Raw genomic sequence first — 72,089 nt, forward strand, 5'->3', positions numbered from 1 at the left:
TTGTCATCTTCTCCACCATGGCTTAAGTTCAGGCCAACATTGGCTCCTTCCTAGAGAGGTTCCTAGAACGTTGACTGTAGGTTCCAGATTGGTTCCACTGCCTCCAGGCTCATTTCTCTCCCATCCAAGCAGCCTACCAAGTTTGTCTTGCTAAAACACAAGTCAAATTCTTCTTAAAACACGTAACAACTCCCCATAGGCTACAAAATGAAATCTGAGCTTTTCTGCAGGGCATGTAAAATCTTCAAGAGCTGCATCCTAGTTTTCTACCTCCCCAGCCTCATCCCCTGCTATTCTTCCATCCATTGGCCCTTCCTTCCAATTCCCCTTTCCCCACTCCTTTGTCTGGTATGCTCTTCTCTTCTCCAAACTCTTTCTGTAATCTTGTATAATCTCTACCATCTCTTCACCAAATTCTCCTGAGTGCCCTTAACGGAGGTCTCTTCCAAGTATATTGGGACAACAGAGAAAGGAACACCTATGTTTGCCTAGGGAACTCTGCATAGAAGAGTGTAGTGCTTGTGCTAAGCCTTGAAAGATGAGGAAAAGCCTGTCCCGTGGAGCCTCTCTTGACCCCCGAGGATTGGTAAGTCCTACCTCTTTCCTGTATTATACTGCTGCCCTGGTACATTGACTTATTTCTTTCTCCTGGTGGACTGTGTGTTCCTTTAGTGTAGGGGCTACATCACACTCCTGGGAGTAGCCCCAGTGCTAAGCACAGCGCTGGTGCTTTGTAGACCTCAGTAATCTTGCTAAATTAGCCCAAATCAGAGTAGCCCAAGGCCACTGAGCTCATTAGTGGCAAGTGGTTGGCTTAAGAGAAATGGCATCCCATCCTCAGGAAGACTGGGCCTGGAATCTTGACCTCATTAGCACCCTGTTCTAACCTAACCTGCCAACTGGCTCTGACTTTCCAAATGTTAACACAACACATCAGCACGTGTGAGCTAAGGATACACACACCAAGTATCAACATGGCATATGGATATGTAGTATATGGAAACTAAACTCCTTTCACTCACCAAGTTTACAGCCCTTTTAAACTGCCTGAGTTAGTTTTGAATCAAACCCAGATTTTCTAGTGTTTCAGTTCATTTTCTTTTGGCAAACACATCTTCCTGTTGTTAAGAAGAAAGACTTTACAAAGATTATTTAAAAGTCGAACTGGTTTCTTGAACATCAGCTAACTCTTATAATACAGGATTTTAATGGTACTAGTGTAAACGAATTAGAAACACATGGATTTATATCCCCTAGAATCTTCAGGCTGTTTAAAAATTTAGAGGAGATATTTGAGGGAAAATACGGTTGATGTTCCATCAGATTCCAAATGTAGAATGTTGAAAGATACTCTATGAGCTCGAAGTATGACTGTGCAGCCTGTAGGAATATCATTTCATTAATAGGTGTATAAGTGAACTATTTAGTAACTAGAGTTATCATACGTGGCGTGAAACCATAAGGTCCTGTTTAAACAAAATGGCTGCCACCAGAAGAGAAGATAAGCCTCCAACTCAGAGTTTCTAAGTCTGATCCAACTGGTAACAAAGAGAAGCTTTTTTTTTAAGTTCAGTATAGCAGCCCTGTGAAGGTGGGTGCCCTTAATGTGTTTCCTTAGGAGCGCTAGGTACAGGGAGACTTGGGACACTGGAGTGAAAGGAAAGTCATGCAGGGGTCCAACTTGTCTCTTTAATGGAAACTCTTTCATTGTGAAAGCGCTGCCTCATTTGGCACAAGTTGAGTGCAGGCTGGGAAGAACAGGGTGATTGTAGGTCATGATGATCTAGTAGGATTAGTTAGTTTGTATAAACATGTTCCAAGTCCAGCTATGTTTCAGTTAAGCTGCACACAGAGAAATACCAAAGCAGGCCAGCCCTGGTTCAGTGTCACAAACTGTTTATTTGTACAAGAGATCCCTAGAAGTCCACTAATCCAGGAGACAGCCATCTTAGGGTATTAATGGAGCCGTCTCTGGAGTGGTTATTTTAAAACCAGATTAAACCAGGCCCTTGAGAAAGCAGCATAGAAAGTAATCCCACACGGAGTCCTGTCGTGAAGCAGGGAAGCGGCTCTTCTGAAAGAACTTTCTTATCACGAAGGTCTATTGATCTCCTCCGTTCTAGAGGAATGTGAACTGGTGTACAGGGGGTGGCTTACACACTTAGGTACGAATGATGTTTACCTAAGGTGCTCCTTCTGTGTCTAACGTGCTTTCTCTTCTTGCCTGTTGAGAAATAGCCTTAGCTTTCCTGCGGTTCAAGCGGGCATTCAAGAAGGTTTGTTTGTTTTTTTTTTAGGCCTCCAATGGAAACCACAAATGAAATCTACACTGGGCATTGTTATCTAAACATTTACTGAGCGCTTCCTGTGGGCCAAGGACTGAGTTAGAGACTGGATACAGAGATGACAGTCATAGATAACAGGAAAAGCAATGTAGTATCTTCAAGAAGGTTATAGTCTGGGTCGAGGAGGGAAGAGACAGATATGTGAACACACCACAAACATACAAGGAGATAAGTGCTAAAACAAAGTCAAGGACAAACTGCTAAGTGGGTCCGAGCTCTGCAAGGAAGGATGCAACTTACTGGGGAGATCAAGAAAGGCTTCCCAGGGGAGGTGATTTGGAGGGAGGTCTTAAAGGATGGGTTGGATTTTCGTAGTTGATCGAGGGCAACAGTATCAATGGAAGAACAGAGAGGTAGGGAGATGAATGCGAAAAGGAACTTGTCCACATGGGCTCAATAGGAGTGACTTTTGATTGGTACCCTTTGTGTCTCCTATTGAGGGAGTGGTTTGGTTTCTGTCTTCCTTACTTCTCTAATACCCTGCTTCTCATTTGTCACTTTGACTTTTCTCTTGGATCTAATCTCCTCTGGCAATCTTGATTCAATTTAATTCAGCATTTATTGCCATCGTATATTTTTCAGCTCTGTATCAGGCCTGTGGGAGATAGAAGAGGAGGAAACCCTGTCCCAGACCTCCCAGAGCGTGTTCTCCAAGGCTTGTGTTGCACTGCTTTGGGAGCAGGTTGATGATTATCTTCTAGTCCTTAAAAGACATCCAAATTGACAGTTGATAGCTCAGCCTTGTCTCAATTAGGAGGTTAGTGAAAATTTCACAAAATATGCTAGGCATGGAAGTTGAAGTTTCCGATGTAAACTGTAACTGAAGCTGAAGATGGTGAAATATAAATCCTTCCTTATGACAAACACAATCCCCAGGACTGGGACCACAAGCTGATTCATTTATGTTTTGTATGTTTTAGGACAAGCACAATTTTTCCAGAAACTGAAATTGTCTGTTTAGGAATATATGCCTAAGGGAGTTATAAATGTAGATTTTCCTGGCACTAACACATCTCCTGAGCTGTAAGGGTAAGGCTCCCTAAGAGAGAACTTTAAAAACCTGCAGTGTTGCATGAAGTTTCTCCATACTTGTTACTGCTTAATCGCTTTTATTTTATTGGTTGATCAAGGAAGAGAAATGTTAACTAGTTGTTAGTTTGGCTCAATAGATTCTCATGTCTGAGAAAAAGAAAGTGACGTTGAATGGGAAAAACCCCAAGATAAATTCATGCTGGCACTCACTTCTCTCCTTTATATTGAGGAATAAAAACTAGATTTGGGAAGGTACTTGTATTTTGTATACCTGGAAAATCTTCTAACATAGAAAGGAAAAGGTTAGGCCATGGCAATTAAGGTCAAGAGAGATTACACTGGGTCTACTAAGGACCTCTTGTCACCACTAGGGACACCAAATTCAGAGCCTTCACACCTTAAACATGCAATAAACCAAGCAGGCATTCACTGTAGCCCTTGCCATTCAAAATATCCAAATTGACTTCCAGAATTTTCAAAATTATTAGGAGAAAGGATACCACCCAATGGACTTCTAGCTAGACACTCTATCGAATCCTAACTTTATTCTTCCCACTCTATTCCCAGGAAACAAATCGAGTCAACAAGAAAATATTAAACTATTAAGAAGTCACATGAGTAAACTTTGTTACTGACCATAAAAACAAGAGGCTTGATCTCTTGGATTTGTTCGTTTGGGGGGGCATGTGTGTGTGTGTGTGTGTGTGTGTGTGTGTTTTGCATTCTGGTCATTTTGGCATTTACCAAGTGACTAATACTCTCTGGTATCATCAGTTTATGCTGAACCCAGGACCTTTAATTCAGGCCAAGCATGCTTATGATTATTCAGGGATTTCTGTGGGGTTGGTTGACCCAATCATCTGTGTAGTCTGCAAAATATTTTCTCCTTTGTTTTCTTATTTGATCCTTAAAATTAACCTATGAAGAGACTGAAAAGCTTTGATTATTCACATTTCACAGATGGGGTCCAAGGAGGCTAATTTAGACCCAGTTATATTAATTTAAGCCTTAGTAAGTAGCAGAGCTAAGGCTTACAGCTAAGTTTCCCCTCTCGGGGTTCAGAATTTTTCCCACTACACAGGAGGTGGTATGTAGTAAAAGAAATCATGGGCTGGGTGAATCCCCACCGTGCCAATGGCTGCTGCCTGACTAGGTTATTTTAGCAGAGATATCAGTGCCCCAGGCAGGAGGATGGCCACGTGTTCCCTCAAGTTGATAGTCTTTAAATATTTATCTTTATTTAGTGAGAGCATAGAGAAATTGATTTTCTAATAACAAAGATTCAACATTTCTTTGTTTTAAACAATATGTTCATTCCCTGTGCTATGGCTCTAGCTCCTCCAAGTGTACATTGATGACCCACGTAGATTTTACCAAAGACACCGTGGAGGAGCGTAAGGAGAAGTGCGTTCACAGCACGTTCCTTGAGAAAGCCCTTTTGGATACATTCCTATCCCAGGTCTCTTTTCTCTCTCTCCCGTTCTCTTTTCAGGCTCAATCTTCCTAGCTTTGATACCCTATTCTCAGGTCTTATACTTCCTGAGATCTCTCTCCCCTTCTTAGCAGAGTAATTTCTTTGTCTCAGCTTCTCTCTCTAAGCTTACAACCTCCTTACACAGGATAATATAAATCTTCAGTTATGTCAAACACTGTTTCAATGCAAATAAAGATTTCCTTAAACTCAACAAACCAAAGAACCAGGGCTCAGTACCAGACTCTCTTGGGAGGACTGAGGTGGTAAAGAAAATTTTAAAATATATATGTAAAATTTTCCTGTTATTTAATTAAATTCAAATGAGGGATTAATACATACACTAAGGCAGGATTTAAGAAAACATGGGATAAAATAATTCTAAGTTAACAGACACCATATTCCTGATAATTTCAAAATGTTTATATTCCTTGTTGTTGTTGCTTTAATTTTTATTTTATATTGGAGTATAGTTGATTTACAATGTTGTGTTAGTTTTAGGTGTCCAGCAAAGTGATTGAGTTACACATATACACATATCTATTCTTTTTTAGATTCTTTTCCCATTTAGGTTATTACAGAATATTGAGTAGAGTTCCCTGTGCTATACAGGAGGTCCTTGTTGCTTATCTATTTTACATATAGTAGTGTGTGTATGTTAATCCCAAACTCCTAATTTTTTCCTCCCTCCCACCTTTCCCCTTTGGTGACCATAAGTTTGTTTTCGAAGTCTGTGAGTCTGTTTCTGTTTTGTAAATAAATTCATTTGTATCATCCTAAAAAAATATTCCACATGTAAGTGATATCATATGACATTTGTCTTAGAGTCTGACTTCACTTAGTATGATAATGTCTAGGTCTATCCAAGTTGCTGCAAATGGCATTATTTCATTCTTTTTTATGGCTGAGCAATACTCCATTGTGTATATGTACCACAACCTCTTTATCCATTCATCTGTCGAGGAACATTTAGGTTGCTTCCATGTCTTGGCTATTGTAAATAGTGCCACAATGAACACTGGGGTGCATGTATCTTTCCAAATTATGGTTTTCTCCAGATATATGCCCAGAAGTGGGATTGCTGCATCATATGGTAGCTGTATTTTTAGTTTTTTAAGGAAACTCCATACTGTTCTCCATAGTGGCTGTTATCAATTTACATTCCCACCAACAGTGTAGGAGCATTCCCTTTTCTCCACACCCTCTCCAGCATTTATTGTTTTTAGACTTTTTGGTGATGGGCATTCAGACCGGTGTGAGGTGATACCTCACTGTAGTTCTGATTTGCAGTCTCTAATAATTAGCGATGTTGAGCATCTTTTCGTGTGCTTTTTGGCCATCTGTATGTCTTCTTTGGAGAAATGTCTATTTAGATCTGCCCATTTTTTGATTGGGTTTTTTTTTTTTGATATTGAGCTGCATGAGCTGTTTGTATACTTTGGAGATTAATCCCTTGTCAGTCTCATCATTTGCAAATATTTTCTCCCATTCTGTGGGTTGTTACATTCCTTTTATTTATTTCTTTTTTCAACTCACTTAGACTTAATAATTCTAAAATAGACTCAAAATATATAAAGCAAAATTGATAGGACTACAGGGAGAAATTTACAAATGTACTATATTCACTAGGTGATTTCCATACATCTTTCTTAATTATTTGAAGGTCAAGCATCAAGAACTCAGTAAAGATAGAGAGCATTTGAACAACATAATTAATATGCATGATCTAACAGACACATATACAGATCCTACACCCAGCAGTTAGAAAATATACATCCTTCTTAAGCACATGTAAAACATTTGTCAGAACAAAACAACAACACTTAAAGCAAAACAAGCAGGAAGTGTTGATGATGCTATAGATAAGCATTAGCTTGCTTCTACTTTTAAATCTTTTCTTGATATGGGGCATTACTAGCACTAGGTGAGCATAATACATGTTATCACTGTGTCTGAACCCTTGATCGTTCCTGTGAAACTCATCCATGTTTTCCATTTGCAGACCTTGTGATGAATTGAGAGGAGACTGCTTGTGTCTTTGACAACATAGTTGAATTATATGAGCTATCTGATTCAGCTGTTCGTCAAGTTTATTTTTTTCAGCTTTATTGAGGTATAATGGACAAAGTGTACCTCGTAATAATTTGATATAATATACATTGTGAGGATTCCTTTCATCTAGTTATAAACACATCCATCACCTTATATAGCTTTTTTTAGCGAGAGCACTTAAATCCTACTCTCTTAGCAAATTTTGATTATATAATACAGTATTATCTACATAGTCTACATGTTTATACATTAGATCCTCAGACCTTATTCATCTTACAGCTGAAAGTTTGTATACTTTTACCAATATTTCCCTATTTCTCCCACTCCCCAGCCCCTGGCAACCACTTTTCTATTTCTATGAGTTTGGTTTTTTTAAGAGTCCACATATAAGTGATAGCATGCAGTATTTGTCTTTCTCTGTCTGGCTTCACTTAGCGTCAAGTCCATCCATGTTGTTGCAAATGGCAGGATTTCCTTCTTTCTCATGGCTAAATAATACTCCTGCGTGTGTGTGTATCAGATCTTTTTTATCTTTATCCATTCATCCATTGATGGACACTTAGGCTATTTCCATACCTTGGCTATTACAAATAACGTTGCAGTTAACATGGGGAAGCAGATATTTCTCTGATATCCTGTTTTCATTTCTTTCAAATATATACCCAGAAGTGGGATTGCTGGGATCATGTGGTAGTTTTATTTTTACTGTTTTCCATAGTTGCCGTACCAATTTACATGCCTATAAGTTCTTTTTAAATGGTTATTTTGGCACCTGCTTAATTGGATTGCCCTTTCATTGAGCTCTTCTTCTAAACATTAGTTTCCTCGTCTGGAAAATGGGGATAGTATTTACATGCACTGGTTTGGTGAGAATTAAATGAGATACTTCAACACAACACACCTAATCCCAGGGTCTATTCATGGAGGTAATTGGGAAATCTGAGCCATCCCCTCCACCTCACCCTCACCAACATATGCCCATAATACTTCTCCTGTCACTCCAGTCCCAACTCCCATCAAATATTGTAAACTTCCCAGGGGACAGGACCTTGTCATTCTTCTTCTTATTTTAAGACTTTATTTTTTTTAGCATAGTTTCAGGTTCACAGCAAAATTGAGCAGAAGTTACAGAGATTTCCCATATATCCCTGCCCCCATATACGCATAGCAGCCTCTATTATCAAAATCCCCCACCAGAGGGGTACAATTTATGAACCTACACTTAAACGGCACAGTCACCCAAAGGCCATAGTCTACGCTGTAGTTCATTCTTGGTGTTGTCCATCCTATGGGTTTGGACAAATGTATAATGACATGTGTAATGAAGTGTATAATGACATAATGATATCCACCATTACAGTATGACACAGAGTATTTTCACTGCCCTAAAAATCCTCTGTGCTCTGCCTATTCATCTCTCCTCCCCTTCCTTCAATCCATGATAACTGACTGATCTTTATACTGTCTCCATAGTTTTGACATGTGTTTATCATTATAATATCATACAGAGTAGTTTCACTACCCAAAAAATCCTCTTGACTTTCATCCCACCCCTACCCCGATCCCTGGCAACCACTGGTCTTTTTACTGTCTCCACAGTTTTGCCTTTTTCAGAATGTCATATACTTGGAATCATAGAGTTTGTAGCCTTTTCAGATGGCTTCTTCCACGGAGCGACATGCATTGAAGTTTCTTCCACATCTTTTCATGCCTCAATAGCTCATTTCTTTTTAGCACTGAATAATGTTCCACTGTCTGGATGCCCCACAGTTTATTTATTCATTCACCTGCTGAAGGATACCTTGGTTGCTTCCAAGTTTTGGCAGTTATGAATAAAGTTGCTATAAACATCCATGAGCAAATTTTTGTATGGACGTAAGTTTTCAAATCATTTAGGTAAATACCAAGGAGCACAACTGCTGGATCATATGGCAAGAGTATGTTTAGCTTTGTAATAAATCACCCAACTGTCTTCCAAAGTGGCTTTGCATTCCTACCAGCAATGACTGAGACTTTCTCTTGCTGCACATGCTCACCAACATTTGGTATTGTCAGTGTTCCAGATTTTGTCCATTCTGTTAGGTGTAGAGTGGTATCTCATTGTTTTTTTAAGACCTGGTCTTTTTCTCCTTTTATGCTTAGCATACTGTGGCAAATGCTGGGTATAGAGAAGTTACTCAATAGATGTTTCTTAGTTGATTTTCCAGATTAAATAGATTCTCTCTCTCTCTTCCCATACATATATACGTGCATACACATATAAGCTTATTTGAATGCATATTTTAGCCTGAAGTATTTTTTACCTTTGCTAGCAACACACATTTATGTGACAATAAAAGTGTTATCTTTAGAAAAGAGATAAGAGATAAGAAGTCTTACTCAATATGATGAGCCATTGATTCTTACACCTGACAAAAGGTTAAAACACCTATGTTCCTTGAAATCATCATCTCTGTGACAAGCAAGACCTTAGTTTTCAAGGTTCCACCTGAAAGACAAATGTTCCTCCTCTTCACAGTACTGATTTTATCTACCTATGATGGATAAAGGAATCATCTGAAGTGACAGAGACCCGAAATGCTGGTTCCAAGAAATTTTGTTGCTAGTTTTTATTAATTCTTCCTCTCTGGGTAGAGTGTAACCCTCACAATTGAGCTTGCTACATGACTGATGTTTTATTTGACTTCATTCTTCACCCATCTGTGGAGTGTTTTGTAGATTAGTATTGTGTTTTGGAAATATAAAGAATGCTGGAAAATTCAAGTGAGGCTTTAAAAAATTGACCACTAATTTGGTAAATAACATCTTCCTAGCCAGAATGTTTAAACTTTGCCCTTTGAATATAAACCTTTTTAGGAAGTATATTAGCTAGTTTAGTAATTCAATTATAATTTATATCTTCTATTATTTTTTCTTACTCAAATGCTGCAGAGTTATTTCCCTTGAGTCTCATTATTCCACACCTTTTTACTTTGAGTTAATCCTCAGTCATACATTGTGAATCTTCTACATGCCCTGCACTGTGTTAGACAAGACACCAGCCTCCCGGCATTTGTAGAGGTCCAGGCTAGAGTACAAATGGGGGCTCACATGACACATGCCTGATATTTCAAGGTTGCGAATGACAAAATATGATCCATCTTCTCACCATGATAAATATTGCTTCATGACTACCTAGAAGGCCAGGTTCAATGTTAGAACTCTCCAATTCCTTGAGGTCCCAGCCCCCAGCTCTCAGCCTGCCTTTTCCTGCTCTGACCAGTATCACTGGATACCTGGCATGAATACCTGTGGACAATCTAATCTGTTTAGACAAGCTCTGTCCGTATGACTCTACAAATAGCCAGTCTTGGCCACTCCTTGGATCTAGGAGTGAGCACACACCCTCTTGGTCCCTTCTCTGAAGGACAGATCTACGGAAAAGACCTGGGCAGCCCCCCAAAGGACATTCAGGCCATTTGGACAGGGAATCCTTGGGATCTGGGTGAGCAGAGCATGGTCTGGAAGCAGGAAGTATGGGATCTGGGTAGACATGGAATCCAGGAAGGCCTATCTTGTTGGTCCCGCAGACTTCTCACCTCATGTGGAGGGACACTGCCGGAGAGGGGCCCAAGTGGGGTCTCTGAAGCATGGAACCTCCTTTTTTCCAGGTGTAAGAGCAGTGCTTATGCTTGATAAGCAACTAAAATCCTGAGCAGATTGAAGATTATTACCTTAGAGTCCACTGAGGAGACAGACATATAGACAGTGAACTCTATACAATGTGGTCCATGCAATAATCTAGACATGTCTATTGTACTAGTCTGACCTAGGAAAGGGTGGTGTCACTGGTAGTGTCAGGAGAAGTGTCATCTGAGCTGAGTCTTGAGAGATAGAGCATTTGCCAGGCAAGTGTATGCCTGGATATAGATGGTAAAGAAGAGGGTGGTAGGAGCTGGAGCTGAAAAAGTAGACTGTTGTCAGTTCATAAAGTTTGACATTTATGCTGACAAAGGGGAGTGTGAGATAGAGAATAGTGAAGGGAAAAGCTGGAGAGAGAAGCATGAAGAGATGAAGTATGGATGTCAAGGCAATGGGAAACCTCTGAAGTATTTGAAGCTGGCAATTGACTTGGACTTATTCGTGTTTTTAAGCAATGCTGATGGTTGTGGTGTGGAAGGGGGTTAAGGTGGGAGAGTAGATGGAGGGAAATCAGTTAAGAATCTGGCCCATGATGGTTTAGGTGGGAAATGACAGGTAAGTATCCTGGACTAGGCAAAGGTCACATTCAAGAGGTATATAGGACAGTATGCCATTGTGATAATGGAAGGAGCTGAGGATAATGCCTGAATGGAGAACATAAGGTATTTAGAAACTAGTTATCACTGACTTAAAATAAATGTGATTTTGAGAAGAACCGAGCCCTCTGTTAGCTTCCCTTGTGATGTCATATGCACCCACCATGAGGTGCACACAGGCGCCTCCTACAAATCAAGCAGGTTGGTGACACACTCTCCAAAAGCAGGCGTGACACAGGCCTCCAAGATTGCAGCCCAGCCTCATGCCCAAATGTTTTCATGTTGATGACTGACCTACCCTTTGTCAAAATTTCATCTACCTGATTTAATATTATTGCACAAATAGTTTATCAGGCTTGCAGCAGATCAGGACCCTTCATTTCTCCTTCTCTATATGAGTCCTTCATGGGATATTAGGAAACCAGTGACATCCACGAAAAACTGGCATTTAGAACTTTGGAATATAGTAAAATGTTTGGCTGAAGATGGGTTGATAACAACTGTGGAGGTTTTAAAACCATGCACATTTACTTTTTCAGGTCATTCCTATCCTTTACTTTCATTGGTAAGGGAGAGTTGCTGTCACTGGTTTCACAAGCAATTCTCAGGTTTAATCTCCCCTTTATATTTCCTTTCCCCCAACCCAGAAATAATGCAAGAAACCGTAATAGTTCAGTTCACTTCCACTGTTAAGTGGAATTTAAGTGTAGAACTCCACTTCTTGTTCCTGTTGGTGACAATGTTTCTTGTCTAATGATTAAGAAGAAATAGTGGGACTTACATTTCTCTGGCAATCTAGGAAACAAATCAGTTGAAAAGCCATGCCCTGAATTTCCCAACTCTTCTTAAGATTGGGTCAAAGTACAGGAAGAAAATAAACTCTTATTCAAATTCTTGCCCTGTTTGCAAAATCTTTGTTTGGAGGCAACATAGTCAGGGTAAACCTTCTGCCTTGGCTTCTCTTCTGATTGGCACACCGTGAGATATTGGCTGAGTTGCTTAACTTTTCAGCATAAGCTCTCCTATCTGCACAAGGTGTTTGACCGCGATCATCTTGTCAACAAGCATTTATTAAGCGTCTATTTTCGTGTGCCACTGTGCTAGGTACTGTATCAAGATGCCTACCCATCAGACATATGGTAAAGATCTATGAGATAACAAAAGTAAAAATGTTTTAATGTCCTTGAAGGACTGAACCCGTGCCATGCCAGAGATTATGAATTCAAAGATTCATAGCATGAAGAAATGTCTTCACAGTTTTTATAATTTTAAATTTATTGAGTTGACATGGGAAATCAGGATCAATCCCAATAGAGAAGAGTTAGCATTGCACAGAGAGAAATTCTATTTCAGGGCCTGGAATATTAGTACAGATCACAGGATCTCAAAGGGGGTCAGGGTAGAGAGCAAGTCTGGATAGAGAGCTGCAAATTTATCATAAATACTAGCCAAAAATTTGGGCATAATCATTGCATATGGAGAACAGCTGTTTATGCTCCAATTGTCTTAACAGATTAATTCTCTGCCTTTCTTCACCCGGCTTTATGTCCTGGGAAGCTGACCCCTAGGGAATGTATCACCCAGTCTCCCTTGCCACTTCCTTCCACCTGAGTTAGACCAACGAGAAGCACCAGCAGCATCAGGGGTTGAAAGGAGATAGTGCTGGGGTATTTCTTCCTGGCTCCCTGTCTCCTTGGTGGGTCTTTGGCAGGGACTGTAGCCTCCAGTAGGTTCCACTGAGTTCAAGTAGTCCTATTCCCCCCCTTGCCCTTCAGACCTAAGGGTGGTAACATCTTCCTACTGTCGCTGCTCTCTGGGTACCTCAGCATCTCTTGTGTATTCCTTTAGCCTTCCCATACCCCTGTAAGTAGTCACTTATTAAACTGTTTTCACTGGAAACTTCTGGGGTGAATTCTGTTTCTTACCAGGACCCTGACTAATGAGTACAGTTACAAAAAATTTTTATAAAGCCCATAAATACCCTTGTTTAGACTTTAAGATATTTTTCACATGAAAAACAAAAATCCCTCAGTTTTAGAATCAACCTCTCCACAAGCTGTCCCTGAGATATTTGAATTTCATTTCTTTGGCTCTCTGGAAATACTCACACAGGGACATTAAAGTCCTCTGATGAAACCATTCTTCAGCTGAGAACTCACTGCAAGAATATCTTAGAAGGGGTGAGAAACCCCAGAGAATACTTTGCACGTTGTCCTTTTCCTTGACGTGGTTGATGACGTGCATTTTAAGTCAGAAGAAAGGAAAACATTCAGTAATTCTCGCCTTTCTTTGGCAATAATGGGTTTTGCAGGTCTGGGAGAGGACTTTCTAAGAGGTTAGAGCGTGCCTGGATAGAAGCTCTGAGCCACACGTGGACGACACAATGAGGTGTCCGCAATCTGCAGTCTGGAGGACTCACACCTGATCCACAATTGACATTTTGTGGCTCACTTTACCTCCCCTCCACGCTATTAACAAACATACAACCAAGTGGGGAGCTGTAAATGAGTCCATTTCCTGTAAATAAGATTTTAATGAGACTCTCTTGCTGGTCACATACCAACCCAAGATGATAAAATGTTGATTGTTGATCCCCTTCCTCCCGCTAGTGATGTAAACCCTGGTCAATGTTCTGAAAACAAACCAAATTTAATTTTAGTTTACAAAATCATAACGAAACAGAAAATTAGGTCAAAATAAGTAAGTCTGTCTCTTGTGGCAGTAACAGGGACTTTTGCATGAAGCCAAGTGATCTCACAGCAGAAGCCCGTTCTTGCCTGACCTGGTGTTGTGGCAAACAAAACATTTTCTACCTGGCATGCTTCGCTGGGCGTGATTTGGCTAACTAACTCTTCCTGGGCATAAAAATGGGGCACTGAGCTGGGTTAGAGAAAGGGCAAGTTACATTCCAACTCTCTCTCCAAGGGTATTGGAAGGCATACATGAAAAAAGATTTGTTTCCTCCCCACGATTTGTCTCTGTTCTTTATCTTTGGATATTGACGGATGAGAGGGACACAAAGGGTGCAACGTGACCAGAAGCCAGCTGGCAGGAGCTGATGCTGGGGGAAGAAATGGGAAGACAAGTAACTTTTTCCCCACTGTGTCATCTACTTTTCTCCAGGCAAATAATGCAAATCCCAATAGCCTTAACTATTAGGGACAACTTTAAAACTGCAGATGACCCCACTCATTCAGAACTTAGCCTGCTGCTGGCAGCATCTTTTACTGCTCCCGAGGTTGAAGGAAATGGAGAGGTGAAGAGGAGTATGAAAAAGACAGGATTGAACAATAATATTAGCTAGTTTGATTTTTTGATGTTAAATTATTTGTTTATTTATTTACTCAACAAATATGTACTAGGCACTATTATGTGTCTGGTAGTAATATAGACTCTATGGATCCAAGGGCGAAACAATGTTAATTCCCTACCTTCAAATGCCTTACTTTTGAGTGAGGGAAACAGAGACAATAGACTAAAAGACAAAGTGATACATAATGTGATGTTTGGTATGATAAATGCTGATATGTGCAAAGCTCTGTACCAAGAATTTACTTACACCGAGAGCTCATCCACTCCTCACAACGACTCACAGGGGTAGATTTATTGCCTCTATTTTATTCTGAAGAGACAGATTCAGAGCATAAGGGAACTTGTCCCAGGTCGTCCTAGGTGGAGCTGAGCCCAGGTCTCCCTGACTTCACAATCTATAGACAATTGGATGGGTTTATTTGGCCTCCTCATGGGTCTACCTACATCTGCCTATCCTGAAAGATGCATTTCCAAGCTTGTTCTCTCTGAGGTCTCAAAGCTCTTCCTGCTTGTTGAATTCTCTTGGCAGTTGACCATGAGAGCTGCGGTCTCTTTTTATTCAGATCTGTTATTGAAATATTTTATGTGTATTTAGCTTAATTAAAAGGTTGATCATGGTTAAATTGCTTGTCCCCAACTTTGCTGTAAGCTCCTTGAGGGTCAGAAACGTTTAAAAGATTTTTATGCTTTATGGCCCCTCAAGGACCACATCATGACTAGCACACATGGACATTTAATATGAAGTTTACTTAATTGAGTCTCTAGAAGACGTGGTCCCTGGAATTCACTAAACCATCCTCATCGTTATCTCAAGTCATAGAGGAGATCCTTGTTCTTGATTTCTCACCTCAGGGCATCTAGGGCTAAAATTTAGAGGATTTCTTTGTTTAAATGTGTAGTCTGCCTTATAATACCTCTTTGGAAGGCAAAATAAACTGGTCCAAAGTATTCAGTGTAATTAGCACATAAAGGTACTCTGGACCCTTAAACATCCCCACTTATGGGAAAGAACTGAATTGCTAGACTTAACTTGTTAAGCTAGGAATTAAAGAATAAAATAAAACATGCAAAACAAAACAGGACCTGGGAATAAATGACTTGCCTTTACAAAATCTTGCTATGGGGGAAACACCCCTGCAAACATCAGGTTCAAACAGTGTCCACTGCAAACTTTGCTAACCAACATCTGGAGCAGCAGGTCATCCATCCTGAGTCTATTTGTATGAGGTCAAGGATACTCTTTTAGAAGAGGACTCATCCTGCACCCTCACTCACATAAAATATCATTCCATTTCAACATAACATTTCTTCAGCAAGAATGCAGAGTCAGGGAGCAAGTAAAAAAAATGTATAGCCTTTCTGGGTGCGTAAATACGCTGCCCAGCTGTTCTTTACTCAAAATTCACAGGGGACCAGGAGATTTGAGCAGAGTGATTCCAAAAGGAAATGTTTTCAAAGTACAATCATGTCTTATTCAAATAAATGTGATCTTTCTGAGTTGTTATATGGAGGTATCCCATAATTGAGACTTTAAGTTCCTCCCTTATACTTCCATTGTATTAGATAAATAAATGTGAATGTAACATTGTATGAAATATATAGAGAGAGACATAAAGGAGTTTTATTGGAGTAATTATTTTAGGATGTGGGGCAGCTCCCAACTCACTTCAAACCGTTTTTGACATTTACTTGGTCAATCTATGAATGATCTCCTCTCTCATTTTGATCACTTGAGAACTGGCAGTTGGAAGAGGTTTTCTTAGGAGCAATTTCAGCCTCTTTGAGATTGAGGTGGTAGCTTGGCTCTAGAAAAGGGGCATGTCTACCATGGTTTTGCTGTTTATACTCTTTGGGCTGGGCATGTTGCCATGATGAGAAACCACAGCGCCCAACTTCTGTGTGTACGTCCAGTGTGGGAGGAGTGCTTCCAGATATGGCTGATGTCCTGCATGACATTGCTGAAGACTAAATAAATTTGACAGCATTGAAGACTTATGTGCAAAACAGAGACACATGTTCAAACTATTAGAATTAGGATGGTAGAGGATGAATAAAAATAGTGAGGAAAATAAGAGAGCAAGTGATTAGTTGCTCATGATCAAATTTCAGAGTCAGGAAAATCCTTCATTCATTCATTCAACAAACATTTTTTATATATGCCAGGTGCCCTGCTAGGTTCTTTGAATAGAGAGATGAACAACAATCCCTTCAAGACTGTTCACAGTAGAGAAATAAAGACAGATAAGCAACAATTTATAGGAGAGTGTATTAGTTTCGTAGGGCTACTATAAGAAAATCCCACAAACTGGATGGCTTAACACACAGAAATTTATTTTTCACAGTCCTAGAGGCTGGAAGTCCAAGATCAAGGTGTCTGCAGGTTTAGTTTCTCCTGAGGCCCCTCTCCTTGGCTTGCAGATGACGCCTTCTTCCTGTGTCCGCACATGGCCCTTCTGTGGACATGCATCCCTGGTGTCTCTCCTCTTCTTATAAGGGGATCAGTCACATTGGATAAGAGCCCCACCTTAATGGCCTCATTTTAACTTTATCACCTCTTTAAAGACCTTATCTTCAAATATGGTTACATTGTGAGGTGCTGGAGGTTGGAACTTCAACACATAAATTTGGGGGGTAACACAATTAATCCATAACAGTCTATTAAAAACTATGATAGAGGTTGCCCAGGATACTTGGGAAGCCCCAAGGAGGGGGACAGTCAGAGAGGCTTCAGAGAGCCTGTGAGAAATAACCAGGTCTTATAGGATATAGAACAAATAGCCTGGGTACAAACAGTGGGCTCTTCCCACAGATGGAACAGGGTATGAATTAAGAACTCATGAATACATGGTGACATTATGTACTTTTAGAACCACATCTTACATTCAGTCTAAAAATTCTGCAATAGTGTATATATATATATATATATACACAAATATATATATCCTTATAAAACAAAGGCACAAAATAGGGATGTATACAGGTGGGAAAGATATCTAGAGACATTAATGGGTGTTGGCATGGGATAGAAGCAGAGTGTGAACAATGCAAGGTTAGAATGTGGAGGTGTTAGCTGAAGAGCGAAGAGACAGAGGCCAGGAGAGGCCTGCCCATCAACCATCTGTTGATTGCCCACTCGTGGGCACTGTGTGAGGGCTTCTTGGACCAGCAGCAATTCTATATTACAGGCTCTTCTTTTAGGCTCCTGCCACCAGGGACCTCTCTCTGAGGCTCAAACCAATGGGGTCCACACTCTGTTCCTCTGTCTGGTCTTTATTTTTTAGCAGATAGATATTTTTCTCCTTAAAAAAAGGTTTCTGGATTTGCACAGTCGTACCATGTTGCATTGTTATTGAATTAACAAACTGGTAGATTGTGGTAGAAAATTAAAGAAATGAGAAATTTCCTGCCTCCTACTTGTGTACTATCTCCATGATACATCACAAAAAGCCATCTTCCATTTTCCCAGCTCAGAATCAGTGAGAGTAATAATGATTAGAATTTAAAACTAAAATAGGATAATTTTGGGGTGGGGGTGGAATATGAGGAAATTATAAATTGAATCAAAGAGTTTATATTCCTCTGAGGAAGCTGCAGGTGGATAAAACAATTCATTTGAGTTTAGTTTTGAGGATTAAAAGGGGAAATTCTTTTTTCAGAGACATTGAAAAATGTAAGAAGTGTGTGATTCAAAGATGTCCACCATATGGATTTGAATGGATCAGTTTTCAGAAAACAGTGACATCAGAGAGCATTTCTCAGCTTCTGAAGCCCTGTGAGCCCAGGAAGCAGGGGGAGCTTAAAATGCCCTGAAATTAATTCTCCTGCTTTTATGATTTTAGCCAGTGTTTTCTTTTTAGTATTGATACCCAGAAGTAGTTTCTCAAAGAACCCTTTAAAAAAAATCAAATAAGCAAATGACACTATTCATTTACTTGAATAACTAGAATACAGATTTCAAAAATTGATGAATTGTGTTGAGTTCAAATGACCAGGATCAAATTTGCATACATTCAAGTCAACGAGGGGCTTTACTCAAAAGTATTATAACTTTGAAATGTGTGTTGAAATAAGCTGTAGGAGGAAACAGTGGTAAAAGCTGGAATTAAAAATATGTAAATATTTTACTTTTTGCCATTTTTGTCCCTGAATTTCTCTGAGCTTTTTGATAATTCTCTGTTAGATTTAGTTTATCCATTTTTAGCTATTATTATTACATTCATAACCTTTTCCCACATTCAGCATAATACCACAATAGTGCAAAGTTCAATTAATTTTTATTTATATGTGAGTTTCAATCACAATCCTGACAGGAAATATATATGGTATCTGGTCCATTTATCTTAGTTGACAGGAGGAAACATCAGGCATGAAAAGAAGCATTTCTCAATGACATAAAGTGATATAGTAGCAGAGATGAGGCTCAATTATGACTGCTGGGTCCTCCATTCCAGCACCTTCTTCCACCCTGCTCTTCTTCTAGGAGATTAGTCCCTCTGGATGTCTGGAACCTTCTCCCAGGCCCTCCTCCAGCTAGGACCTGATCAACTGAACAGAGGTTGAACTTAAGGATGGATGGAAAAGGATCATGGGCAGTACTGAGGTGTGGGATTCACCACAAATCAAAGCCAAATTCAGGTGAGTTTTGTTTGAATTTTAAGTTGTTCTTCAATTATTCACATTCCTCCTTCCCGTCATTAAAACAGAGAATGAACAGTAAAACCAATCTTCCATCTAGATTTTCATACTAGACTGTGGGACAAGGACTATCCTCATTGCTTTTCCATCACGTTTTTACAGATATTATGGGCCTTGCTTAGTCAAAGTTCTATATGAAAAAGACTTTTAATGGGGGAGGAGAGGCAGGGCAAGTTCCTTCACTTAAAAAATCATTATCATCTTCAATTATGTACATAAGTAATACTGGATATTGTGAGGATACAAAGCTGTATGGTATGGTCTCTGCCCTCATAAAGCTTATAGTAGTAGAAATTTTAAGATAAAAAAATGTATAACTTTTCAACTTAAAAAAACGTTCATAGGCTGCCAGTTAGTAATGGTTGCGTGTTCTTCTTTTTGTATTTACTGGAAGGAGAAATCCTAATAGTTTAGTGGGAAAAGACATCACTGGGGTTTTCCGCTGGCATTCTAGAAGGAAGCATGCACTATTTCAGACAATACAATAACGTTCTTCCAGCAAAAAGGAACTAGTCCAGTGCCTAAAAGTGGTTCAAGGCAAAAGTTCCTGAGAGAAAGTAATTTGGGCGAGCCTTTCATTGAATCCTAAGGGACCAGCCTCCCTCATCGGTTCATAATGCCAGTAAACAAGAGAAAAACAACAAAAGCTTTTTCCCTCCCACTCTTCTCTGGACTTCCACTGTGGGGGGGTGTCTGTGACTGAGAGCTGATGGCAGTATTGCCTCAAAGGCTCTACCCAAGCTTCTCTCTCTCTCTCTCTTTTTTTTTTTTAATTTTATTGAAGTATAGTTGATTTACAATGTTGTGTTAATTTCTTCTATACAGAAAAGTTACTCAGTTTTATATATATATATATATATATATATATATATATATATATTCTTTTTCATATTCTTTTCCATTATGGTTTGTCACAGGATATTGAATATCATTCCCTGTGCATCCAGTAGGACCTTGTTGTTTATCCATCCTATATATACTAGTTTGCCTCTGCTAATCCCAACCTCCCATTCCTTCCCTCCCCTACCCCCAGCCCTTGGCAACCACAAGTCTGTTCTCTACATCTGTGAGTCTGTTTCTGTTTTATAGGTACGTTCATTTGTGTCGTGTTTTAGATTCCACATGTAAGTGATATCACATGGTATTTGTCTTTCTCTTTCTAACTTACTTTATTTAGTATGATCATCTCTAGGTCCATCCATGTTGCTGCAAATGGCATTATACCCAGGCTTCTCTTACTTTGGGGGGTGAGGTGACTCCTGCCTCCAGGATCCTTCTAGATATAATGAAATTATTTACTGAAATTTTCACTTATGAATAGAAAATTCTTCCTTTCATAATGGTAAATGAAATTTTTATTCATTAATACGTATTATTGGCTTATGAGTATGTAATGCACAGTTTTTCCACAAATGCCTGCCTGCATTAGTTGCTGGGGATCCAGCCCACCCCCAAACCCCCATCCCTCCACAGCCCCCTCCCACCCCTCTCCCCTCTTTCCTCTGGGAGACTGGATGCTTTGGTCTCTCTCACCCAAATCATGCCAACAGGAGCCCACTTCCCTCAGGGGTTAGCAACCACCAGTCTCACCTTGGCTGAGCAGAAATCTGATTTTCAGCCAGCTCAGCTTATTATAAAGGAATAGGAGCAGTGAGTGAGAGATTTCTAGAAGTCTGCAAGACTCACTAGTCCATTTATTAACATAGAAACAAGCTCAGGAAAATAAGGACAAAACTGAGGACATTTAAGAGTAGAGTGGTGTTAAAGAGGGCTTCCACGTGTCAATCTAGTTGTTAAACTTTGTGGCAACTCTGTGCAAGGTTGAAGTTATTTGTAACCCTGGAGTTTTAGCTTGATGACGGATACCTGTAGTTATTTTTAAATGAAAGGATTCTTTTGAATGCTTTGGTTCCCTCCTCATGATGATTTAGCACATTCGCCTCTTTTAGAAAGAAAAGTTTAGATGTGTGCCCCTAATGAAGCCTTTCTTTCACACATGTAAAATATAAATAGAACCACTTCACTACAATCCAGCCAAGAGCCAGTCTTAACAAGGGTATTCTGAGTTTGCAGAGTCTGATTTTGCTCTGTGCGTTGATCACGATGAGCGGAGAGGGGGCTTTCCTGGAAGGTACGTTGTCAAGAACTGACCCAGTGCTGACCTTCCCCACTCAGAGCGTCCCCGTCGCCCTGCGGGGAGGGCAACAGAAAGCATTGTCCACTCAAAACAGTGCTTTAAGTCCCACCCGGCGAAACCGTCCTGAGGGTGACAGTTGGTGGAGTCAGAGGCAGACTTGTGCGTGTCTTTCCTGTCCTTTCCAGGGTCGGTCCCTCGTGTTTAAAGTAGGAGACTCTCAAAGTCAGGAAGCTAGTCAGACGTCTGAACTCTGCGGTGACGCGGAGGCCCCTGTGAACCGGAAACAGACATTGACATTATCCCCTTCCAACTCAATCGGTTCCAAATACCGACCTCTGATGCAAAGTGGGTATGGCAGTTGACCCAAAGTCTAACCTGGGCAGAGTCAACCTACAGTTCACCAAGGTCACTTTTATTTTTCGTTTTTACTGCTTAAAGAGAGAGTTGGGCGTGTAATGTTGGCACTTTTACAAGCCGCTGGTAAAGGGAGAGGAAAGAGGAAAAAGTAAGACTGTTTTTAATTCATCAAACTGCTGCTGATTTCGGAATAATAAACACAAGTCTGTTTCCTTGATTATTTTATAAATAGCAAATATTTGGGTAAAGGAATTTGATAAGTGCACAGACTATAGGAATTGTTTACCCAAATGTTGCATCAGTTAAAAAAAACAAACAACAATCCCCAAAAAACCCTGGAGTATGTCTGTGAGATTCTTCAGTCTGGTTCCCAAGGTCCTTAGTCATCATTTCCCTCATCTTTTGAACTTGATCAAAGCAACACGGGGGCCTCTGAGGGGAAAGATTGGTTTCATTAGGCAAAAGGCAATAAGGTAGTGCCCTTCCCAGCAGTTAATAGACAGGAATGTTGTAAAATACCGTGTGGTTTTCGAATACCAAGGCGGAAGTTTTCTGGTTTATAACCTTCCTAGTCATCTTGCCTGGGCTCCTGGCTTTCTCGTGTGTTGCTGACTGATTCCATGCTAAACCAAACTGGTTAGGCTGGGGACCTGCTGCCCCGAGTAGACAGGACCTCTGCCTGGTGCTAACTATCATGGCCACCAAGACCACCAATCCTGGGCTTCTCCTCCAGACCCCAGCCGAAGTTCTGGGATTTCCACAGTGCCAAATTACTGTAAGAGCTTCCCGACTCAAGTCACTGACCCAAACATGCAGCAAATTGCATTTAAATGAGCAACCCAGGCCCTGAGGAAAATAGGAGGGAAAATATAAACTGTGGTCACTGCATTCTTCTGATATTTAAAAATTAAAATGGAAATATTTTGTCCGTTTGGATTTCTGGGAACTTCAGGATGGGAAAATTCTTTTGAAGTTCTTGTAAATGGGGTATCCATTTTTTAATTGAATAATTACCAAAGAAAAAGTAATGAAACAATGTTTTGTTTGTTTGTTGATTGGTTCCACAAATATTTTTCTGAGCATCTATCACAGTCAAGGCTGAGACAGATGTTGATGAACAGGAAGGGTCTGGCTCAGACCCTTTATCAAGAATGGAAAACATCCACAACTGGATCATGGTTCTCTCAAGGTGAAGAGCCTTCTCACTGTGGAAAGGAAAGAAACACACAAAGGAACCATCCACTTCTAGGCAGCATTACGAGTCTCCCATTTCGGGGGTTAGTTTTTCAACCTTGAACCTCAGGAGGTTAGAGGTCATCAAAGCCCACCCCTCAACCGTTCTCCGTCTGGTGCTTCCGAAGTCCTTGCATCCCCAGAGACCAGTGCAGCACTGTTTGTAGGTGGGAGGGGGGATTCTCTCTGCTTCTAAGACATAATATTCCTTGTGAGGGAAGATGTCACCAGCCACGGAGCAGGGATCCCATAGCCCTTCCAGACAGGATTAGATGGTTTTGGTGTGGTCAGCTTTCTCGGAATGTCTCCTTAATCAAGCTTGTGAAGTTTGTCCCCCATCCTAAATGAGAAAAATATCTGCTTTTAACCACATTTGTCTCAGGGTCTTTGAGTTACTTGATATATCCTTAATCCAAATTACAGGTTGTTCCAGGAGACTCAAGGATTCAGACGGCTTAAATGTGGCACTGGCCGGCAAAAGACACTATCTGTCCCATTAATAACCAGTCAAAGAGAAGCAGGAGTTGCAGGCAGCCCAGAAGAGTACAGGTAATGACACATGGGTTATAAACAGAACGGAAGAGGCTCCCAGGCAATAGTCTTGTTTTCATAATAGTGTCTTTTAACATGATAGGGTCATGTTAAACACAAACTTAATTCATTTGCCCAAGAAAATAGATTGGATTTAGAAAACGTTTTTCTTTTTAGTAGCTTGAAGAAAACACACTACAGCATCTAGGACTGGTTATATTGGAGACTCTCTTTATGTGAAGCTGACATCATGCTGACTATTTAAGTGGAGGTTAGAACAGCTTTCAAACTTTGTAAAACCATGTTATACTTATACAGTACCTTTCATTTGAGCATTTGTTCTCCCAGGACTTCTGCAAGGGTAGAGATAATTTATGGCTTTTTTTATGAGTAGAGAAACTGAAATGACTAGCCATTAACAGGTTGTATTTTTCTCAAAGTTACCCTGTAGGTAATGAGTAGATTTAAGAAAACAATCCAAGACTACAAATTCTCAGTTTCTTGGCCTTTCCCCTTAGACCTTTATACCTTAGATGATCCTAAATGCAATGCCATAAGAATATAAGAGACCTTGTATTAAGGATCCCAGTGGACTATTACCTCATTACCATCATAGGACATTTTGATGGGGAATGTGACAGTTACTGTGTATGAATTCTTTCAAATTTAGTACTGCTCTTGTGTTCGCAGATTTGCTTCTTTGAGGTAGTGCTTGCCACTTATTTTACAGGATGATGTGCAAGTTGAAAGAGGGACACTGACGCCCCGCATTCCAAGAGGCTCGTTCACTGATACTCATCAGCTTTGGAAGCTATGAGCAAATCATTTCCAGTCTCACTCTGTCATCCCTTACGCATCTAAAAGTGCTTTTGTGGAGGGGAAGTACGCACCACTCCACAGGACTCATGCCATCCGCCCCATCGATTTTCAGTTTTCAAGAGAGAGAGCCTATTCACAGCCAGGGACAGTAAGCAATCACTTCAATTCAGGCATTTGCAGCTCCCTGTGCAAATGAGGCAGAAGCAGAGGGTTGGTTTTTCCTTATAAAAGGGAGAGGCCTCTCAAATTCAGGGGGCAAATCCACGGCACAGCAGAAGAGGTGAGATTGCCCCAAATTCTCTGGCACTGAAGGCAGTTGGTAAGATGTGCCCAGCCAGGACGGCAAGGGCTCCACCAGGGGACCAGCGACTGCCCTTGGGAACCTCCAGAGAGGAGTGAAACTGCTGTCCCAGCTAGAGCTCTGAGGTCCAAATGGCATTTACAGGGGTCTGTGATTTAGATAGATTTGTATAGGATTGAAAGCACTTTATGAAATCTGTTGCTACAGTTACACTTCCTAAGAATTACTAGGGATTAGAATGTCACTATTCTCAGACACTCTGGCACACAGTTCCCTGTACACAGTTTGTACAGAAATAAAGGAGAGGGAATGATCAGTTGCCAATTTGTGTTAGCTTTTCCATACAGAGGCTCACTATGGCCGATTCCTTCTGATTTATGTACCAACTGCCTGTAGCCAGCTGGACAACCGTCATCCTGACTCATTAGCACTTTAGAGCATTTTAAAATAAGCCCTAAGAAAAGACTTCCTTTCTGTTATCCCCGTCATTTGGGATAACGGAAACTCCCCACAGAAATTGTACACATTTCTCAAAATCCGTAAATCCTTGGGTGACATTTCAATGTCCCAAAGTCAGTGCTTAAAAAATGTCTCTTGTTATATGCTAGGGCCTTTCTGGGATGTGTTGACCTTTGAAGTGTCTCCAATAGATAGGTTTTCTCTCTTATTCAAGAATACCATATATTGGTTTCAATTTCTATTAACCCCAAAATTATGGTTAAAATTCTGAAATACTTGGCTTTTTTATAGCCTGCAATGCTGCTCAAATTTAGTAACATGAATCCCCTTTTTTTTCCCCTAACACTGAAGAATTAAAAACCAAATATCATATTTGGGGAGGGAGGCATATTATAGAATAAATATGTTAGAGAAATTATAATGGGCAAAGAGTTAAATAAAACACATTATTTAATATTGTTACTTGGCTGTGTCAGCCTATACACACACAGGAATAATTTTTCAAAATTTACTAAAAATCCACTAAGAATCTTACCAAGATTCATTATTAATAATCTCACTGATTACTAGGAATCCACTACTGCTATTAAAGTTGGATTTTCTTCCCCCAAAAAGACTGTGCATATTTCATGGATCGCTGGACGTGAAGGAGAATTTCAGCACAGTCAAGGTCTGTGGACCTCTTTGGCCTCCTTATTCCCTCTCCGGCCAGCACGCGCTCCCCTACCCACTTTGGAGTACCACATAGTTCCCACACCCAGGAACGGGTCTCACTGCAGGCTGGTGCCTATAAAAGGAAGCCCTCTTCCATGGAGATCCGGACCTTGAATCTATAGAAGAAAACTTCCTGTGGGTCTGTTGAGCATCTGGAGCCAAGGGATAGATTTTGTCCCAGAGGTTTTCTGACTGGAGTAGAAGACTCTCAGGGCTTCTGAGTATGGGTGCCAGGCAAAGTCCCTATAGCTGTGAGCCAGACAGATGTGGTCTCTGCCCTCCTGGAAGGCACTTTTGTGCTTTCAGTTTAAACACCGCTTGGTACGATTGAAAGACATTCTTGTTCTGCGGAGACACAGAACTATACGGTGCAATTCCATTTGTGCGAAAAATCTATATATACAAGAGTAAACAAGTACGCATATGCATACACTTGTATATGCTTTAAAAATATTCCAAGGACCAGAGTGATACTGTAGGATAAGGAAAGAAGGAAAGCATTTTTATTTTCAATATATTCCTCTCTGTATTCTTTGCTTTAATTCTGTGTATAACTTATAATTTTAAAGAAGTCTAGTCTTAAAAACCAAACAAGAAACCAAGGTATATCTTTATAAACAAACATGGAAAGGTATATTGTTGAATGGAATGAAAAGCAATTTATAAATGTATCAAGGAAGATTCCATTCTTGTAAAAAAAATAGAGATAAATAGATGGTAGATAGATAGGTGGACAGATAATAGTGTATCTATGGGGAAAAAACTGAGGATATAAAACAAATTGCTATCAAAAGTTACCTCTGGGGCACTTCCCTGGTGGTCCAGTGGTGAAGAATCTGCCTTCCAATGCAGGGGACGCAGGTTCCATCCCTGGTTGGAGAATTAAGATCCCACATGCTGCAGGACAACTAAGTCTGCACACCGCGACTACTGAACCCACGCGCTCTTGAGCCCACACGCTACAACTAGAGAGAAGCCCACGTGCCGCAATGAAGAGCCCACACACCACAACAAAAGATCCTGCGTGCCGCAACGAAGATCCCATGTGCTGCAACTAGGACCCGACACAGCCAAATAAATAAATAAATATTTTTTAAAATAAGTAACCTCTGGGGATGTACTGAAAGAGAAGACCTCTCATTTTCTGTTAACATGTTTCTGTAACATTTGACTATTTTGTCAGTGAGCATGAATAGATAATCAGAGAACATTTTTAATAAGAAAAACATTGTGATATGCTTTATGCCAAACAACCTCAGCAAATTCTTCTTCATTTAAGTGATAAAAATAGCTTAGAGAATATTAGAGCATTTTTTTTTTTCCCCTTTCTGGTAAACGTCTATAAGCATAAACATTCACCCAGTACTAGTTTTTCCAAATCCCTCTAGTTCTCTTTTGCCTTTTAAAGTCCTAAATCAGAGAGGATTTCCTAGAACTCTTCAGGTTCAGTCTGGAGGCTGTCCCTCTGTGGAGCTGTCACAGGGAAAGGCCTGGGTGAAATGCGGTCCAGCAGGGGACATTTACATCCCGTGTGGGTTGCTTGACCTTGCTAAGTGCCACCTTTCCACAGCCATGCCACTGGGAAAGGATATTTAGTCTGAGGGGCAAACGCTTTCTGTCCTTAATCCTTCAGCCTGACCTTGTACCCCAAAACCTTTGCTATCTTATGGGCCTCATCGAGAGGTAGCAGGCAGATTCAGTTTTCGTTTTACTTTCGGAGCACTCATTTGAAGGTTTTCATTTTGAATTGGCCTGAATCTGGGTCTCAGGCCCACACACAGCCAGCGGCAAGCTCTTGCTTGGTGGAGACGGCCTAGGCAGGCTTGTCTGTACTTTCACTTCCCACCCGGATTCCTGAGCACAAACCAATGGGAGATTGCGTCAGCTCCGCCAAGGCGGACCAATTAGACAATCCTGAAATCCCCTTGATGACACAGCAAGCATGAAAGCCTGTTTGTACCATAACACATGGCTAAATTTAGATGTAGTCTGGCTATTTTACAGAAAAAGCTCTTGAACAGAGGCAAAGAGATCAATCCAGGGACACAGGAAACCTGCCTGGGCTGGTTAGTCTTCACTTATTTTGTAACGCAGACGGAGGAGGAGTTGATTCCAACCTCAGCCAGCTGCAACAGAGTCCGTGTTTCCATGAAGTTACCCTGGAGAAGGACGTGCCTTCTAGGTGCTAGGGAGCTGATGTCTGCCAAGCCCACACAAGATGTAAGCTGGGAAGGGTAATTGGTAACCTGAAAAACAACAAGTCAGTTATCCAACACCGAGTTACTGACAGTGTCCTGTGAGTGCTTGTAACAGGGCAAATAACAAGCATATGAATAAAATCAAGTATCCCCCAAAGAGACAAGAATCAATTGCCGAAGTATTAATAGTACCAAGGACATCATTCGTGTTATGGACAAAGTCTTTGTAACACTTGTATCAGATAGACCTTTTAATTCATGTGAAAAAATTGGACTTTTAGGACACGTTGTGGTCTATAAACTGTGGAGTTTTCAATAGTTTTAGTAGTTGATACCAACGAGCAACATTATCCTTTGAAGACTACTTGGTATTTTGGAGGATGTCATAGATTCTCTTTTCCATGGAAAGATGCAACAAACTATCTGGGTGTGTTAACCATTATTTTCTTTTAGAAGAGCTCATTTTCTCCAGAGTCTTTCCAAAGATTTTAATTTACAGAATAGAGTCTTTCCACTCTTGGATATGAGGCTGAAGAGCTACAATCTAAGATGTACTTAAAACTTTTCACATGGCAGCACCTCACAGGGCTTCACCTGCTAATGAGTTGATAGATAAAATCTCAAAAGGGTGGAGAGAAGCACAGATAATCATTAGGATACATGTGGTAGAGTGGAACACAGAATAGCAGTCCAAAAAGCTTTGGAAGACATGGAAATCCAAGTTGCCCTGAGAGAAGACTGGTGAACAGAAATGTATACAAGAAAAAAAAAAAAAAACAACCAGCAACAGAAAAATACTCCAGTGCTTTGCTAAGGATGTCAGTTACTGGTTTCCGCTTTCCCACCAACCAATCAAGAAGGCACTGGCCCAGCTGAATACATGTGCACTGAAACAGAGGCTCTTATATTCTAGAACCCATAAATTCATATCTAATTTAATCTCAGACAAAGCATTGAAGTGAATGACATAAACAAGAAAAAAAAAAAAATGGAGCCCAAAGAGACAAAAAAGAAATGAGTTAAATAGGAAGTAAAAAATAGTCATAGAGAGAATTATCATTATAAACTGGATATAATTGTATAGCTATTTGTGTGCATTATTTTATGTTAATAATAATAGTATTTGATATTAGTAAAGCACAGCACTTTTATCAATCTCTCAATCTTTAGTATTTGACTCTAGTAAAGATTAATTTATCGTGAAGTACAGATTTTTGGAAATATCCCTTTTGCATTGTTCTGATTTGTCTTCTATACCCCAAAGTTTCTAACAGTCAAAGCTTTGGGTTCCGTTTGTAGTTTTGCTGCTTCAGCCATATCTCTAAAATGAGAAAAAAAGGGTGAAAACAATTTGAAAATGAATTTGCCAGTTAAAAAAATGCCATTATTCAAAATATGAGATGAGTCAAAGGGAGACATTGCCCAGAAAGAAAACACACACACACAGACACACACAGACACACACACACACAGACACACACAGACACACACACACACACACACACACTGATACTGAAAACTATGTCACTAGGCAAGTTTGTTCACTTTCCAACAAGAAGTGACTCCTTCATCAGTTCGTATGCCACATATATTACATGACTTGAATACAAAATGCTATTTGCCTTTCAACAACAAGAAAAGTCCCTAAGGTCTCACATTACCTCAGTTTTCCCCTAAGTTTCTCAGTGTGCTAGACCAGTCTATTACCCTTCAGAATAGCTGATCTGCAGAACTTGAATAGACAAGGAAAAACAACCAATTATTTTCCTACTTTGCACAAATAACAGCTACAGTCACTCCTGTTGCCCAAGGCACTTTCCCCTTCCCTTTCACTGGGAGCTAATAAATAGATGGATGGATGGATAGATAAATTAAATAAATAAACAATTTTAAAGAAATAGTTATTCCAAAGCCCCTTGTTGAGCTGAGTATGGACCAAGTGCTGTCTAAAATTTTAGAAGAAAGGTTCTGGAAAAATGCAGCAAATAATGACTCAACAGTTATCTCAGGAAAAGACCAGCAGCATTATATTTGGGGTCTACTGGTTGTGTCTTAGTGGGGGAGAGGCTTGTTTGTAACGTAAGTGTTTGCTGTCAGAGCTTTTCCCACAGGAGTGGGGGAAGGGTTTTGTGTCTCCACATGGTCTGTATGACCTCACACTCCCCGGCTTCTGGGTCCAAAAATCTGGATTTTATGTCAAAGATGAATAAATGAGGAGATTTATTAGCTTCGTATTTATGCATAAAGCAAAACCAGAACATGTCAGTATTGGTCAATGCTGTGTGGTAAGTACACTCATATTTATTATATTTTTTACTGTATCTTTCTATATTTTTTAACTTTTAAAACAAAGACAAACAAATCAATAAAAGAAGCTTCATGTTTCTACACACAAAAATTTATTTTACCTCATGAATCAATGAAATGAATATCCTGTGAATCAACGAAATAAATATCCTAATGTTTTTTAATAAGGAAATGTTTGCCACAAGTATTCCATGTCTAGAACCAAGGCAGAAGTTCTTTTTTATAGAGTGTCTGCCAAATATTTGCTGTTTGAGATCAGGAAATATTAAAGGCTATTCAAAAGTACATAAAGAAAATTGTATGGGAGGATTAAAAACTTAAATGAAAACTATCAACATGAAAAAAAAGAGAAAGAAATCTGGATTTTTTTTTATTTTATTTTATTTTATTTATTTATTTATTTATTTATTTTTGGCTGTGCTGGGTCTTCGGTTCGTGCGAGGGCTTTCTCTAGTTGCGGCAAGTGGGGGCCACTCTTCATCGCGGTGCGGGGACCGCTCTTCATCGCGGTGCGCGGGCCTTTCACTATCGCGGCCCCTCCCGTTGCGGGGCACAGGCTCCAGACGCGCAGGCTCAGCAGCTGTGGCTCACGGGCCCAGCTGCTCCGTGGCATGTGGGATCTTCCCAGACCAGGGCTCGAACCCGTGTCTCCTGCATTAGCAGGCAGATTCTCAACCACTGCGCCACCAGGGAAGCCCGAAATCTGGATTTTTAGTCAAAGTTCTGCTGCTAATTTATTATTTGAACTCGGCAAATGTCTTAGCTTCACCTGGGTCTCAGTTTCCTTATTTAAAAGTGGAGGTGGTAATGCCTTTTGAACTAATGCAGTCGGGTTTTGTGAGGGACGGATGTGTGAAACTACTTTCAAAGAACAAAGCACTGTTTGAATGTTAGGTAGTTTCATAAAAAAATATAGTACCTTCTTCTGATTGCCTTCTCTCACAGGTGCCATTAATAAAAATTATGGTTAGAGTGAAACTGGAATTAAAAGTACATTCCTGATCTAGGCGTTGCCAATTACAGTGCCATGGGCTTCTGGGCACTTAATGAGTCTTACGTGGTGGTCATAATCCACCTTGATACACAAAGAGATTCATTCTTTCAAGGCTTGACTGTAGAGTGAATTTCCCTTTCCATGTTGGAATTTTATTGCCCCTGACATCCAGATGGAAAAAGACCAAATGTTCCAGAGTGTTTCATAGATTCACTTTAACTGTGATTTAGGTGTGTGGTGATTAATGTCCACAATGCACATTCTATCAATTTGTAGTCTTTTGAATTGAAAGTTGCCCTAACCACGTTCCATTGGGTTCCCTTTGACTTACGACGAACTCATACTGTTTGGTTAAATGGTTGTTCACTGGGCATCTCAATCACAGATGTAGTAGAGTATCCTAGTTTTCAGTTGAGTACAGCAGTCAGTTATAACATCCTGGGAAAATAGTCAATTTAGCCTGTGATTCATGTTGGAATCATGCATTGCTTTCTAGTAAGAGATTCCTTGGAGTTGTGTCTACAGTTTAATAGCAGACAACTTTTACAAGAACATTTTGCTGAACAAAAATTCCCTTCGTAACTTTTAGAAATTGAGTTTGCACAAGAGTGCTTGAATAGCACAGACATTACTGTGGCCAAGTCCAATGCAGTCATCTCGCATAATTTTCCAACTCCTGAATAAGAATATTCAAAGCTGAGGTTGAGATTCCACTATTCTCAAATGTGGTTTTTTGTTCTGAGGTGATTTATTTTCCTCTCTGCAGTTTATCACACTTTACATCATGTGGATAGAACCACTGACCTCCCCTAAGAGAACATTTTTAATGATCTTAATAGTTCTTGAGATGCCTGATGTCTCATGACTAAGCAACAGACTTGAAAACACAGGCACTGTAGAGATTCCCAGACCTTCCCTTAAGCTGTTACAAAAGTTTAGGCAAATCACATGCTGTACTCATGCCTCAGTTTTCTCATCTGTAAAACAGGAGAACGATACTGATCTACAACACAGGGCTATCCTCTAACTTTAGGGGGAAATGTTTACCAGTAGAACATTCTACTAGACAATTCATCAAAATATTTGATTTTGGGGGGTCAGTCCTAGCATTTTGGCACTTTCATTTAGGAGAAAAGTAGTTTAACATGGGAAAATATGTAATTTTAAAATTCGTAGAGAAGAAAAGCAAGCTTTTCGGTTGTGTTGAGGTAACCAATAACTCTGTCAGGATTAGGAATCAATCTACCTATAGGAAATGGCTAACTTTGGAGACATGTCCACGAGTTTTTGTCCCTCACATCACTAACAATGTTTCAATAACACACAGATACATTTGGTGACGTCTGGTACCTACGAAACTAAGGAATGTGGAGGTTTGGGGCTTTGCTTCAGTAGATGGTAAACCAAGTAGGAAATAGAACCAGGACCAAATTCCATTTTCCTGTGTCACAGACTTGTGTGAGTATTTCATATCAGGTCTCCAAAAAGCAGCTTCTGTAAACCTTGAAAAGAAAGTGTGACTATTTCCTTAGGCACGCTTTATACGGCCCAGCTCCATCAGGTCACCAAGTCACCACCCAAAGTGCTTGAATTTCTGTGGTGTGATATACAACATGAGATCATTGTATCTTGTCTTACATAAAATGTTAATGCACTGGTAAACGATCACTGTACAAGAGGCAGGCAAAGCAGGTCTAAGAGAGATCTAATAGGAGAGGTAAGGCATGGATTCTTCCCTGCCTCTCTTCCGTCATAAGACTGGGTTAGGAGCCATTCCTCTGTACACCAGAGTCCCCTACACATTCCTCCATCATCTGTACTTACTGCGTTGCTTGGTAGTTTTATTTCCTTTACTAAACTGAAAAACTTACTATAAAGCCAGCACACAGTGGAGAGGCAAAACTAGGTCTCCTTTTTCTTCTTTTGCCCTCTTTTATTAATTAATTCACGCTTTTATCCAAGAAATATTTTTGAGCCCCTCCTATGTGCCAGCCACATGAATGGATTATCACATTTAATCTTTACAACTTCACCATCACTTCCACTTTAAAGATAAAGAAATAAGAAATTAGGTCACTTGCCCAGTTCAGAGAGAGAGGAAAAAAAATGTGGGGAGGAAACCGGGATTTTAAATTACATGTCTTTGGCATCAAATTCAATGCATTTTTTTCTCCTACATCATGGTATTTCCCAGGCCTAGGTTATTACCTAAAAAACAATGGAAATGGAAATAATGCTTAAAGAAAAGTAGGTATGGGCTTTTTATCTGGAAGGAGCTGGACGGCAATACACAGATACTGTTGAAGGCTTAGGCACGTATGGTGACTGATAAACACTAAATGACATAGGACATAGCACGCTCTAAAGTATTTTGCAAACTTTTAAGTAACCAGTATAGCAGGTCAGTTCTGTAAAGTGGAGAATAAATACAGCACAAGGCCTTCAAGGAGGCAGAGCCTGGGGAGGGGGGCTCTGGTCAGGGCAAGAAACCAGGACACAGTTTCAGGGGAAGATTTCTAAGTAAAAAAGTGCCCCTAAGGCTGATCTCTATAGCTGGGAAAGGAGAATTCAAGACTTACAGGAACAGGTACCAATTAACATTTGGCCGGAAGGTAAAAAACCTCAGGAAAATGCCAAGGATTTCATCAGGATAAACTTGCACAAGAATGTCAAGTTCCAGAGCACCAGATGGCATTTTCTGAGGTACTCAGTATTATAAACAGAGACTTCTGATACAGGCATTTCCTCAGAGACAGTGGAAAAGTCATCGCAGATTTTTATTTGAGGACAGATGTGGCACCAAAGGAAGCTATACACGCATGACCATGCCTTGTGGAGACACGGAGCGGTAAACCGGCCAAGGAGGCTGATTCCTTTCTTCTGCCTGGATTTGTTTTCTTTGGTCTCCTTGAGGCTTACTGGTAATAGCCAAGCTCGAAAACATAAACTTTTGGTATCTCTTTTAGGAAACATACTTTTCATGTTTCTTTCCGGAAACCATCCCTTTATGAGACTGGAAACTCTGCGATCGTTTTGTCTATCAGAGGACAGAAGGTTAAGATTTTCTCTTGGCTAATGGGTGGCATCAGTGGAAAGCTTTGGAAGAAAGCATTAGAGAAATTTATTTTCATTCTTGTTAGTAAATAGGCAATATTTTTGAAGATACTAGAAGTAGGGCATTTGTTTCTCTACTTTATACACAGAAGTCTCCTGTATTTGTGTCCCTTCCCCCCACGCATTTCCTTTGCCTCTGCCTTTCCACCCCACCCCCTCAGCCTGCCCGAGCCAGGAACATCTTTTTACATCTTCTTTGTTCCCTTCCTAACTGCCACCTCTCGTATTCTTCCATATGCTTCAGATAAAAGCCCATTGTCCATCTGACAAGTCACTTTGCTTTCATATTCCTCCTTATGAGTCACATCCCCTGGAAGTCCATCTTCCTTTTGGAGTGTCTTTCTTTCTGAACCACTTCAGATCCTGAAATGATGAAGGGAATCACAACAATGCCCTATTTTCCTGACTTCTTTGTCACGTAAACGCTCTCAGAAAACTTCCTCCCAGAGATTTTGCATCCTTTTCCTTTTATGATGTCTTTGGAGGGACCGTTATACGTCAGAAAGGCAGGGATGCTTTGGGATTTTTGCTTTGTGCACGTCCTAATGTGCTTGTTGGATTCTTACGTGTCACTGAGGATATGATTGTGGTAGCTGTGACAGAAAAAAGTGAGAATATTGTTGACCGTTTATTTATAAAAGGCAATGAAAAGTTCAGAGGAGCCCATCATATTTCAGAACACACACGCAGTGAGAAAAATCTAGACCAAGCTGTCTTCCATGGAGGGGAGACAGACCCTGCTGTAGACGAGACCATCTTCCACTGGCCGTGGGGAAGGGCGGGGGAGCAGGAGGCAGACATAAGACAGATCTAGGTTTGAAGCCCAGCTTCACCACTTGCTAACAAGTTAACCTCTCAAAGCCTCAGACTCCTCTTCTGTTAAATAGGAATAACTAATATCTAACTAACTCGTGACCTTGCTGTGAGGTTTCAGTGAGACAGTGCATGTGAGTTATTCCACATGGTGACTGCTATAAGGTAAATGTTCAACAAATGAGAACTGTGGTTAGTAGATGCCAAGAGGGGCATCTAGAGAGTCTGTGGATGTTTCAGGAGACAGACAGCAGCACACAATCCAACACAAAGTAGCAGTCATTAAAAACAGATGAAGGAGCTTCTCCGTTCTCTGGGAAGACAACCACCCAGCCCAGAGGAACTTGGGGAACTGCAGGTTACTGGGGGTGGCTTGGGCTCAGAACCTGAGTCAGGGATCCGCAGGTGGGGATCTTACAATCAGGTCTTACAAAGCAGAAGCTCATACATCGAAATCAAGAGTCAGGATCTTGGCTGGACGAACCTTGGGAATGCTTCCATGCTGAGTTCCCCTTCAAATCCTTAGGCCCCTACTGCCTCAGATCAGGATTGATTTCAAGACCAGGGAGCCCAGGAGCCCACAGAGTAGCATCTTTTCTTAAGAAGTCTGATGAAACGCTCTATTTCTTTTCCTCATGTGGTAAATACTCAAACATAGAATTATCATAAAATGAATCATTGAAAGAGAGCAATTTGAATTTTTTCCAAGACAGCTGTGTCCGAAAAGACTCTTTCCTCCGAAGAAAGTTCTCAGGTTTCAATATTTCATTCTACCCAAGTTCCAGAACTTTCTTTCCTTTATCTTGTTTGCCTGAGCTGTCATTCTGCAAGTTCTCCCAGCTGATCTGTGTGCTGGTATTACCCCTGGCCCAAAAGAGTTTTAGGCTGCTCCCTTACATTATCTTTAGATTTAATTCATTAACATTCTTTCTGATTCAGAAACATAAAGATGAGAAACTAATATAATTTGTCCCCTTGAGTGTAATTACTTTTTTTTTTTTTTTTTTTTTTTATAGCTACTTTATTTATTTCTTTTTTTTTATTTTTGGCTGTGTTGGGTCTTCAGTTCGTGCGAGGGCTTTCTCTAGTTACAGCAAGTGGGGGCCACTCTTCATCGCGGTACGGGGACCGCTCTTCATCGCGGTGCGCGGGCCTTTCACTATCGCGGCCCCTCCCGTTGCAGGGCACAGGCTCCAGACGCGCAGGCTCAGTAGTTGTGGCTCACGGGCCCAGCTGCTCCGTGGCATGTGGGATCTTCCCAGACCAGGGCTCGAACCCGTGTCCCCTGCATTAGCAGGCAGATTCTCAACCACTGCGCCACCAGGGAAGCCCTGTAATTACTTTTTATTAATGTGACAGAGAAACATAATATTTAAAAAATACATATATCTAGTATACCAAGCTTTTCAGAGCTTAGATTTGGTTACAAATAAATGAACACTAAGTCTTAGATATTTATTTTTCTTTTTATGTTGATATGTGTATAGGTAAATCAAAAGAACGTCTCTTTGAACTATTATACCCTGGAATATACACTGACTTATGGGGAGTTAATACACTAATCTGAGGTGTTGTGAAGAAGATCTCTTTTGTCATACAGATGCTGTATTCGATGAGTATGGCCTGAAACCTACACAAATTTTCTTTTCCTGAGTGTTCTGAATCTTGCAGCAGTCACTCAGTCTGTTGGTGGTTGTTATTGTTGTTTTATACTGTAATGCCCAAAGACTATTTCCTACCAGGCCCTCCCTGCACACACTGGTCACTCAATAAATACTGTGGACAGATTGACAAAACCTGAACTGTATATCCACAATGATTTACTTTTTATTTTGTATGTACTTACTGGCAATATTTGGGGGAATTGTCAAGGTGACTTTTCCCTCTAAAGGAGAAACAGCTGTTGCTTGAAAACCAGGGAAACCTGACAAATCCAAGAAACAGGCAGAGGGTAGGTTTGGACAGGGAAGGAGTGAGGGAAGATGCTGGGCAAAGAGGCTTAGGTGTCTCTCCATAAGGATGCATATTGATTAGAGTGGAGGAGTAGTCCTGGCACTTTACAGCTGTCATCGCAACCCTAGAGCAGAAGGTTTGTTTTCAGGAAGTGACTAGTGGAATTTCCCAACTGCAGACAGATAATCTATTAGGTGGGGCATGTGGAGAGTTACTAATTGCCTCTGGGTTATGACAGAGAATGTCCATAAATCAGGCCATTCTTCTGAAGGGAGCAGGCCATGGTGGGGGATTCGCGTTCCTGAACAAGGCTGGAGGAGCCCAGTGGTACCCCCGAAAGAAACTTTAATCCTTAAAAACCCACAGCCCTGTAGTGCTGGAATAAACGGAGAAAGAAATGACTCAAAGAGTACAGTTGAGAAACAGGTCAACAGCATCTGTAATAATGGAAAGAAGAGAAGCCTCCTTCTAGCATATCTTTATCACCATCTATTTCTTATGTCTCTCCATTTCATGCTTGGTAGTAGAGGTGAGCAAATCTTAAACCCTTGTGTTAAAAAACAAAATTCAATTGAGTAAATTCGGAGATCTAATTGGCTTTATTCACTAATGGGGCAGCATCCCATCTAGCAAATAGGAAGGTGCTCAGAGGACCTCAACAAAATGGAAGGCAGAAAGGGGGTGGGACATGGAAGTGGGAAAAAAAGAAAAGATTATTTCATGCAAGATTACCTTCCTTTAGAAGAAGGGAAAGGGTCTATCATGCAGATTACCTCACCAGTGTTGATCAGGAAATTCCAGATTGATTGGTTTAAAATTCCACTCCTAGGAGAGGCTGAAATTGCAGTTAGGTTAGGTACTACATTTTGGTTTGCTGACCTGAGACTTAGCACAAGTGACTCCACTTTGAGCCTGTTCTTTCTTTTTTTAACCCTTGGTATACTCTCTTTGTTGAGTGGGAAGTGAAATAGGCTCTAAGTTCTTTTTCAATTGCACATACTTGGAGAAAGGGCTGCATTTGGAGAACTTGCTGCTGGAGCTCCAGGGCCCCCAAAGTCCGTGGCTGGGGCTCCCCAGAGACTCTGCCTGTGGTGCTAACACCAGGAACTGCACTGCACCTCAGGAGAACCTATGGGGAGCCCTCTCATTGGAAGAAAGGCCTCCCAGTATGGGCTGGGAGGGGTGTTTAAAATACCAAAATGCTGAAGTAGACACCATCAAATGATGTACTTTCTGAAGGAGAGAAGAAAATAAAATAGAAAGGAAAAAATCTTCTTCTCCAAATAAAACCATAATTAAAACCGCTTTGGAGGCATCAGGTTTTCATTCCACTGCCCTTTTCCCCAATCTGTTTTATTTGTACAAGTCAAGGGGGAAGAAATCCATCCATAGAAGAAGCTTCACAGAGTAAAAAGATGTGTTAGGGTTCCACTACCCAATAAATTCCCCACAGGCACCTAAAACTGCATTTGGAATCTCAGTGGCATGGAACGCAGAGATCTTTGAATATTGATCTCTAGCTCTTAAGTATATCAGGTCCTGCAAAATTTCCTCCCAGGTTAATCTTCTTAGTGGACACCATTCTCCCCAAGGCACTGAATTTTCACCTGATCCTTTCTGTCCCGTGGAAATGAGAGGAATTTCCATCAAAGGAGGAATTATTTTATTCGGCAGCAGAGACCTAAAATAAGACTTTCCGGCGAACCCATTTGTGTGGATAGGAAGCCTCCTAGAATTCTGACCTTGCTCACTTTGGCTCTAAAGCTTCCCTCTTGGAAGTTTTCTAGGCAGGCTTCCTGACTGTTCCTTTTGACCCCAGCGAGGTCAGGCCAGCATGTGTTTTAGTGAAACCTTGCACTTTCCCTACCGAGTAGCCCAACATAATTTACTATTTCATGTTTTGCTTCTGAGTTTGCCTCACCTCTTCTTTCTTCTTTCTTCCATTATCTCCAATCCCTTAACCTGTATTCTTGAGACCCCAGGATTCCCATCTCTCCCCTAAACATCCCCTCTCCATTCCATGCCATCAGTACAACTCTGTGTATAAGTGTAACTCAGTAGCCAATGACAACGAACCCCTTAAGCCTTCTCCCCTCGCTTTCCCTATGAGACAACTGAACTGAAGAATGTCGTGGGCTTTGCTTTACAAGAACCAGGAATCCCAAACCTACCTCCTTCAAAAATGTTAATACTAGATTGAACCAAAGAATGGGAAGAAAAAGGATCAGTCTGTCTAGCTGAGACAACAGATATCCTCGCCGCCCCTGCCACCCATTGAGGAGATTAAATATACCTACTTTTTAAAAATCTCAAGCTATCTGACCATGTGGCATACGGGTATTTTACAAGATATATGAGAACCCCTATGTCCTCAAGTTTTATACCGTAGAAAAAATCCTCAGTGTCTTCCAAGCTAAACCAAAGAAACCGAGTTTACTTGATTTGCCTCTGCTAGTCTCATCTGTTCAATCAAGCTCATCTGTGTGCTGTTATATATACGGAGTGAGGGGCTTTATTGTATCTCCCCTCTATTTAGTGATGCATTCTGTCTCCTATGCGCATAACACTTTTGCTTCAGTTATGACCCTTCATTTGAAACTTTCCGTTCTCTGGATAGGATGGAAAAAATAACTGGGCAAATCTTGCCCAGTCTTATAAAAATCCACAGATGCGTCTTTGAATAAAACAGTTCAAATGGCTTAAAAGAGGCTTTCCACTCTAACTTTCATCTAACAGATGAGGTGGCTGGGGGGCGGGGTGGGGAAGGAGGAAGTGGATCACCGGCTACAATCAAGTTTTGATCCCAGCTCTCACCCAAGCCCCACCCACAAACACCATCTAAAGCAGGACCGTTTGTCAGCACTTCAGTCATGAGCACGGTAATTAAGATTCCACAGTTCACTTCTGGTGTCAAACGGTGGGGTTTTTTTGTTCTCTGTTTTTTAAAATTTAGTTATTTATTTTTGGCTGCGTTGGGTCTTCGTTGCTGCGCGCGGGCTCTCTCTAGTTGCAGCGAGCGGGGGGCTACTCTTTGTTGCGGTGCGCAGGCTTCTCATGGCGGTGGCTTCTCTTGTTGTGGCTCGCGGGCCCTAGAGCGCGTGGACTCAGTAGTTGTGGCTCACGGGCTTAGTTGCTCCACGGCATGTGGGATCTTCCCGGACCAGGGCTTGAACCTGGGTCCCCTGCCTTGGCAGGCGGATTCTTAACCACTGCGCCCCCAGGGAAGCCCCTCAAACGCTGGTTTTAATGGAAATAATTTATATGGCATCTTCTCTGTGAAGAAGCAGTAGGGCCATTTGGACTCTCGCCTCTGAACACTGGTCTGAGCACAGCTCCGTGCTGCAGGGTGGAAAGCTTGCAACAGACCCCACTGAGATGGACGCTACAGATGTCACCCAGAACCTGGAGCAGCGAAGAACTTCGGCAAGTTAGGAAAGAAAGTGAAGAGGAATGTTTTCCCTTCTGCCATTTCTCTAACAACTGTGTCAAACCTGAAAATGTGGCTACAATCCTTTTCAGAACTATTATTTTCTTTACAGCAAAGTTCTAAAAACTTGGTTTCTTTTGATTTCTGCCCCCCGGCAGGAAAATGACACATTTGGGGCCAAGGCATTAAAGCAGGGTCTCTTGGGAGAAGGGAGAGGGCTATTGCTTTCCAGCCCACAAACAGTTGCAGGTGCAAAAAATGTGCACACGAAAAGGGAGGTCTGCTAGAGGCCCCTTTTAAACTGCAGCCTTTTAAGTTCAATAAATCTCTTTGCTCTTCCCTTTGTGGGCCGTGTGCTTCCCTCCCACGATCAAATGCACATCCCAGTCCTCAATGTGGCCTCCAGAAGGAATCTTCATGTTTGTCGTGAAGTTTTCCGTAATTACATAATCGGTGAAGTCTGTGAGTTCGTGTTGAGGTGGTTGAAAAATTCAAGGCTGGGGATTACGGTAACATAATTAGATGGCTTCCTGTAAGAGCCAAGTGATTTTTCCCTGCGTCGGACTCTGATTGGCTGCCCTCAGAGGCCTTCCTCTTGATCAGTGAATCACAGCTGGATGGACACTTCTGTTGGCCCAAGGTGTTTTCACGGGGTTTGGTGGTGGTGTGGGTGAACTCTGCGTACTCTGTGTTGATTTGATTAAGAAGGCAGGAGCTACGAAAACAGAGGGCTGTGGTTTCTTGAATGCCTTTGCATCCGTGTGTGAGAGAGCCAGTGCTTAGCTTGTCTGGGCTGTGGTACCTTGACTCATCCAGCAGTGTCTAGAAGCCTGGATTCCTTGCCTCTTGGGGTTTTAGGGGCAGGAAGAAAGAGAATTTTGAAGGGAAAGACCACAGCTGAGTTTTAGGTGTGTAATAGCATTTGGTACCTGATATGCATCATTTCTTGTGAATTTTTTCCAAGTCAGCTGGATGTTGACAATTTGATATTAAAAACCAAACAGAACCAGAAATAGCCTTTTATTTTCCCACAGTGTTAGTCTCTCAGAATCTGCTCTCCCAGTACCTAGCAATCCTCTGAAATGATTATTCATGTGCTCTCTAAACCCTACCCCCTCTCTCTGGTGTTCAGTTCTTGTGTGTATTTGCTATTTTAGCTCTGTCCTGACAGGTGCAGAGACTAGGAATTGTTTAAAAGCACAGGCCAAGGTGTGGTAGCTGATTGTTTTCTAAAGGAAACCCTCACATCGCTACCTTGCTGTTTAGCTGGTTTCCATGGAAACATCAACTGTCTGTCAGTGGTCTCAACCCAAAGGAGTAGCTATGAGATAAGAAAAGATGACTACGAGGGAAATCTCTCCCTTTATTTTGTTCTGTAATAAAGAGCTAGACAGTCAGATTCTATACTTGATGCCAGAATTTAACATCTGATTTAAAAAAATACAGATGGAAACACAGATGAGTCTCAGGTGGAAAGAGTATACATTTAATTTTCAGGGGCATCAGGACTGGTTCAATTGCCAATGACTATGTTCATCAGGCACAAAATGCTTCTCCGAGCAGATATTGATCAGAGTTTGGATCCTCGAGTAAAAATTTTCCAGAGGTCTCTCTTCATTCTATTGCACTGAGAGATTCTCTGGCTCTGCCCTCTGGACCTTTCATTTCTGCTGCCATCCTACTACTCATACATTCTGCCCAGTTTGCTCTCAGAGTTATTCTAACTACATAAATTTATACAGGGAAGCATAATCCCTCTTTTGCTATGTTCCCCAAGAGAATAAATAACATAAATGTATTTCTTAAATATTGAAAGAATCTCTTTGAAAGCAAACTGAGCCCTGTGCCTTTTTGAGAGGTAACTCCTTATAAGACATCTTACTTTTTGAATAACAGCTGTTCTTGATTTTGTCTTTGCCAAATTTGAACTCCAAAGAATAAAATGGTCAGTGATGTCTATATATACATATTTGCTCTTCTGCCTTATAAAATGAAAGATAAAAATTAGATTTGTTTGGAATTCTCCAAATTTTAATGATTACAAAATGATTGCAAGAGTCCTCGTATCAATCAAACGTATGATAAAAGAAACAGAAACTTGACAAATCAAACGAAGTTTAGCATTCTGGATTATGTTTAAGTAAAATGTGTTGCTGTAAATATGATCCATGTTTGAAAGAGATATACTCATGCTCATGCACAAAGACTAGTATAATAATTTTCAGTAGGGTAATGAGAGAGAAAAATACTTTTTTTCTAGAGGTTTAAATGTCCTTGTCAACTAGTGACATTTATAATACACTTTATGAGTTAAATTAATGATTTGCCAGTGTCTTCACTGTCCATAATATATCCTTACTCCCAGGATAATCAGTGACCAAATTCCTATAAAACTGATTATGTGTAAAACTTCAATAGAAGAGAAAAACCTCCTTTCTAATATTGTTATATAATAATATATAACATAATTATATAAAGTCATATAATAATTTTTATTGTAAAAATTAACCAGAATAATTTAATCTTATTTTATCTATCCATTATCTATGGCTATTAACAAGTTATCCCCAAACTTACTGGCTTAAAACAACAAACATTTATTATCTCATTGTTTCTGTGGTTCAGGAATCTGAGCATGGCTTTGCTGGATACTTCTGGCTCAAGGCCTGTCACAGGGCTATGATCAAGGTGTTGACTGGAGCCCCCAACTGGGGGAGGATCCCCTCTGAGTTCACTCACTGGCGGAATTCAGCTCCTTGTGGACTGTTAGACTTGCTGGCTCTTGGCCAGAAACATCCTTTCCTTGCTAAGTGGGCCTCTCTATTGGGCAGCTTACAACAAAGCAGCTGGCTTCCCTCTGCATAAGCCAGTAAGAGAGTGAGAGAGGCAAGTAAGATGGGAGCCATGTGCTTTTGTATCCTAAGCTTGGAAACAGTATCCCATCTCTTTTGTTATAGTTTATAACTTAGAAGCAAGTCACTAGATACAGTCTGTGCTCAAAGGGAAAAAATTACATAATGACATGATTATCGGGAATCAGAGATCATTAGGAGCCATCTTAAAGGTCAACTACCATACTTATCATCCACAGGGATTCCTGCTTCTTCCTTATAATTACCTAAAGCCCCCGGTGATAATCAGAAATTGAGTCTTCTGGAAGGAATAGTACAAAATCTCAGTAAAGAGCAGTACTTTAGTTTTTTGCTGGTTCACGAGTCTGAATTGTTAGTAGACACTCCTGTCTAATGGTCATGGGACTTCTAAAACCATTGCCCTTGACAATTAGCAGATGTGGGACTAATCTTACAGACACTGGCAAAGATAACCCATCCGTGTCCAAATTAAATGAAAAGGCCATTTGAAATTAGCTATCTATTGTACTCATGGTCTGTCTTGATATTAGTTATGTATTATATTAGTTATCTATTGCTATAAAACACATTGCCCCAAACTTAAGGACTTAAAACAAACAAACATGTATTTCCTTTAGCACAGAGTTCTGTGGGTCAAGAATTTGGGAGTGGCTTGGCCAGGATGTTCTGTTTGGTATCTCTCATGAGGTTGCAGTCAAGATGTCAGCTAAGGCTATAGTAATCTAAAGGCTTGACTGGAAGATCCACTTCCAAGGTGGCCACTCCTATGACTGGCAAGTTAATGTCAGCTGTTGGCAGGAGGTCTCAGTTCCTCACTGCATGGGCCTCCACAGGGCTGCTTGAGTGTCTTCATGACATGGCAGCTGGCTTTCCCCAGAGAGAGAAATCCAGATTGATTATGGGACATATGAAATATGTTTCAAATTTGAGTAATGATCCTTGTCTTAGGGTTTGTCCATGTTGCAGGCAAAATACGTATGATTGCCAGAGTATTAGGTTCTGCTACACAGGACCTACCTTGTCAAATGATTCAAAAAATATTCAGCTCCCCAAAAAGGTCAAAAAAATTCCCAGGAAACTGTGATAGCTGATCACCAGTTGCCAAACCACAGTGCAAATTTGTTGGACCTAAGCCCATCTCCTGCCCTCTGAATCTCTTAGATGTTCCACAGAATTGCCAATACACAGACCTCAGACGGGAGGAAGAGTTGTATAAAAGGATTGATTATACTTGGCAGAACTTCGAGAAGGAGTGCAAATATGATCAAATCACCAAAAAGTCCTGGGAGATTGTATCCATAAGACAAACAAAATAAAACCAATGCTGAAGGGCTCAACAAAAGACTTGGAGCTCACATTGGTAGAGAGACTCGGTTTGTCAGGACAGGCAGAGTGGCTTTTAGGGGGTGGAGAATTAGGGCTCCCAGGTATGGCTATCTGTAAGAGTCCAGCTCTACAGCAGCAAGAGTCTCTGACAAATCTTGATAGGATTGATTTGTTAAAATATCATCCAGAGACCACTGGCACACACCTGTAGTAAAAGGAAAAAAAGAAAAAAAAGGTTGATTTAGCCTGCAGCAAAAGACAATACAAAGCAGAAGAGTGAGTCAAATACAGTACAAACCATGGAGTGAGTCCAAAGTTGGGGAGCTTAGGGTAAGGTTTTTGTAGGACCTGGGGGCTGGAATTAGTCACAAGATGGTCTTGGCATGGATTATTCAGAATCTGTAAACCAGGCAAGTTGCTGGAACAGTCAGTGGTCTCAGTTTTAGAACATACGACATTTTCAGAGTTATTGTTACATCTCTCTATGGTTCTATCTTGGAACATATGCATTTAAACAAAGAGATATACAATTTTGACCTTAAGTCATTTATCTGTTTTACTAGTCATAGTGCAGACCATTTTGTAAGCTATGGTTTCTGTTTCAACTCTCATCCTCAATCTATATAAGGGAATCTGAACTAGCCCCTTCCCACGCCTTCATGTTCCATGAGGAAACCTCTAACCAAGGTGTATTTGATGAAAAAAATCCCTTTCCTCTACTTGTGCTGTTTCTTTTCTCCCAGCAAGACTCACCCCCAAGCTTGAGGGGAAAGGAAGAGCTCAAAACTGGATCAGTTCTATCATTGCCTTTGCACACAGTGTTTTCTCTAATTATAACTCCACTGCAAAATTCTGCTCTTTAATACCCAGCTCAAAATTACATCCTTTAAAAAGTATTTTCCAATGTCTCTTCCTTCTCTCCTCCCCATCTTCAGCTCCCACCCCTGACTTGGAGGATAAAATTATGCTCCCTATGTGTTCCTGGTGCTTAGTAGTCTGCTTGGTACACAGTAGATGCTTAGTATATATTTTTGAACTGTGTTGGTAATATCTAATTAATTTGGCAGTAGATATTATTAAAACACTTTGATATTACTGTTACTTCAGCTCTTTCTAAGTTCTCTCCTCTCTGATTTCCTATTGCACAGTTTGGCATTGTTGTTCTCTGACAGTTTCATACATATTAGTTTTGTTTTTCTTTTATTCCAGTTATTAATAAATTGTGAGCTCTTAGGGATGGGGACAATTTCTTTTACTGGGTCGGCACCTTCCACCCCACTCCCATGCCCCTTCAGACTTAAGATGATTCTCATACTTCCTAAATATTTGTTGGTTTTGAGCCTATTTTGAGATATTAGCTTATATTTTCTCCTATATTTTCCCTACCCTTCATTTTATCCCATTCAGGAAGGCAGTTGGCCCAAACTTCATTGCCTCAGGGAAGAGTTGAGGCCAGGTGTGAAGCAGGAGTAGAGCATCAGCCATTGTGGGTTTTTCCCCAAAGGCCTAAACACTAAGTTGAATGGAGAAAGCTTGGAGAGGGAAATAAAGAATGGGATTCCCAAGTATAGACAGAGCAAGTTGAGAAAGCAGGCAATTGTCAGGTCCCCCTTTCACTGCTTCCAGCTTAAAAAAATAGTAATAATAATGACGTGATGGAGAATGTGGAGAGGAGACAGAGACAGTTCTGGGGGTCCAGGAAAGGTGTGGACTCAGGTCCTGCCTGCAAGACACAATTCCAAAGTAGTGGCAAACCTTCAAAGAGGAATGGATAGAGAGCCATGGTGGGTTTGATTAAGAGACCCTGCGGTGGATCGTTCTCTACATTCGGTGTTTGTGGGGAACATTCCATATGAGGCTACTGAACAGCAATTAAAGGACATCTTTTCTGAGGTTGGACCTGTTGTTAGATTCAGGTTGGTATATGATAGGGAGACAGGAAAGCCAAAAGGTTCTGGCTTCTGTGAATACCAAGACCGGGAGACAGCACTTAGTGCCATGCGAAACCTAAATGGGTGTGAATTCAGTGGGAGAGCACTTCGAGTGGACAATGCTGCCAGCAAAAAGAACAAAGAAGAGCTGAAGGGCCTTGGCACCGGTGCCCCTGTCACTGAGTCACCTTACGGAGAGACCATCAGTCCTGAGGATGCCCCTGAGTCCATTAGCAAAGCAGTTGCCAGTCTTCTACCAGAGCAGATGTTTGAGCTGATGAAACAAATGAAGCTCTGTGCCCAGTATAGTCCTCAGGAAGCACGGAACATGTTGCTTCAGAACCCTCAACTGGCTTATGCTTTGCTACAAGCCCAGGTAGTGATGAGAACTGTGGATCCAGAAATTCCCTTGAAAATTCTGCATCGCCAGACAAATATCCCGACACTGATTGCAGGCAACCCTCAGACAGTCCACAGCGCTGGACCTGGCTCAGGATCCAATGTGTTGATAAACCAACAGAATCCTCAGGCCCCTCAGGCCCAGTCTTTGAGTGGAATGCATGTCAATGGCGCACCGCCTCTGATGCAAGCTTCTCTGCAGGCTGGAGTTGCAGCACCAGGGCAGATACCAGCGACCGTAACAGGACCTGGCCCTGGTTCCTTAGCGCCTGGAGGAGGAATGCAGGCCCAGGTTGGAATGCCAGGGAGTGGACCAGTGTCCATGGAGTGGGGACAAGTGCCGATGCAAGACCCCAGAGCAGCTATGCAGCGTGGGCCCTTGCCTGCCAACGTCCCAACTCCTCGAGGTCTGTTGGGAAACGCTCCAAATGACCCACGCAGAGGCACTTTCCTTTCTGTAACTGGAGAGGTAGAGCCTAGAGGTTACCTGGGACCACCTTATCAGAGTCTGCCCATGCACCATGTCCCTGGCCCTGACAGCCGTGGCCCACCCCCACATGAGATGAGGGGAGGGCCATCAGCTGAGCCCAGACCTCTAACGGCAGAGCCGAGGGGACCCATGCTAGATCAGAGGGGTACACCGTTGGATGGCAGAGGTGGAAGAGATCCCCGAGGCACAGATGCACGAGGTATGGAGGCACGAGCCATGGAGGCCCGTGCAGTGGAAGTCAGAGGGATTGAGGCCAGAAGCATGGATACAAGGGGCCCAGTCCCAGGCCCTAGAGGCCCTATACCTAGTGGAATCCAGGTCCCAGTCCAATTAACATGGGGGCAGTTGGCCCCCAGGGATCCAGACATGTCCCAGTCATGCAAGGAGTGAGCATTCAGGGTGGAGGCCAGCCTGGTGGCTTTAGTCCTGGCCAGAACCAAGTCACAACACAGGACCATGAGAAGGCTGCTTTGATCATGCACGTTCCTCAACTAACTGCAGACCAGATCGCCAAGCTTCCTCCTGAGCAGAGGCAGAGTATCCTGATCTTAAAGGAACAAATACAGATGTCTACTGGAGCGCCTTAAAATATTTTCAAAACTACCTGGCGACAAATCTGGAAATTAATTCCATAACTTGGTTGAAGTGTTGCGAAAAGATGATTTCTGCATCCTTCCCTTTGAATGACTCAAATTGGTGCCAGGTGGGGGACTCCCATCACCTTCTCTTAGAACAAAATCAGTTCATTCTGTTGTCTTAGTTTATATGTTTTCTGTGACTTGAAATAAACTTTGAACACAATTTTAATATACTGCAGATTGATATACATGACCTTTTTCCTTTTAGAAGGCTGAACACCAAGGGTGAAACCTTACATGTGTTTTCTACCCTTACTGCAGTATTGTACTTTTTTTTTTTTAACGTCTTTATTGGAGTATAATTGCTTTACAATGGTGTGTTACTTTCTGCTTTATAACAAAGTGAATCTGTTATACATATACATATATCCCCATATCTCTTCCCTATTGCATCTCCCTCCCTCCCACCCTCCCTATCCCACCCCTCTAGATGGTCACAAAGCACCGAGCTGATCTCCCTGTGCTATGCAGCTCCTTCCCACTAGCTATCTATTTTACATTTGGTAGTGTATATATGTCCATGCCGCTCTCTCACTTTCTCCCAACTTACCCTTCCCCCTCCCCATATCCTCAAGTCCATTGTCTAGTAGGTCTGCGTCTTTATTCCCGTCTTGCCCCTAGGTTCTTCATGACCATTTTTTTTTTTTTTAGATTCCATATATATGTGTTAGCATACGGTATTTGTTTTTCTCTTTCTGACTTACTTCACTCTGTATGACAACTCTAGGTCCATCCACCTCACTACAAATAACTCAATTTTGTTTCTTTTTATGGCTGAGTAATATTCCATTGTATATATGTGCCACATCTTCTTTATCCATTCATCTGTTGATGGACACTTAGGTTGCTTCCATGTTCTGGCTATGGTAAATAGAGCTGCAATGAACATTTTGGTACATGACTCTTTAGAATTATGGTTTTCTCAGGGTATATGCCCAGTAGTGGGATTGCTGGGTCGTATGGTAGTTCTATTTTTAGTTTTTTAAGGAACCTCCATACTGTTCTCCATAGTGGCTGTATCAATTTACATTCCCACCAACAGTGCAAGAGGGTTCCCTTTTCTCCACATCCTCTCCAGCATTTATTGTTTGTAGATTTTTTGATGATGGCCATTCTGACCAGTGTGAGATGATATCTCATTGTAGTTTTGATTTGCATTTCTCTAATGATTAATGATGTTGAGCACTCTTTCATGTGTTTGTTGGTAAGCTGTATAACTTCTTCAGAGACATGTCTATTTAGATCTTCCACCCATTTTTGGATTGGGTTGTTTGTTTTCTTGATATTGAGCTGCACGAGCTGCTTGTAAATTTTGGAGATTAATCCTTTGTCAGTTGCTTCATTTGCAAATATTTTCTCCCATTCTGAGGGTTCTTTTTTCGTCTTGTTTATGCTTTCCTTTGCTGTGCAAAAGCTTTTAAGTTTCATTAGGTCCCATTTGTTAATTTTTGTTTTTATTTCCATTTCTCTAGGAGGTGGGTCAAAAAGGATCTTGTTGTGATTTATGTCATAGAGTGTTCTGCCTATGTTTTCCTCTAAGAGTTATGATAGTGTCTGGCCTTACATTTAGGTCTTTAATCCACTTTGAGTTTATTTTTGTGTATGGTGTTAGGGAGTGTTCTAATTTCATTCTTTTACATGTAGCTGTCCAGTTTTCCCAGCACCACTTATTGAAGAGGCTGTCTTTTCTCCACTGTACATTCTTGCCTCCTTTATCAAAGATAAGGTGACCATATGTGCATGGGTTTATCCCTGGGCTTTCTATCCTGTTCCACTGATCTATATTTCTGTTTTTGTGCCAGTACCATACTGTCTTGATTACTGTAGCTTTGTAGTATAGTCTGAAGTCAGGGAGCCTGATTCCTCCAGCCCGTTTTTCTTTCTCAAGATTGCTTTTGCTATTTGCGGTCTTTTGTGTTTCCATACAAATTGTGAAATTTTTTGTTCTAGTTCTGTGAAAAATGCCAGTGGTAGTTTGATAGGGATTGCTTTGAATCTGTAGATTGCTTTGGGAATTATAGTCATTTTCACAATGTTGATTCTTCCAATCCAGGAACATGGTATATCTCTCCATCTATTTGTATCATCTTTAATTTCTTTCATCAGTGTCTTATAATTTTTGCATATAGGTCTTTTGTCTCCTTAGGTAGGTTTATTCCTAGATATTTTATTCTTTTTGTTGCAATGGTAAATGGGAGGGTTTTCTTAATTTCACTTTCAGATTTTATATTATTCGTGTATAGGAATGCAAGAGATTTCTGTGCATTAATTTTGTATCCTGCTACATTACCAAATTCATTGATTAGCTCTAGTAGTTTTCTGGTAGAATCTTTAGGATTCTCTGTGTATAGTTACATGTCATCTGCAAACAGTGACAGTTTTACTTCTTCTTTTCTGGTTTGGATTCCTTTTATTTCATTTTCTTCTCTGACTGCTATGGCTAAAACTTCCAAAACTATGTTGAATAATACTGGTGAGAGTGGACAACCTTGTCTTGTTCCTGATCATAGAGGAAACAGTTTCAGTTTTTCACCATTGAGAATGATGTTGGCTATGGGTTTGTCATATATGGCCTTTATTATGTTGAGGTAATTTCCCTCTATGCCTACTTTCTGGAAGGTTTTTATCATAAATGGGTGTTGAATTTTGTCGAAAGTTTTTTCTGCATCTATTAAGATGATCATATGGTTTTTCTCCTTCAATTTGTTAATATGGTGTATCACGTTGATTGATTTGCGTATATTGAAGAATCCTTGCATTCCTGGGATAAACCCCACTTGATCATAGTGTATGATCCTTTTAATATGCTGTTGGATTCTGTTTGCTAGTATTTTGTTGAGGAATTTTGCATCTATGTTCATCAGTGATATTGGCCTGTAGTTTTCTTTCTTTGTGACATCTTTGTCTGGTTTTGGTATCAGAGTGATGGTGGCCTCATAGAATGAGTTTGGGAGTGTTCCTGCCTCTGCTACACTTTGGAAGAGTTTGAGAAAGATAGGTTTTAGCTATTCTCTAAATGTTTGATAGAATTCACCTGTGAAGCCATCTGGTCCTGGGCTTTTGTTTGTTGGAAGATTTTTAATCACAGTTTCAATTTCAGTGCTTGTGATTGGTCTGTTCATATTTTCTTTCTTCCTGGTTCAGTCTCAGAAGGTTGTGCATTTCTAAGAATTTGTCCATTTCTTCCAGGTTGTCCATTTTATTGCCTTTTAGTTGCTTTTAGTAATCTCTGATTATCCTTTGTATTTCTACAGTGTCAGTTGTTACTTCTCCTTTTTCATTTCTAATTCTATTGATTTGAGTCCTCTCCCTTTTTTTCTTGATGAGTCTGGCTAATGGGTTATCAATTTTGTTTATCTTCTCAAAGAACCAGCTTTTAGTTTTATTGATCTTTGTTATTGTTTCCTTCATTTCTTTTTCATTTATTTCTGATCTGATCTTTATGATTTCTTCCCTTCTGCTAACTTTGGGGTTTTTGGTTCTTCTTTCTCTAATTGCTTTAGATGTAAGGTTAGGTTGTTTATTTGAGATGTTTCTTGTTTCTTAAGGTAGGATTGTATTGCTATAAACTTCCGTCTTAGAACTGCTTTTGCTGCATCCCATAGGTTTTGGGTCGTCATGTTTCCATTGCCATTTGTTTCCAGGTATTTTTTGATTTCCTCTTTGATTTCTTCAGTGATCTGTTGGTTATTAAGTAGTGTGTTGTTTAGCCTCCATGTGTTTGTGTTTTTTACAGATTTGTTCCTGTAATTGATATCTAGTCTCATAACATTGTGGCCGGAAAAGATACTTGATACGATTTCAATTTTCTTAAATTTACCAAGGCTTGATTTGTGACCCAAGATATGATCTATCCTGGAGAATGTTCCATGAGCCCTTGAGAAGAAAGTGTATTCTGTTGTTTTGGGGTGTACTGTCCTATAAATGTCAATTAAGTCCATCTTGTTTACTGTATCATTTAAAGCTTGTGTTTCCTTATTTATTTTCATTTTGGGTGATCTGTCCATTGGTGAAAGTGGGATGTTAGAGTCCCTTACTATGATTGTGTTACTGTTGATTTCCCCTTTTATGGCTGTTAGCATTTGCCTTATGTATTGAGGTGCTCCTATGTCGGGTGCATAAATATTTACAATTGTTATATCTTCTTCTTGGATTGATCCCTTTATCATATGTAGTGTCCTTCCTTCTCTCTTGTAATAGTCTTTGTTTTAAAGTCTATTTTGTCTGATATGAGAATTGCTACTCCAGCTTTCTTTTGATTTCCATTTGCATAGAATATCTTTTTCCATCCCCTCACTTTCAGTCTGTATGTGTCCCTAGGTCTGAAGTGGGTCTCTTGTAGACAGCATATATACGGGTCTTGTTTTTGTATCCATTCAGCCAGTCTATGTCTTTTGGTTGGAGCATTTAATCCATTTACATTTAAGGTAATTATCGATATGTATGTTCCTATTACCATTTTCTTAATTGTTATGGGTTTCTTATTGTAGGTATTTTCCTTCTCTTATGTTTCCTGCCTAGAGAAGTTCCTTTAGCATTTGTTGTAAAGCTGGTTTGGTGGTGCTGAATTCTCTGAGCTTTTGCTTGTCTGTAAAAGTTTTAATTTCTCCATCAAATCTGAATGAGATCCTTGCTGGGTAGAGTAATCTTGGTTGTAGGTTTTTCCCCTTCATCACTTTAACTATGTCCTGCCACTCCCTTCTGGCTTGCAGAGTTTCTGCTCAAAGATCAGCTGTTAACCTTATGGGGATCCCCTTGTATGTTATTTGTTGTTTTTCCCTTGTTGCTTTTAATATTTTTTCTTTGTTTTTAATTTTTGATAGTTTGATTAATATGTGTCTTGGCATGTTTCTCCTTGGATTTATCCTGTATGGGACTCTCTGTGCTTCCTGGGCTTGATTAACAATTTCCTTTCCCAGGGCTTCCCTGGTGGCGCAGTGGTTGAGAGTCTGCCTGCCAATGCAGGGGACACGGGTTCGAGCCCTGGTCTGGGAAGATCCCACATGCCACGGAGCAACTAGGCCCGTGAGCCACAATAACTGAGCCTGCGCGTCTGGAGCTTGTGCTCCGCAACAAGAGAGGCCGCGATAGTGAGAGGCCTGCGCACCGTGATGAAGAGTGGCCCCCACTTGCCGCAACTAGAGAAAGCCCTTGCACAGAAACAAAGACCCAGCACAGCCAAAAATAAATAAATAAATACATTTTAAAAAAACAAAAAAAGAAAAAAACAATAAAACAATTTCCTTTCCCATATTAGGGAAGTTTTCAACTATAATCTCTTCAAATATTTTCTCAGTCCCTTTCTTTTTCTCTTCTTCTTCTGGGACCCCTATAATTCGAATGTTGGTGCATCTGATGTTGTCCCAGAGGTCTCTGAGACTGTCCTCAGTTCTTTTCATTCTTTTATCTTTATTCTGCTCTGCAGTAGTTATTTCCACTATTTTATTTTCCAGGTCACTTATTCGTTCTTCTGCCTCAGTTATTCTGCTATTGATTCCTTCTGGAGTATTTTAAATTTCATTTATTGTGTTGTTCATCACAGTTTGTTTGCTCTTTAGTTCTTCTAGGTCCTTGTTAAATGTTTCTTGTATTTTCTCCATTCTATTTCCAAGATTTTGGATCATCTTTACTATCATTATACTGAATTCTTTTTCAGGTAGACTGCCTATTTCCTCTTCATTTGTTAGGTCTGGTGGGTTTTTACCTTGCTCCTTCATCTGCTGTGTGTTTCTGTGTCTTCTCATTTTGCTTAACTTACTGTGTTTGGGGTCTCCTTTCGCAGGCTGCAGGTTCATAGTTCCCATTGTTTTTGGTGTCTGCACCCAGTGGCTAAGGTTGGTTCAGTGAGTTGTGTATGCTTTCTGGTAGAGGGGACTAGTGCCTGTATTCTGGTGGATGAGGCTGGATCTTGTCTTTCTGGTGGGCAGGTCCATGTCTGGTGTGTTTTGGGGTGTCTGTGGCCTTATGACTTTAGGCAGCCTCTCTGCTAATGGATGGGGTTGTGATCCTATCTTGCTAGTTGTGTGGCATAGGGTGTCCGGCACTGTAGCTTGCTGGTCATTGATTGAGTGGAGCTGGGTCTTAGCATTGAGATGGAGATCTCTGGGAGATTTTCACCATTGGATATTACGTGGAGCTGGGAGGTCTCTTGTGGACCAATGTCCTGAACTTGGCTCTCCCACCTCAGAGGCACAGCCCTGACACCTGGCTGGAGAACCAAGAGGCTGTCATCCACATGGCTCAGAATAGAATGGAGAAAAGAAAGAAAAAAGAAGATAAAATAAAATAAAGTTATTAAAATAAAAAAAATTATTAAAAAAAATTTTAAGTAATAAAAAAAAAAAATGAAAGAAAGAGGAGAGCAACCAAACCAAAAAACAAATCCACCAATGATAACAAGTGCTAAAAACTACACTAAAAAAAAAAAAAAAGACAGACAGACAGAACCCTAGGACAAATGGTAAAAGCAAAGCTATACAGACAAAATCACACACAGAAGCATACACATCCACACTCACAAAAAGAGAAAAAGGGAAAAAATATATATATATCATTGCTTCCAAGGTCCACCTCCTCAATTTGGGATGATTCTTTGTCTATTCAGGTATTCCACAGATGCAGAGTGCATCAAGTTGATTGTGGAGATTTAATCCACTGCTCCTGAGGCTGCTGGTAGAAATTTCCCTTTCTCTTCTTTGTTCGCTCAGCTCCTGGGGTTCAGCTTCGGATTTGGACCCGCTTCTGCGTGTAGGTCGTCTGAGGGCTTGTCCTTTGCTCACACAGGACGGGGTTAAAGGAGCAGCTGATTTGGCGGCTCTGGCTCACTCAGGCCAGGGGGAGGGAGGGGTACGGAGGAGGCGGGGCGAGCCTGCGGCGGCAGAGGCCGCCATGACGTTGCAGCAGCCTGAGGCGTGCCGTGCGTTCTCCCGGGGAAGCTGTCCCTGGATCACGGGACCCTGGCAGTGGCGGGCTGCACAGGCTCCCGGGAGGGGCGGTGTGGAGAGTGACCTGTGCTCGCACACAGGCTTCTTGATGGCGGCAGCAGCAGCCTTAGCGTCTCATGCCCGTCTCTGGGGTCCGCGCTGATAGCCGCGGCTTGCGCCCATCTCTGGAGCTCCTTTAAGCGGCGCTCTTAATCCCCTCTCCTCGCACACCAGGAAACAAAGAGGTAAGAAAAAGTCTCTTGCCTCTTCGGCAGCTGCAGACTTTTTCCCGGACTCCCTCCCGGCTAGCCGTGGCGCACTAGCCCCTTCAGGTTGTGTTCACGCCGCCAACCCCAGTCCTCTCCCTGGGATCCGACCTCCACAGCCCGAGCCTCAGCTCCCAGCCCCGCCCGCCCCAGAGGGTGAGCAGACAAGTCTCTTGGGCTGGTGAGTGCTGGTCGGCACCGATCCTCCGTGCGGGAATCTCTCAGCTTTGCCCTCCGCACCCCTGTGGCTGCACTCTCCTCCGTGGCTCTGAAGCTTCCCCCCTCCGCCACCCACAGTCTCTGCCCGCGAAGGGCCTTCCTAGTGTGTGGAAACCTTTCCTCCTTCACAGCTCCCTCCCACTGGTGCAGGTCCCGTCCCTATTCTTTGTCTCTGTTTTTTCTTCTTTCTTTTGCCCTACTCAGGTACGTGGGGAGTTTCTTGCGTTTTGGGAGGTCTGAGGTCTTCTGCCAGCGTTCAGTAGGTGTTCTGTAGGAGTTGTTCCACATGTAGATGTATTTCTGGTGTATTTGTGGGGAGGAAGGTGATCTCCACATCTTAGTCTTCCATCATCTTGAAGCCACTCCTCCCAGTATTGTTCTTTAATGTTATGTTGCCATAGCTCTGTTTTTCCTTTTAAGTTAACCATTTATTCTTCTTGATGATATTTGAGAATTTCTCAGAAACAGTGTTTTCTGGAACTTAGTTTTTGCTTAGTTTGTTTCCAACAGGAATAATAATATTTGCCCTTTGAGAACTTGCTAGAACTTCTGAGTCCACTGGGAGAAAATAGCATGTGCTTAGAGCTATAAAATGGTCAGAAGGCCAACTATGCAAAGAGCGTACCTAGCAGAGCAGTGTTTTTAGTGTAGGAAAATCCAAATATCAACATGTGTTATTTGGTCAGTACCAAGTCTATTCACACACATAGTTCAGAGGTAAGACAAAGATGATGTATGATCACTGGTTTGAGTGTGTCAACAACACTGTTGACATTTTCTTCTCTGTTTTAAAACTCTTCAGTCTGGGTAGTCAACCTTAAACGTTAAGAAAGCCACTAAATTTTCGCATGCTCAAGGTGAAATAAACACTGAACAGAAATCAGACAAACAAAATACATTTCATCCTGCCTTCTAAATAATTACTAACCTACAGCCCTACCCAGTAACCAAATTTATTCTGGGAAATTAAAACCTAGAAACTCTAAAACTTTTACATTTTTCTCATTTATTTTAAGAGGACCAAATGTAGAGCAAAAGCTGTCAGATTGCCCATTAGGCCTGCCCCTGCCTGCTTCCTTTCAAATAGGTGTGAACATAATCAGTGCTACTGGCACTAACCTATTGCTCTTCCAGCCTAGAATTCTCTCTTTCATAGTGGCATTAAGGAGAAACATGATTTCTCTCCATCACACCAACCTCAAGAGGTTAAGAGGTGCCTTAATAATTAGTAAAGTTCCCCTGGAACTACTCCTGAGCCTGTTTATGTTCTCAGAGTCTTAGCATCTGGGTTAGGATTATGGTCAAGTGAATTAAAAGCCTGCCATAGGCTTAGAGAATGTAATAACATATTGCTTACATGTGAAACAAAAGAATGCAAAGATAATCAACTTTATGAGAGACATTAAAATTGAGGGATTTTCTACTCTGATATATAAACATTTACTGCAACAAAAATTTGCTGAATAAGATACTTGATATAACAACCTAGGAAGAAAAACTTGCTCAAAACAGCTGAGGAGATTTCTGGGTATCTTGCTCATCCCCAGTTTGGGCTTAGATGTTGATTATGTGTAGGATTTATTATTATCGTTACCTTTTCTGCCTACTTCCATGAACATTCTAGGCCTTGATATGTTGATTTTAGCAGCAGTCATATCTTGATGTGTCAGTATATTTAGACATTAAGACCAAGAGTACAGCCTTTCTCCTTAGGAACTCATTATAAGTTTCACGAGCACTAAGATTCCAAATCAAACTCACTGAAGATCAAATTATAATTTGGTCAGCAGTTGTCTAGAAGGAACCATATCATCAAGGTTCCATCATGCATGTTCCGAAAGACTTATTAAATTTAAATTAGCTGAAATCCGGGAAATTGGTAACAGCAGGGGTATCCCAATCTATTCCCACAGAAACATCCATTAGAATTTTTTCCTGATGTCCAGTTAATAAATGAAACACAATTAGCTACCATGAGTTCATGACCTACCTTTATTTTGTTCAGACTAGTGACTGAAAAAATTGGTTTTACTAATCTTTCAAGTCACGTAGGTTTCTGGATAATTAGAAACAATCATTTATTCATTTTTGCTCACTTAATGGTAGAGAAATAGGTGCTATAATGTTGATTCAGTAGAAACATTCTTGTAAATCTAGTGATTTAAATTGTCTTTGGGCACAACGAAATGTGGATTATTTTTCCTCTTTTAAGGGCCCCAGTCTTCTTTCCTTCTACTGATTCACTGTGACTACTGACAACCCAGAGCCAGGTGGATGGAAGAAATAAAAAGCATTTCGATAGGAGAAAGAAAAGGTATTTTACTTATGTCATTAGGTGAATGATTCCTTAATGAATAGGTACATAGGAGCCAAAAAAAGTGTTGTCAAAATTTTAAATTATCTTTTTTTAAGACTAGACATTAATAACCCCCCTTGATAAAAATGGTAATAAAGAGCCCTTGTTGACTAAATAATCATCCTAAGATGGAGTTCAAGTTTTCACAATTATTTCCAACAGAACAATGCAAGCTAATGACAACATAACTGACTTTCAGTTATAATACAATTTCAATTACGATTATCATACTTTCAAGATTTTCTTTCCCAAATAGAGAGCCTAGGTAAAGTAACAAAAGATTTATTCATTAAGCAAAGAAGAAAATCCTTCATTTTTTGACAAGCAAAAATAAGTAAAGCATAAATTGCTCTTCACACTGGATAAGACCATGTTCAACAGTAAGAATGTACATAGTGTTATATAGGGTTTGGGTTCTCAGTAATTCTATGTTCGTTGTTTTACTGCTTATGCTTATTATTATGTTTTGTCATTAATTCTTTAATAAATTTTTATTTAAGAAAAAAAGAGGAATGGATACACTGACCAGGGACAGTCTTACAAAAAGCTCCTCCATTCATGGTATCATTTTAAGTCCCCCACCAGTGTGAGATGCTTTCTTGAGCTTTGGGACAAGGTGGATGAGGTTGCTTGAAGGAATGAAACACAGGGCTTAGAATCAGAATTTAAGTTGCTATAATCCATAGAGAACGTGCTCTTCTTGCACACCTGAGTATGTGGGAATTTACAGACATACCTCATTTTATTGCATTTTGTTTTATTGCATTTTTTTTACAAATTGAAGATTTGTGACAACCCTGCATGGAGCAAGTCTATTGGTGCCATTTTTCCAACAGCATTTGCTCACTTCCTGTCTCTGTATCACATTTTGATAATTCTTACAATATTTCAAACTTTTTCATCATTATTATATTTGTTCTGGTGATGTGTGATCAATGATCTTTGATATTACTACCATGACCTGCTAAAGGCTCAGATGATGGTTAGCATTTTTTAGCAATAGGCATTTTTTAATTAAGATATGTACATTGTTTTTTTAGACATAATGCTTCGCACACTTAATAGACTAAAATGTGCCGTAAATATAACTTTTATATGCACTGGGAAACCAAAAAATTCATGTGATTTGTTTTATTGCGATATTCACTTTATTGCAGTGGTCTGCACTGGTCTTTTTTTTTTTTTTTTAATTTTTATTTATTTATTATTTATGGCTGTGTTGGGTCTTCGTTTCTGTGTGAGGGCTTTCTCTAGTTGCGGCAAGTGGGGGCCACTCTTCATCGCGGTGCGCGGGCCTCTCATTATCGCGGCCTCTCATTTTGCGGAGCACAGGCTCCAGACGCGCAGGCTCAGTAGTTGTGGCTCACGGGCCTAGTTGCTCCGCGGCATATGGGATCTTCCCAGACCAGGGCTCGAACCCGTGTCCCCTGCATTGGCAGGCAGATTCTCAACCACTGCACCACCAGGGAAGCCCTGCACTGGTCTTTATTCACCTTCAATTTACATTTGTTTAGTTGATTAATTTGTTAGTTATATAAATTTGGCAAAATTATTGCCTATCACATCCTAGAAGGGAAAAAAGTTCATGTCTCATTATGTAACAGGTGAATGTGTTATATAATTTTGGTTCCTAATTCTGTCACTAAATTAGCTGTGTAACTTTGAGAAAATTATTTCACTTTTTTAAGTCCAAGGTGCATCATATATTTGTAAAGGAATATCCACCTTGTTGGGGTGATATAAAGATAAATTGAGATAATATCTATAAAGTGCTTCACAAAGGAACTGCAATGATAGCTATCATATATTAAAGTACAGACTTTTTTTTTAGGACTGAAGAACCTTAATATTCATGTAGACCAATTATAATATTCAAATTTTGACAGCAGTAAAAAAATATCCTTTTCCTCCTGTATCTTTATTTCTCTTTCAAAAAGTAATTAATATTTTAGGGAAAATTCAGCAATATTTATAGAAGAAATGGACAAAAGTAGTTCCTCAATTTTAAAAATTCTCAACTAAAAAAATATAGAATAGGAAGAAAGTTATGCCTCAGAGACTTATTGAACATTTAAAAAAAAAGTGTAGATAAGATGAAAACACAAATAAGTTATTCAATACTGCATATTTTAATTAAAGTAAGACTGAACTAAGTTGTATATACTCATTTATTGCACACCCATGCCAGAAAAGGAGTCTTATTTTTTCTAGGTGAATTTACAACCTATATGTCAATGAAATCTAATTCTTTGCTGATTGATGGAAAGCCATATATAATGATGACAAATACGTTAAAAGCAAGAGCAGTAAATGGCAATCTTCTAACTTACTGTATATGTCACTGGGAAGAGTGATTATTTCTCACAAGTAGAGGTGAAGTCAGGAACTATTATCGTCCATATTTAGGTGGTTTTGCTCTTTTCTTCTACATCCACCAACTTGATTAAATAATGATTTGGCTCACAAGAGACTTAAGCTTGGTGGCTCCAAGTTCATTCCCAGTCAAGATTGTAAATGTAAAGAGAAACGCAGAGATAAGAAAAGGCTCCACTAAGTCAGAACCAGACAGGGTTATGGGAGGGGGCAGCAGCCTTGAGAGGCAGCAAGTCACCAGCCAGAGAAAGAGTCAGAAGACCTGAGTGACAACTACAGGTCGCCTTCCCAGTACGTTACATAGCCCCAGGCAAATTCTAGTCTGTTGAGGAGGAGGAGGGGGCTGTAGAAGCCATCCCTTAAGGAAAAAAGCTTTGAATCCTCTCGGACTGATTGAGGAAAATCCAGGGCTTGCTAGAAGATCCCAGTAGTTTCACAAGATAGTCAAGGAAGACAATTCTCTGGTGGTGGTTGTTAGGTCTTCAATGAGAGCCAGGTAAAAAGTATTAGTCACATTTCTGTTTCAGCATTTCAATGAAGAAACACCAGGGGGTTAGTCTCCCAACACCTGTGATCTCAATGGGCATTTTAATTGGTACTGCTAGTGGGCAGGAAATAGACTGCTTTCTACCAGGAGCAGAGAGTGTCAGCATGGCCTAACAATAAAGAACTTCAGAAAAGTTATGTGATACTATGATTTATAAGAAATATGTGTATTTAATCTTCGTCCATGGTTCTTGGCTCACAGCTCCCAAAACCCCTGGAATTTCCTGAGTGATAAGAACAATGGGAGCATCTTTTATTATAATATTTGGTTTTGACCTCAGTTTCTGAAAATGCTCCAGAGCCATAGAGGTGAAATGGGTGTCTTGTTATTTATAATAAGCTCTTTTCCACCACATCTGGGTTCATGTTACTTTTAAAAATGCCCTGAGGATGGGGACTGGTTGCCAGGAGAACGAACCATGAATAGAGGGTTGGAACTTTCAGTCCCACCCCCTGATTTCCGGGGAGGGGAGAGGGGCTGGAGGTTAAGTCAGTCACCAATGGCCAATGAGTTAATCAATCATGTCTAGGTAATGACGCCTCCATAAAAACCCTAAAGAGGTGGGCGCTCGGAGAGCTTCTGGATTGGCGAACGCATGGAGGCGCAAGGAGAGTGGTGTGCCTGGAGAGGGCATGGAAGCTCTGTACCCTTTCCCCACGTGCATCTCTTCCATCTGGCTGTTCCTAAGTCATATCTTTTTACAACAAACCAGTGATCCAGTAAGTAAAATGTTTTCCTGTGTCTTATGAGCCACTCTAGCAAATTAACTGAACCCAAGGAAGGGGTTGTGGGAACCTCTGATTTATAGCCAGTGGGTAAAGAAGTACAGGTAACAACCTGGTTTTGCAGTTGGCATCTGAAGCAGAAGAGGCAGGGGTGGACAGTCTTGTGAGATTGAGCCCTTAACCTGTGGAATCTGATGCCATCTCTGGCTAGATAGCATCAGCATTGAGTTGAATTGTAGGACACCCAGCTGGTGTTGGAGAACTGCTTACTGGTGTGTGGGAACCCCTCCTCCACACCCACATTGGAACTGGTGATCAGAACTCCTTTAAGGTGGTTGTCTGAATGTCTTCTTAAATTTTTTAAATTTACTACTGTAAGTCACAGTTACTCAACTTCTACTGCATTCAGAGTTATGCATTAGGGTTCACAATGTTTAATGTCAGATATTTGTTCAGAATTATAACTAAATTCCTCTTCTAAATCAATCTCAGGTATATAGGCTATCAGCATTTTCTTTTCTGAAAAACTGCTCTGTGTCAAGAACTAAAATAATTCTTATTTTTAACATATTGTCTCATGAAATCATTGTAAAAGTGCCATGTGGTGGTCATGTGCCCCATTTTCAGAAGAAGAAACTGAAACTCAGAAGTTAATTTGCCCAAACCCCACAGCCTAGTAAATTGAAGAGAAGGAATTTGTAGCCAGATCTCTCTAATTTCCATAAATCATACTCATTCCTCCACAAATGCTACCTGTCATAGAACAAAAGAGACAAAAGCCTTTGTGTTGAAGAAAAATCTATGTTCTTATTTGGAAAAATATTTTGGGGTCATTTCTCACTTTGCCTACTTTTACTTATATCTTGATTAACAAGTAAAAATGAAAAATCTTTTCCTTATCATTAGAATGCTGTGGTTTGACAACATAATGAATTAGGTGCTTCATTTATAACCCATGCCAATCCCCATGACGTGCTATAACTGTTTAGAGGTGAATTCTGAAGTTAACCTTAGAATTAGTTTCTTAGAAAATACTTGCTCACAAAGACAGTCTCTCACCAGCTTTTTCCTATTCATTTCAATTTGGTAGACGAGACCCTAAAATACACTTAGGAAAGAACACAGCTTTCCTTTCATAGTTGGCATTCTGATACACTGAGAAAAGGAAAGGGGAAAGCAGATATCTGAAGCAGCTGAGGCATTACAAAATATATAAAAAGAAATGTATCATTCATCTGTTGATAGACACTTAAGCTGCTTCCATGTCATGGTCAATATTTTATAATAACTTTGGGGTTATTATAGTCATTATAGTCTATAAAAATATAGAATTACTACATCGTATATCTGAAACTAATATAAGTCAACTACACTTCAGTAAAAAAAAGAAATGTACCATGTTTATTAAGAGCATTTCTAAATGTTTGACTCATCTTCTATGTGTGAGTACAAAAATTTTTTTTTCTATCTAAAATTACTTGACGTGTCTTCCTAAGTGTAATTCTGTAGCCAAAATTCGGCCTCTGTACCCAGTACCAAATCGAATCTCAAATCCTGGGTGAAGTAGAAAATGATAGCTTTAAACTTTGCCAGGTAAAGGGGGCTACAGCAGGTTAACGCCCTCAAAACTCTGTGTCCAGACCTGCAGGAGAGGAGTAGTGACGAGTTTTATCATAATGATTCAAAGAGGAGGGCGTGATCCACTAATGGACAGTCTTCTGATTGGTTGGTGGTGAGGTAATTGGGAGTCAGCATCATGAACCTTCTGGTCTGGGGTTTACGTGTTCCTGGGCACCATACAGTTAACTTCTCTCACCTGGTGGGGATTTCAGTATCTGCAAAACAACTCAAAGATATTGTTACGTGTATCCCTTGAGAGGGAATCAGGACCCTGACCCAAGGCTGCACTATTGGTTTTTTTTGTTTGTTTTCTTAAACTGCTCCACCCTTGTCTCCGCATCCCCTCCCTTCCCTGATTAGCAACTGTTTGAACCTGCCCTTTGGAACTCAGGGAAGGTCATAGAGACTGAATGAAGCCTATTTTCTGCTAACAAGAAAATGGGGGACACAGAAAGATTTTGTGCCCAGGAGCCCCACAGAGTCCTGCTTGGTTTCAATCCCAGTTTATACATTTGTTTTCTCTTATGAAAGAAGTCTATTTTTCATTAATTTAAAGTGACCTATTGCTGATATATACAATATATAGCTATGTATTATTATACGTGTGTAGGTATATATATGTATATATCATCTTTGTCTTCTATACAAATATTACTGAATAATATACTCTTTTGATAAATATTAAGGTAACTTATTATTATAATGGCTTCTGTACATATATGAATATGGTTTGCAAATAATGATAATTATCTTGAGAAGAAGAGAAGCAATCCCTGACATCGGGAGTTGGCCTCGTACTATTAGGCAGGCCTTGGGGTTCTTCCATTAAATATACATAATTTCACAGAACATCAACATCAGGCGAGGCCACACTGTGACCATCATGTATCCAGACTAAAATAAGACCACTCTGTAATCATGTCTGAGCACAGACAAATCATGAACAATGACCAAGCCACAAATTACCAAATATGTCCCTGTTTTGACAAATAAGTGTGTTGTTGCATTATTACCAGTTACAGCTTTAGCCTTGGTCTAGTCTCCCATACCTCTAGAAGAGATTTATTAAGACTTTAATAATTTACTGACACCCAGTCACAGAGTTATCTCCACTTCCTGACAGAATCCTCTCCAGAGATAAGCCTTGCTTCCTTAAACCCTCCAAAATCACTTAACACAAGCCAAATTGTAGTTAAGTCCTTCCCAATATCTTGTTACCAAGACACCTCGCAAATCTCTGTTAGCTTCATTCCCCAGCAAGCCTTCTCTTGATGCAAGGAGTAATAAGCCCACATTGTTTAACAACAGATGAATTCCTGGTGGTCTTTGTCTGGAGGACATTGATAGATAGTCTCTCATATCAAGCTTTTTTTCTTACTTTTTCATATCTTGTTACATTGACCAGATTCTAAAATTACACAGAATAATAATGACAGCAAAGGGACTAATATGTTTTACCATGGAATTAATACTTGCTTTTCTTTTAATGTGGGTTCCTTTATCAAGTAAGAATAGTTCTGTACTTTAAAAAGAAAGTTTATTTTGAAATTGACACAAAATTTTAATAGTTTTTGTTTATTATTAACTTTTTATTTTTTAAATATTGTAATGGAACATGATTTTGATAGATTTTCCTCCCATGAATTTCTAGGATAAATCCTTTTTGGATGTGGTAGATTATATTAATGAATTCCAGCTTTAATAAATTATATAATTTACTTTATCGTGTAATAAACACTCTTTAAGTACTTACAGTATACCAAGTTCTGTCTTAAGTCATAAAGACATTGCAATTTAAAAAAAATCACAGGGGGACTTCCCTGGTGGCACAGTGGTTAATAATCCGCCTGCCAATGCAGGGGACACGGGTTCGAGCCCTGGTCCAGTATGATCCCTCATGCTGCAGAGCAACTAAGCCCATGCGCCACAACTACTGAGCCTGCACTCTAGAGCCCAGAAGCCACAACTCCTGAAACCCACGTGCCTAGAGCCCGTGCTCTGCAACAAGAGAAGCCACTACAATGAGAAGCCCATGTATTGCAAGGAAGAGTAGCACCCGCTCACCAGAACTAGAGAAAACCTGCCCGCAGTAACAAAGACCCAAAGCAGCCAAAATATAAATAAATAAATTAATTAATTAATTTAAAAAAATCACAGGAAGGGAGGTGACTGTGTTTATAAAAGTGTAGCATGAGAGAGCCTTATAAATTTTCCGTACCTTGACTATGGTAGCAGTCACGAATCTCCACATGATAAAATTGTGTGGAATGACACACACACACACACAGAGATGAGCACATGTAAAACTGATGAACTCTGAATCGGGTTGGCAGATTCTATTGATGGCAGTTTTCTGGTTGTGATATTGTACTATGGTTATTCAAGATGTTGTCATTGGGGGAAACTAAGTGAAATGTACACAGGATCCCTCTGCACTATTTCTTACAACAGCATGTGACTCTACTATTATTTTAAAATAAAAAAGGTGTAAAAATTATATAATCCCTGACATGTAGCATACTATCTAGTAATAGAAATAGATTATAAAGAAATAAACACACAAAAAAGCCATGTAATAACTACTATAATGTAGTTAGAGAAAAGTATCGGGTCCCATCGGTGCATAAAATCTTGGACTCTAGTCTGTACTCAAGGGTCAAGAAGGACCTCCCTGAGTATGTACCATTTAAAATGAAGCTTAGGGACTTCCCCGGTGGTCCAGTGGGTAAGACTCCGTGCTCCCAATGCAGGGGGTCTGGGTTCGCTCTCTGGCCAGAGAACTAGATCCCTTAGTGCATGCCGCAACTAAGAAGTCCACATGCCACCGCAACTAAGAGGCCCATATGCCTCAAGGAAGATCCCGCGTGCAGCAACTAAGACCTGGCACAGCCAAAATAAATAAATAAATATTTTGACAATAAATAAAATAAAATGAAGCCTAAGAATGAGAACGAATTGGCCATACAGAAAGGAAAGGAGAAAGAAGATTTTCACCTTTGAGGGAGTGGGGTCTCAGCAGAGAATAGTGATCATGAGGAAGGTTGACAAAAGGTAATGCTGAAGAAATAGTTTGGGGACAGGTCATTATACTCATGGATTAGAGTAACCGTATTATGTTAATAATGGAAAGCCATGAAAATGCTTTAAGCAAAGCAATAATAAACTTACATTTTTTAACTATTAATTTGACTTTTAAGTAGAGAACAGCTTGGTTGGAAAGGATCCTCATAAATATGTAGAAAAAAGGAGGCTGTAGGAGTCCAGGTTAGTGATGGGGGTCCTTGGAATTGGGTGGGGGCCTTGGAGATGGGAATATGTGAATGGATTCAAGAGATACTGGACAGATTTAGTAATGATTTGAATGTGAGATGTTGACATCATAGATTTTACCCAGATTTTGGCATGGGCAATGGAGTGGATGGAGAAGCCATATTCCCAGGTGGGTTGGATGAGAGGAAGTACTGATCTGAAGTGGGGTAGGGGATGGTTTGGTTCAATTTTAAAACTAAGATAAGATGCCAGCAAGACTTCCAAGTGGAGATTTCAAGAAGGCAAGTAGATCTCTCCAGCTGGAACACAGAAAAAGGGGTACGTGCCAGTGATTAAAACTTTTTAAGTCTTTGGCATATAGATGATATTTAAAGTCAAAGTTGATAGTTACGGGCAGTAAGAGAGAGTGAAAAGACAAACAAGTGGCCCAGAGGAAATTCCTGATGAATTTGAACATTTAAAAGTCAAGGAGACTGAGAAGGTGCAGTCAGAGAGAAAGTGAAAATCCAAGAGTGATGTTGGGGAAGCAGAGGGAAGCGAGTATTTCCAGAAAGAAATAGTAAACCCTGTTTCAAATGATCTGCTGAGAAATCAAGTCAGATGAGGCATGGTCATGGCCGTTGGATTTAGCAACATGAGGATCATTTGTAACTGGGGTGGAGAAGGGGAGAAGGAATGCCAAGGACGGGGGCTTGCAAATTTGACTGGAGGAAATAAAGGAGCTGAAGCCAGATGACAGTGATTTTTTTCTGCAAAAGTATAGACGTTGGGAAAGATTTGGGGAGGATGAGGAAGGTGTAAGACAGTTGTTGCAAGAGAATGACAGTGGGTTGACTAGAAAAACATTTCAAATACTGGGGTAAATTTTTTAAAAGTTTAAATAAATGGAAATTATCCAGATTTTCCCTTGGATAAGAAGACTCAGTATTGCAAAGATGTTAAGCCTCGTCATCTCTATGATTATTTTTGATGTAATCATAATTATTACTAAAATTACAATTATACATCACACTTACAGAGGGCTTACTATGTGTCAGGCACTGGCTTAAATGTTCATCAAACCCTAATCAAAGTCACAAGTTCAAGGAAACTTGCAAAATGACTAAAGTTTATCTGAAAAATAAACATGCAAGAATAGCAAAGAAAATTCTGGGGAAGAAAGTAAAGAGTGCAGATTAACCAACTGTAATTGTGGTTTGTAACAATAAAGAGCTCAATGGAAAGAACTCAGAAACAAACACAAGTTTATACAGAGTGACTTCGATAAAGCTGGGTTTTCCGATCAGTGGGAAAAAAAAGATTTACAATTAAAAGTTTGGGACACCTAGGTAGCCATTTGGGAAATAATAAGGCTAGATTTCTACATAATTCCTTAACCCCAAAGTAGATGGATCAAAGATGTGAACAGAAAAAAATTAAACTATGAAAGAACTAAAGATAACCTTTTAAAATATAGGATAATATTCATCGTTGACCTGGCAAAAACACACACTCGCACACACACAAACAATGCCAAAAGGTAAATGTTAAACTGGGGAAAACATTGTCAATTTTTTAGGACAAAAGATTGAGCTTTCATAGATCAATTAAAAATATGACAAGCCCATTTTTAATAAGAGGGGCAAGGGGCAGACAGTTCAGCGTAAAAGAAATACACATGGTTAATAAACCATGTGAAAAGATGCCCAAGTTTTGTCACAAATTTAAAAACACAAAAATTTAAACAACAACAACAACAAAAAAATTTAAACAACAAACTGATAGGACTTTTTACTTATCAGATGAATTCAATTAACATTCTTTTTGAGCACCTACTAGATACCAGGTGTTTTTAGTATTTTTTATGAGTATATTTTACATATTTTTGTGAGCATATTTTCCATAATCTACCAATTTTTAATAATATCATCAGTAGTTTGAACGGAAACATGCCCTTAAAGAGCTTGATAATACTCGAAAGGTGATTTTCTTATGTAAGTCAGACTTTCAGCAATCTTGTTTATATGCTTAATTTGATTAACACATTCTTTTTCACAGAATGCACAGTCTTCAAAAGCAATCTATTTTTTTTAATGCTCACAAAAGTAATTATATTTTATGGAATTGACAGTATTTCTGAGCATTCAAACTTAACATTGGAATGTTGAAATCAAACCAAAGCAGAATCATAACTACTGACTCATCTATTCAGCAGAAGGTGAGAGGAGCAGTTGATGAGACTAGTATTTCTTCTTTTCTTCATCTCTTCATGCTTTCATTCAACGAACATTTCTTGAATCTCTACTCTGTGCCAGCTATAGAACTAACTACTGGGGATACTATAATGGACAAGAGAGAGAATCCTTACCTTTGGATTTTACCATCTAACTAGGGCTACAGGAAGTAAACCTGCAATGATAATACTTTGTTGTTAAGAACTTGCATTTGTTTGAAGTAACTGACATCTCCCCTTGCCTCCATTCTTTCAATCCAGGAACAGGGTAGTGCTACCCAGGGTGACATGTTACTTCTGTGACTGTACTAGATCCCCATTTGGGGGTGATTGAGGCACCACATTTAAAGTATCTTTCTAAATATTGTGTGACAACTAAATGCAGCTAAGTCATGGACTTCCTCCGAATTAATGAGACTAAGCTTTTTGGCAACATGGAAGATATATTCCAGATCTAAATGAATCATTAGAGATGAGCAAATCATTTGTAATTAAGAAGATAAAGATGTATGTATAAAAGCATCATAAATCTCAGAATAACCCCCAAATGTGTCCATTTGTCTTTGTCAAAAAATATTGGAAAGAACCAAAAGAAATAGTCAAATGTAATTCCAAATAGTTTATGCTTTTGAAAACCCACTAAGCTGATATATACTGTTTTAGGAGGAAAATAACTCAGTATAAAGAATTAGTTATTAGAATTAAAGAATTAATATAGTTTCACAAGATACTTTATAGAGTTCCTAAGTTATATTAGATTGAATCATTTGAAATAGCCAACATTTAATTTTTTTTAACCTACAAAATTGGCAATTTCCCGTGGTTCACCCTAATAGCATGGCATTATTTCAATTCCTAAGAAGAAATCTTTGAGTAATGAGTAATTTATAAAGCTCTCACTGCGAGCCACACGCTGTTCTAAGCCTTTTCTGACATCAATCCAAGGTCTTTACCTGGGGCCCATAGACGCCCACAAAAAAGTCCAGGCAAAATTGAGGAGGATTTTTGAACTTGGATGAAAAAATTTACATATTTGTTTTCACTAACCTTTAACTGGAACTTAGCATTTCTTTCAACTGTAGATGCAAGCAGCAAACTTTGGTGATGTTAGCAGTATCTTTGTTTTTATCACCAGTAGAAATCATAGATATTTTCATATTATATTACAGTTGTTACAGCTATCTCAAAATAACACTTATACTTATCACAAACTTGAAATTTCCTGTTAATATTACACCTACTTTTAGATATTATTTAATGTGTTTATTACTAATCACAAATTTGTTTTTAAAAATATTGGAAAACTCTAAGATGATTTGTTTGCTTCATAGTATCATATCTTTTATGTATTTAAAGTATATTATGCTGAAAAGAGTTTCCAAGGGCTTCCCCAGACTGTCAAATGGGTCCATGACTCAAAAAGTTAAGAATCCCTGGTATCACTTGATTGTTGTAGCCACTCTGCATAGCAGGTGGTATTGCCAACCCCAATGTACAGAGAGGAAAGTTTGGGTCACTTGCTGAAGGTACACAGCTAATAGCACAACCAGGTTTCACAGTGAGTCCGGCTTCAAAGCCCAGGCTCTTAACTAGGACCTACACCTCCTCTGGAAATTTCCACGTGACCAACGGAGATCATAATAGTCAAGATGCTGATGATCATCAAATAATGTTTGTGTGAACCTGAAAATATTTCCCTTGTGCTACAGCAAGGACTATACAACAACCAACTTGAAAAGCGTTGTCCAAGGCAATCATAGGTTTACAATATGAACAAGAAAATGTTAACCAAATAATGAGCGTGGGCCCTGGGCAACTGCAGTGCTGTGAGGGGGTAAAAGTCAGAGACCCAGGGAAGGATGTGTCAGAGAGGGGCAACACCTAGCACACAGAGGTGTGACAAGGTTGTAGCAAGTGAAATTTATTTTTTCCTCAGAAGGTGACCCCTGCCTTCTTCTCCTGCTTCTGTGTTTATTTCTCTTTCTCTCTTCTGTCTCCATTCAGTTTCTTGTTTAGGTTTCTATCCCACTTCTCCATATACTAGCCAATATTCAGCTTGAAATAGAGGGAAATAGGCCAAGTTATAGCAGATGAAATTCAGGCTTATACATTTATCCATTCATTTGGTACTTGTTTTTTGATAGAGGTATAATTGACATATATTAGTTTCAGGTGTACAACATGATTTGATATTTGCATATATTGCAAAATTATCACCATAGTAAGTCTAGTTAACATCCATTACTGTACACAGTTATGAAATTTTTTTTGTGATGAGGACTTTTAAGATCTACTCTCTTAGCAACTTTCAAATATGCAATGCAGTATTATTAACTATAGTCACCGTGCTGTACCTTACATCACCATGACTTACTTATTTTATAACTGGAAGTTGATACCTTTTGACTCCCTTCATCCATTTTGCACCCCCCAACCTCCTGTGCTGGCAACCATCAATCTGTTCTCTGTATCTATGAGTTAAAATTTTGGGTTTTTTAGATTCTATGTATAAAAATATGAGATAATACAGCATTTGTCTTTCTCTACCTGACTTATTTCACTTGCATTATGCCCTCAAAATCCATCCATGTTGTTGCAAATGGCAAGATTTCTTTCCTTTCTGTGGCTGAATAATATTCCACTGTGTGTGTGTGTGCATGCGCGCGCACATGCGCGTGTTGTGTGTACATACCACATTTTCTTTGTCTATTCATTTTTGATGGACATTTGGGTTGTTTCCATGTCTTGGCTGTAATGTGAATGTTGCTGTAATGAACATGGGGATGCAGATATCTTTTTGAGATAGGGATTTCATTTCCTTCAGATATATACCCAGAAGTGGAATTGCTGGATCATATGGTAGTTCTATCATTATGTTGGGGGAGAATTGCGATACTGTGTTCCATAGTGGCTGCAGCAATTTAGATTCCCACCAGCAGTGTACAAGCATTCTCTTTTCTCTACATCCTCATCAACATTTGCTATTTCCTGTCTTTTTGATAACATCTCCTCTAACAGGTGGAAGTGATATCACATTGTTGTTTTGATTTGCCTTTCACTGGTAATTAATGATGTTGAGCACTTTTTCATGTACCTCTTGGCCATCTGTGTATCTTCTTTGGAAAAAATAATATTTATTCAGATCCTCTTGTCCATTTTTAAATCAGATTGTTTGTTTTTACATATGAAGGAAAGAGACAATACATTCAAAGTAAGACAGAGATTCCCCACCTAACCTGAAAAGCAATAGGGATTCCACACATATCTCTTTCATACTTAATACATTCAACCATTATTAAGTCATGAGTCAGGTCCTAAGGATTCCCAAGTGCCTTTCAGTTTTACCAGGATAAACAGATATTGACAAATATCACCTTCCC

General features: G+C 40.1%; 1 protein-coding gene across 1 annotated transcript; it reads left to right on the forward strand.

Moving 5' to 3' along the window:
- Positions 1-21,776: 21,776 nt before the first annotated feature.
- On the forward strand, positions 21,777-48,147 carry LOC102997846 (cleavage stimulation factor subunit 2-like). The gene is given in 4 exon segments (XM_057527637.1): positions 21,777-21,826; positions 23,335-23,460; positions 46,540-47,873; positions 47,876-48,147. Coding segments are annotated over 4 exon segments (1,782 nt in total).
- Positions 48,148-72,089: the final 23,942 nt, after the last annotated feature.

This window comes from Balaenoptera acutorostrata, chromosome 14 (genome assembly GCF_949987535.1).
Source record: "Balaenoptera acutorostrata chromosome 14, mBalAcu1.1, whole genome shotgun sequence".
NCBI classification, from domain to species: Eukaryota; Metazoa; Chordata; class Mammalia; order Artiodactyla; family Balaenopteridae; genus Balaenoptera; species Balaenoptera acutorostrata.